The sequence below is a fragment of the Vipera ursinii genome (assembly GCF_947247035.1).
Source record: "Vipera ursinii genome assembly, chromosome: 1".
In the NCBI taxonomy this organism is placed as follows: Eukaryota; Metazoa; Chordata; class Lepidosauria; order Squamata; family Viperidae; genus Vipera; species Vipera ursinii.
In genome coordinates this window covers 193769363-193841451 of record NC_139512.1, presented here as the reverse complement: position 1 = coordinate 193841451, position 72089 = coordinate 193769363, and the positions used below count along the sequence as shown (strand labels likewise).

General features: G+C 39.1%; 1 protein-coding gene across 1 annotated transcript; it reads left to right on the top strand.

Moving 5' to 3' along the window:
- Positions 1–15118: 15118 nt before the first annotated feature.
- On the top strand, positions 15119–53131 carry TFAP2B (transcription factor AP-2 beta). Its single transcript, XM_083348683.1, has 6 exons — positions 15119–15334; positions 19339–19457; positions 25165–25306; positions 44124–44383; positions 46163–46225; positions 49059–53131. The coding sequence occupies exons 1-5, from the start codon at positions 15147–15149 to the stop codon at positions 46201–46203; spliced, it is 750 nt and encodes a 249-aa protein (XP_083204809.1). The 5' UTR covers positions 15119–15146; the 3' UTR covers positions 46204–46225; positions 49059–53131.
- The last annotated feature ends 18958 nt before the right edge of the window (positions 53132–72089 follow it).

Genomic DNA, 72089 nt, shown 5'->3' with positions numbered 1-72089 from the left:
ACTCATTTTGTTGGATAGTGTCCATTGTTCAAGTTTGTCAAGATCTTTTTGGACCCTGAGTTTGTCTTCTGGGGTGTTGGCTACTCCTGTCAGTTTGGTGTCATCTGCAAATTTGATGAGTTCCCCTTCAATCCCCTCATGTAAGTCATTGATGAAGATATTGAAGAGTACTAGGCCTAAGATGGAACCTTGTGGTACCCCACTGCTTCCTTTTCTCCATGTGGATGTAATGCCATTGAGGACTACTTGTTGAGTATGGTTTGCCAGTCAGCTACAGATCCATCTGGTGGTGAGATAAATTATTAATACAAATAGATCATCCCTTAGATCCTTGTTTTTATGATAATTGAGGCCTGTAAAAGTAAGAGCCATATCTGCCATTTTTTATTGCTTCTTTGGCCTCAAAGTATGTGGCCCTCTTTTTTCAACCATATCACTTTTTCTACATTTAACAGGTCCCCCTTTCTTTCCTCCTCTTCAGTTATGCACTTCTTCCCTTCTCGGCTCCCATTTAAAAATAAACAGCTAATCAGATTAAAATTCAAGTAAAAGTTTAAGATGGCAACATCTGTAATTAGAGAAATAATAGTTCATGCCTTACATTTTACCAGCCATCACACACCAAATTCTCAGAAGCACAGCTCCATTTCAAGAGGGACAGCTCTCACTCGTGGCTGCCTTGGCAGAAAGTGTTCTATTAATCATGGGTAACAAACCTCAGTAGTGGTGTTTGAACCATTTTCACTTAGCACACATATCTATTTTGCCTCACACAACAGCCCTGCGAGGTAGACAGCTGAAAAAAAAAACATGACTGGCTCAAAATCAGTTAGGGGAGACCTCCATGGCTGAGGTCTCCCTAATCATAATCTAATATCTTCTACCATCGCCAGCAATAGTAATTATTTGGCATGGGTCGCACTATTTGCTAAGTCACAACGAACAACGTGGCAATTTGGTTCCCAAACATTGACTTCGTTGGGTTTTAGTTTCGCTAGTGCGGTTTGTAAACCTATGGCTTATCACATTGCGTGAACCCAGCCACCACGTGTGGCAGGACACACGAGATTCGGATCGAAATACTAATTCTCTGCCTTCTGCTTCAAAATCAGGGTTTTTTTTGCGTGGCACCCAAACTTCTCTCTAGAAGTCGATTCCTGCTTCGCCCTCGTCAAACTTTACTGCAGACACTTTAGCTCTCCTGGGCTTCCTCCCTAATAAATCCGTGCTAAGTGGCGCTGATTTTTCCGTGTTTTAAGACACGGCCTTGCGGAGTCCTCTTAGGGCAGGGGTCTTCAAACTTGGCCCTTTTATGACTTGTGGACTTCAACTCCCAGAATTCCTCAGCCAGCAAAGCTGGCTGAGGAATTCTGGGAGTTGAAGTCCACAAGTCATAAAAGGGCCAAGTTTGAAGACCCCTGTCTTAGGGCTTCTCTCTCTCTCTCTCTCTCTCAAAAAAAAGGTGGATGGGTTGGCTCTTATTTTCTGCACCGCTGCCTGGTAGAGATGTAACAAGACGCGGCTGCGCAGCCGTCTCTTCACTTCCCACCCCCCCCCCCACCACCCCGCCTCTTTCCCGGCCCCCTCCCGGTCTGGTGATGTTTGCGATCCGGGCTTCCTTGACATTTCTGAAGTCATGTAGTTAAGGGGAAATGAGTGGTTCCCAGTAGAGAGAGAGCAAACGAACGAACGGAGGGGAGAGGTAGCCAGCGTGATAAACGGCGCTTTCATTTGGAGATCTCCAGAGCTCGTTTAAGGCTCATTTTCTGTATTAGCCCCCTTTGAGCGATTAAGGCACCAGGCGGCGACCGGGGCTCCTCGGCTCGGGCGGCTCCGCTAGAAAAGCTCCCCCCTACCCCCCCTTACCTCCCCTACACCCCCTCTCCCCCTCCCCGCAGAGCACCGGGGCCGATCCCCGGCCAACCGGCTGGAGGAGAGACGAGCGAATGGCGCTGTCTAGGGAAGAGCAAGGCACCCGCCCTTCTCTTAATCTAAAGTGGCGAAGCGGGGTCGGGGGTGGGGGTGGGGGTTTAATACGATTTGGAGGGGCCTGGTCAATGAGCAATCGATAAAGCAATAATGAGAGGGGACGCGCTACATGAACGGGCTAGAGACCCAACGAGACATGAAAGATGCATTCGCAAGTCTCGCTGCTCTTAAGGTGGGCGGCTCGGCTCGGCTCGGCTCGGTTCGGCTCGGGGCTAATGGCCGTCCCCAGAGAGAGGAGCACCCAAACCCCTGAGCTGAAGCGGACCGCGGGCGGTTCTAGAGCGGCTTCCCCCCGAGGGAAGAAGGGTTTAAGTAGTTTATGCAAATCCCGTCTTGGTGACCTATTAAAAAAATAAATAAATCGTAGCTGGTGGTTTAGATAGTGTGTGAACTCGGGCAACCTTGGCTTAGTCCAGGGGTAGGCAAACTCGGCTCTTTTATGACTCATGGACTTCAACTCCCAGAATTCCTGACTGAGCCAGCTATGCTGGCTCAGGAATTCTGGGACTTGAAGTCCATGAGTCATAAAAGAGCCGAAGTTGCCTACCCCAGGCTTAGTCGGTATGCTAAGGAAGCCCCGGCTCGGTGTGATGCAAGGCCCCGATCGCAGATATGTTAAGTTTGCACGGCTTGTGGGACAAAAGTTTGCAGAGAAAGAAAACAAAAAACAAAAGCCTGGCCGAGAAAGAAAGAGAGGAGGATTATTAGTAGCTTTGCACCCATTCAGTAGCTTTGCACCCATTCAAAGGCGACTCCTGACAGTTTTTATCCAACTGGACTTCACGTAGTTACCAATGGAACTTACTTCTGAGTAAGCACGTTTTCCAGCCCTGCACCCTCATGAGTCGTTAATAAGTAACTAATTCTCTTAAACTAATTGCGCGTGGTTCAGAAAGAACTAATCTGAGTTAAGCGGGAGAATTGGTTCTCCACTCAAGCTTTTTCCCCCCCTTGCAATTATCTCTGCCAGGTCATGTGTTTCTTCTATCTTGGGATAATTTATCCACCCCCTCCCCTCCCCTCCCCTCTCCCCTTCCCAGCTCACCTTCTACACTGATTATATGGAACTGTAGAGCGGGATGCCCTTCACGGAATGAGTAAGGTGGGGCAGCCTTGGACTGGGGACAGGATACTTAGGCTGCAACTTGGAAGGCGCAATCTCTATCATCTGGAGAGGTTCGCTTTGGTGATGCCCCTGCGAACGAGGAAGGGGGTCTCTCGTTCAAGGGTGGAGGGTATCCCTGAATATTTGCCCCGGCCCAGGTGGGCATCTTCAGACCGTGCAGGGCTTTGAAGTTAGTACCACATCGCCGTTCCGCTCCTAAGCAATAACAATAGGATGGATGGTTTGATGTGCCTCATTCCGGATGCGGCAAGGGTGCAATTATTCCCGGCCAAGTGGAATTATCTCTGGAACTGGCTTGAAGAGAAAATCATGTAATGTGGATGACTGACTGGGGGAGGCAGCGAAGCTTTTGTAGGAATCCCAGCTAGTCATCCCGCGGCCGCGGGCATATCAACCCGCCTGGGGAAACTGAGCGTCTTAAGAGGATAAGGGGTGGACAGCCTTGCCATTCTTCACTCTCCAGGGATTTTAAAGAAAGCTCCTGAAACTAGAGTTGGAATATGGGGCTCGGTGATGACCTCGACACAAGCGAACGAGAAGCAAAATCCTAGGATGGCGTTAACAGCCCGAGGGCGTAATTCCCTCCTGCTGCCAATACGAAGGTTGGCACCTCCCGGGTCAATAAGGAATAATTAACTCTAGAGCTACCTTATCTCCTGAAATAATGTTGCCAAAATCTGAATGATCACTAGTGGGCAGCCTAGAGTTCGCGTTTTCTTTAGTTTTAGGTAGAGCTCCGGTAGTTTGTAGCACTGATATATTCGGCCTTACTAAGCACCGTGATCCGAACGGTTTAAACCTAAAATTGTTGATACGGCAGTTTAGTTAAGCCTATCTTTTCGTGCTACAGGTGAATCCGGAAACTCGAGCATTTTATCTTCTATCGACTCCACGTGAAAAGGAGCAGATACAATTCTAAGGTGCCAGTCTGAGATACTTATGTCCTCAAAAAATAAGTTGCAGCCCCTTCAATAGGATTTATTCTGAAAGAAGGTTGTATGGGATTTCAGCTGTGGTTTTTCACGCACATTCTAAATCTTGTATCTAGATATGGTTTAGGATTGCCCACTCAGCACCCTTTCCCTGGTTTGGTGGCTTGTCGAAAGTGGCTGAGCAAAGAAGGCTCCTTTTGCGACAAAGGACGAACTCGGGTAAATCTGGACTTTGCAAGCCGAAGACACCAATCATGCACATTTCTGCCTATCTTCCTTCCTTCCCTCCTCCACCAGGCTTACTAACCTAATTTAATTCTTTATAATGTAGAATTATAGATAAGCCTAGATGTTCCTTGCAGTGTTTGCGGCTGGAGAGGAGGGTGGAAGGAAGAGACTTTTAAAAAAATGGTAGAAAAGGTGTGCTGAGAACTTAAAGCATCTTCTACATTTCCGCAACACACAACACTGTGTTGAGAGGACATACTACATCCTGTCAAGGGCGGCTGGGTAATGAAGACGCTCTGAGCTACTGGGGGATAGTGGCCTGAAAGGGGTAAGACTAATGAAATATCCGAAACCTTGGTTCTTAACTTTTAATCGTTTTATTTTAATTTTAATTATTTTAATTATTATATTGTAAATAAACCGTCCAGAGTCACGGCATAGAAATTTAATAAATAAATAAATAAATGGAAGGCGATGACATCGACGGGGACTTAGTCTTGCCTACGTGTGGCTAAGAGTAGATGGTTTCATGTGAGGGAAGGGGTGCTGTTCAACTAGGGTCTCAAAATATATTTCTCCTCGGGAGGAGGAAGATCTAATGAATCTACAGTACGTGCCCCCGCGCCGGCCCTATATAATCTCTGTCGGATTCCATCTGGCGTGGGGAAAACATGCCCTACGCGTAGGAAACCGTTGCATTATTGCACAGTGTAGAGCACTTATTTGGATAGATCAAACATTTAATGTACGAGTCAAAGCGCAAGCAAAGGCCCCCCTCGCGATACGCGGAGCCAGAGCGCGATCCTCTGAGGCGTAACTGCTTCCTAGGTTTCTGCTCTGCCGTTGGGGGCAGCCCCACCAAGAGAGAGAGATCCGTTTGCCTTTTCGCCTCCGCCGCCTTCGCAACCTAGCGGTGATATATGCGCGGAAAATGGTAAACGTGTCGAGGAGCGAAAAGTTTCACGGTGGGTTGCTCCATGCTCCATTTCCTGGCGGTATCCCGCTGCTGTCGTCGTAAAGCCAGCCTCGCTCGACGGCCAGCTCCCGTTTTCGGGAACAACGTTGTTCGTAATTACTAACAAACCAAGCCGGCGACTGTTGCTAACTTGCTTTCTCACTTTTATGAAGATGGGCAAGAGAAGTGGGGCGGGGTGGGGTGGGGTGGCGGAGCCAGAGTTGGGAGGGTCCCTAACGGATGAAGAATTAAAAGTAGCCCTCCTGTTCACAAGTTTGCCATTTAAAAGGGGCGGGGGGGGGGAACGGAGAGGAGGAGAAGAAGCAAAGCGAGCATTTCCAATGTGAACGGAAAAAAAGTCTGAATCCTAGCACGAAAGCGGAGCCAGTGAGGATTGATGAGCGGTGCAATTGAAGTAATGGGGTCGACCCGTCCAACTCCTCCAGCATGAATTATTTGAAGTATTGAACGGGGAGAGTTGCGGTTGCATCCTGCACAAAGGCCCAATTATCGGGGTGTAAATATTTGTAATGGTTTCTTCCACGCAAAAGAAAAAAGCATTGCTGAACAAGTTTAGCCCTGAGTTTATTCCGGGATGAATAGGGTTACAAGTCATAGGCTTTGTTTAAAAAGGATGGACCTATGGATGTGCAGCTACAGAAGCATTAAGGCCTTGCAAAACGAGGCAAGAGCAGTCTGGATTGTGCCTCTTCAGATTATGACTAGGACTAGTATTTTTGAACACACACACACACACACACACACGCACGCGCACACACACCCCTACATACCTACCTACCTACCTACAGGAGGGGTTTTGAGACTCTTGGCAAACACATTGGGGAGAGAAGGATGATCAACTTTTTTTGTCTGCTGTGCCTTTTCAAGGGTTGTTGGAGAAAGCCCTGAGAAATTCTAGTTTTGAAGTTGAACAGTTCTGAATGCTGTTGCCTTTTTGGTATAATGCAAAGAACACATCTTAATGAATCATATTTATTTGAGTGGGATTTTTTTTATATCTCATGTGGATATTTTTGTGTGACCTTACAATTTTAGGACGGGAGTATACCCTACTTAGCCTTGAGAACAATTGTCATTATTTCCCATGTTCTGGAGTGTAATTCTGGAATTTTAAATTGGATCTGTAGCTTCAGCTAAATCTAGACATCTGGAATATTTACTACATATTAAAATAAATAACAAAATAAATGTCCCTTGATCTTAAAAAGAATGGCAAGAGAGACTTGCAAATTAAAATGAAGCATCAATTACCAAATGAGCCTTGTTTTATAGCTTTACCCTATTATACACACCCCCTTGCTCTGATGTATACACCTAATGCTTGTATCTTGAGTAACTGAAATCACCAAATTGCATTACCTCTGGCAACAGCTTAATATTAAAATAATTATACCATCTATAGAATCTGATCCCCCTTGTTTCTTCCATGGGAAACTTGCATTTTTTAAAAAAGAAGCATTAAGTAATGTACAAAATATGGAATACAGATTAGAGCTTCTATCCCTGGTGCTGTGAAATAGCAATAGAAATGAGGCAGAGACTTAGAGTAACTCTTGGTATATTTGCACAAGTCATCAGGCTGTTTACAAAAGAATGGATGGTTTTGGGGTTTTCCTTTCTCCCAAGGTGCATAAAGCAGGAAGCAGGCAGGCACAGTCTCATCTGTCTCTGTGGAAACTATTGAGTAAAGATATACATTTGACAAAAATCAAATGCAGCCTGTAAATATTCAAAGCCAATAAGCGGTATCTACAGTACTGAAATTCCCCTTGTCCTCTCAGCCTAAACCCATTAACCTAGATGTAGATTTTATTCTTTTTGAGGAAATGACCATGTTAGTTAGGATCATAATCTCTGATTCAGATGACTCCTGATTCAGCCAGGAGCTTGCAGTTCTTCAGTAGATTGGTTTGGAGGGACTAAGGACATTTCTCCTACCTTACACTACTCACATTTTTAAAAAATGTGAACCAGTTATTTGCTTGGAATTCCAACATCTGGAGCTCACAACAGATTTGTTGGAGTTGTAACTTCCAACATTTCATGATGATTTGAGATCAGATACAGAGCATCACATTGGAGAAGACTGATGTAAAAAACAAATAGAAATTAACTGTTTTGTCTGCTGCCCTGCAAATGACAGGCATGTGGCTAGAGACATTTGTCTACGGCTGGGGTCTTCAAACGTGGCCCTTTTATGACTTGTGGACTTCAACTCCCAGAATTCCTCAGCCAGGCTGGTCTAGGGGAAAGAGAACATGGACTGGATACCTCTTTGTCTTGCTATATTTTAATTCTGGCCTGTACATCTTATTGATTTAACTAGACTGATTCCTTTGACATGGCTGCAGATAAGCTTTGATAGGAAGACCCACATCGCACAACTATGAGTCAGACTGAACAGAATCAGGCTGCAGAAGTGTATTTTGTTGTAAATAGTGATTCTATAGCAGGTGTTAGTAGCTATGATTTTCTCCTGAGTCCCTTGTAAATCTTGTTGAAGCCAATGGGGCTCTTTCATTAGAAACAGGTGGCTTCTTTGAGCTGTCCTCTCCCACAGTTGTTGGTAGGAAGGGCAATTAGCAAATCCAGAAGGAGTGGTTTCATAATGACTTCAATGATTCAGTGCCTATCATGATTTCATAATGATTTCAGTGCATATTGCAACAGTGATGAAATGATCCTGTGATGGGGAAATGCTGTGCTATTCAGTTATCCTAACTAGTATGGAGAATGAAGGTAAAGATGGCCTTATACTGAATTCAACTTTAGCTACCTACAACTATGCAGTTTTCTTGCCATCAGCACAGAAGTAGTTTGCCATTTTGTTCTTCAGATTTTTTTTAAAATGTTCCACCTAGCCTGGTAGTCTTCTGAATTTTTCATAAAATACGACCTTTTCACAGTTTCCAAGAACTTGGGCCAGGGCTGCTATAATTCAGAATAGACTGACTAGGGATTAAAACCACAGCAAAAGCATAGTTCAGCAGCCTCTTTGACAGATCAGGCACAGGCTACAGATAGTGCTGTTCGGAAAGGGTACTAGGTTCTGTGCTGTTCAGATGGTCAATTTAAGCTATGAAAAAAAAATCCAAGTTATGTCAAGTGCATGTTGCCATTTCTGCCAGCCCAGGTACGTTACAGGTTTTCTGTTGCCTCTGCCAAAAAAGTTTAATAAAACCATGCTTTTTATTATTTAAAAAAAAATCTCCAAAGACTCATGGAAGAGTGCTATGCCTAATACCTTGAGCAGTTAATTAACCATTTAATCTCCCTGAACTGATCTCATTTCCTGTCCCTTTTTCTGTAACACACCACAGTTACTTCTGTCCTTTATGTATGGGTGCCATTTTACCCATTATATTCCTATTATATTCAGCAATTTGTTGCCCAGTTCCAGAAGACTTTTTTTAGCCATTCCTTGGCTCCATCTGGATGCAGCTGGGCACAAGATCAGAATTGGCATCCTTGGTCACTTATTGTCACTAGCCCCTTTGCTTTCCAACATTAATTGAGGACCAAGCTTTCATGCTGTGGACTGTGCCTTCAGTGATCTTCTTCTTTCTGTCTTGTTTCATCATAGGTGACTCTCCTTCGTTACCCATGAGTTATCTGGCAGTTGGGCTATTTCCGAACATAGGTTTGGTGCTGCACCCGTGTCCTGAAATAGCCTGACTGGCAGGTAACGGATGCCAAGAAAGGACTGAACTTAGCAGAGAGCTAAGGAGGGAGCTCCTATTCATTTCACACGTCTTTCTATGCCTGTTACCTGGTCTGTTGATGAATATGGTGTTGAGGATGGTGGATAAAAATAGTCCAGTTGTCGGGAGCAGAAACTGGAGGAGGGATTTCAAGAGGCATTTTGAGAGCTCCCTCGTCCCTCATTCCATGACTCCTCTGTCCCACATGTTAGTGAAACTGAACAAAAGCTTACCTGTCTAGATTTTGGAACGTTTGCTGCCTTCATCCTAGATCCTGATTTGAAAGTGAATGCTTGATGGAGATCAGAGAAGTTGGCCTCGGCGTAGTTTAGAATGGAGAATGAATTGGCTGAAGCTTCAAAGTTTTACCCTAGAAGATTCAAAGTTCATCTGCTTAAGTATGAGATCACAATCAACAGCAATGAGAAAACCAACATCAGAAACATAGCCAATTTTTCTAGGAAGAAGACCCATTTGGTCATTTGCTTACACTGAACTCAGATTTATGACATTTCTCTCTGAGGTGGAATTTCTGCAGTTGTCACAGGCTACTGTATATTGAGGGCTTCTGTCATGGTAATAACACACAGATTTTGTATAAAATGTAGTGGAGAGTTTACTCTCTTTATTTTCTGCTTAGAGATTCTAGTATTACTATTCCACACTATTTGCACCTGAAAGTTTTTAAGCTACTTTGTCTTCTGGCATGAATACCCAGAAGGTGATGTTTCTTGTATGCAGATATTTGACTACTTATCTTCAGTACTTTCATTATTTTGTTTATTAAACACATTCTTGAAGAATCAATAGTCCCAGTTAAATAAGTGGGGCCCCTTCTCAGCTTACAAGAAGGCCCATGCTGTACCACTCTTTACTATGAAGATGTTGGAGTAGATTTTGAAATGCTGTTGTAAGGGCTTCTTTCTTTGCTATGCATAGATTGGGACTCTAACAAAGATAACAAATGTACCAGGAACCTGAATACTTTGTTATGAATGACTGGCAGAAAAATAAATAAGGAGAGCGGAGATATTCAGGGAGGCTTTATATAAATAAATAAAAGTGATTTGTCAGTTGTTCCGCATATTTGCTGTTAAACTACACACACACCTCCCAATTATGATAGGTTTTTTTTAAAGATCCAATGTAAATAAAATTCATGTCAGAAATAAATTGCTTATATTTGTTTTGGGGGGAGTTCTTTTTTGAAGAGGAAGGAGAGGGCTTTATATCTAAAGCATCTTTGAGCAAATAAATTTGTTTAATGTAATTGTCTTAGCATCCATTGTTCCTTCAAGAAACATGTTGAAAAAAACAGAGGATGAATAGTATATTTTACAATTTCACATATGCCACAAAAAGTTTGATTCATTTTGTATAATTAAATTCATTCTCTTTGTTCCCCTTCCCAGTTAAATATATACATAAAAAAGAATGTTTTCAAAAGAGAGAGATATTGGTTTTTTTGGCTTGTTAAATTAAAAAAAAGAAAAAAAAGTATTTTAAGTCATATTAAGTCAGTATTCAATGAAAAATGATCTAGCTGGGTCATTCTCAAATTAAAATTACAAACTCTGTTTTTCTTTTCTTGTTAGTAGAATAATAAACAGCTTACAATAAAATGTGTTTTTTATCGGTACACATTAACCTTTACAGCCTATATGATCAGCAGAGATCCCTATTTAGACAGGATTGTAGTTATTATTAATATTTATTCACACCCTCACTTTTCTCTGGTAGCTCAAGGCACAATAAGTTTTCCCTTAATTTTGTCCCTACAGAAACAACCTCTTCTGAGGAGGGCTAGATTGAAAAAGAATGATTAGCATTAAGTTTCCCAGGGTGCAATATGGTTATTTGTGAACTCAAAATGCCTCTCCTGGTATAAGTGCAACACTTCAGCTACTATACTGTTCTGGCTGTATCAAACTTTCTTAGTATCAATTTTTTTTTGCATTTGTTCTCAACATTATATTCTAAAGCAAAATACAGGTACTCCAAAACTTATGATCATTCATTTAATGAATGTTGAAGATTACAATGGAGCTGAAAAAGTGACTTACGTTCGGTCCTTGCACTTAAGACAGTCTCAGTGTGTCCCTGCAGTCACGTAATCAAAATTTGGATCATAATGTATTTATGATGGTTGTCGTGTCCTGTGGCACCATTGCTATTTCCAACCTCCCCAGGGGATTTCCAACAAGCAAAGTCAATGGGAGAAGTTGAATTTGCTTAATGACCATATGATTCACTTAACAACTGTAGCAAAGAGCTTGTAAAATTGGGCACGGCTCACTTGATGTGTGCATTGTTTAGCGACAGAAGTTGCAGTCCGAACTGTATTTGTAAGTTGAGGGCTACTTATAGTGAACTAAAAAAAATATGTTTTTTCTAATTATTTGTAATGTAAAAACATTATCCAGATGCAATAGAAATAGGTAAATGTTTTACAAAGATATATATTTAAATGTATAGTTAAAAATACAATATAACCAAGGTTAGCTCTGGCACACACACAAAAAAATCATTTCTCACCTGAAAGCTAGCAGTTATGATATGAGTTGAAAGATGGGGTAAGTTTTGTTCTAACCATTTGCTGAGGAAAGTAGCAATGAGTTTGGCCTACACAGTATTATTCATGATACTGAAAAAGTGCAAACATTTTTTATCAGAATTACCTTTTCTCTGCAATATTCTAATATACAGAATATATTCTAATATGACTAACAGAAGGGAATGTTAGGGTGGTGTGAGCCGAGCGGTCGAGGCGGGCTTGGTGAAGGAGGATGTGGGCAGCTAACAGGCTCTGGACGGTGCTGGCCTTGACAGCCACGCTATGCGAGAGGGAGACTGTGAAGGCAGCTTCTTCATTATTCCTGGCATGGCCTTGATGATGGGAGACACCTGTGTGAGACCTCATGAAAACTGAAGCAGTTCTGATATGGTGTCTTCCAGTGCTTTTTTTGTAAATTTTTTTTTAAAAGGTGCCGGAACTCACACACGTCATACAACCCGCCTTGCCTACCCTACAAGGTTCCATCCAAAAAAGGTGCCGGAACTCCGTTCTGGGCGTTCAATGAGGGAAAAAAAAAAGCCCTGGTGTCTTCCTATCTAGCCCAGAAGTCTCTAACCTTTCCGGGCTCAAGGACCGGAGGGAAGGAGAGCAGCTTCAAAACTGCGTGTGTGTCATTTCTGGGGACTTTCCATCGGGCTCTACAAGAGAAGAATGTTGAGTTCACATCAAAGAGTATTGGAAAAAGAACCTTTGAAATTCTGCAAAGGGGCAAAAGGCAAAGAAAGCCGTTTTTGTTATTACATTGGAGCAACCAGTGATGCAGCCACCAAAATAACTAATGAGGTATCAAAACCTCTAAGTCATCATATCCCTGTTGAGAAGATTTGTGAGAAGCTGAAAAAGAAAGATAGTCAGATCTGTGAACTGAAATATGACGAAACAGATTGACCTGAGTACTGTAGACCTGAAGAAAGTGAAAGTCAAAGAGTTGGAAAAAAAATTCTAGATGACTGGGGTGAAACATGCAAGGGCTGTGCAGAAAAATCAGATTTCATTCGTAAAATCAATGAACTGATGCCTAAATATGCACCAAAAGCAGCCCGTTCGAGGACAGATCTCTGACCACCATAGTGACCTCTATCAATTAGCAAGATACGCAAACTACATTAAACTTTTTCTTCCCTGGAAATCTGTTGTTGTTTTTTTTAAACTTATTTAACTGGGTTTCAAGTGTCAAACTGAAAGGATTCTTGCAATGCTGGTTCAGATGCCTGGTCACATCTTAAGTTTTTATTTCTATTGTTTCAGATTTATTATAAGACTTAGACATACATGTGGGATTTGTAAATAAAAATCAGTTGAACTAAAAGAATTGGCATTAGTTTAGTGTCACAACTGAATATAGCACTTTCCCAGCACTACCTAAATAATGGTTTGAAGATGACGTATGAGACAATATAGCATGCATTTGCTGTTATTACTGTCTTTCTACATTCCGTTCTTTAAAATGCTGAACACTTTTATTACATATCCGAATTAAACGTTTTAAGTGCTAGTCTTGCACATCTTTCACAGGAGTTATTTTCTCTGAATAAGAAAGGCATTCATTCTGTCTTTGCTTCCACTTTCAATACAGATGACAATCCTTTCTTAAGGTAAAAGGTAAAGGTTCCCCCGCACATGCGTGCTAGTCGTTTCCGACTCTAGGGGCCGGTACTCATCTCCGTTTCAAAGCCGAAGAGCCAGCGCTTGTCCGAGGACGTCTCTGTGGTCATGTGGCCGGCATGACTAGATGCCAAAAGCGCACGGAGCGCTGTTACCTTCCCACCATAGTGGTCCCTATTTTTCTACTTGCATTTTTACGTGCTTTCGAACTGCTAGGTGGGCAGAAGCTGGGATGAGTAACAGGCGCTCACTCTGTTAAGCGGCACTCGGGATTCGACCCGCCAAACTGCCGACCTTCTGATCGACAAGCTCAGCGTCCTAACCCACTGAGCCACCGCGTCCCTTTCTTATTCAACTACAAATATGCAGTGGCAGAAGGGGAAGATATACTGATGTACGCTTTTTTAAAAAACGGGATGAGTTCTACTTTCATGTGCTGCACATAACATAAACTGTTAAAGCAAAAAAGAAAAAAAAGAAGGGAATGTTAGGGCCACCTATGTACATTACTTTCACTGTTAAGCTAAAAAGGTTGCTCTAAGAGAAGCATATAAGAGGTTAGGATCCACTAAGATATACAACATAGCATATCTTCTTAATGTTATGGTATGTAACTTAGTCTTTTGGTCATGGGGCTGTATGTGCATGTCTGCTACTTTCACCTATGCAAGCAAGGAATTCAAAATGCAAAAAGAAATCTCTAAATCTGTTAATCTGGGGCCCATCAGAGCTGTGATTTCGCTTATGTTCTCCATGGCAAAATCGTAAGAGCTTTCTTTTTTTTTTTGTCAAGTGCTACTGAATTAATTTTATCAGAGAGACCAGACAGGAAACATCATTAGATATGCTAATTCTCCTTTACATTAACAGAATCTTGTAAGTCTGAAAGTAAAATTCTCCCCCATCACTTTTATAGCCTAATAATTTAGGGATGGCCCCTCCTGAGACTCTTGCTTGGTCCACTATGCAGGCTATCTTCTGTCTTGTTTGACTGTTCCCTAGGCAGTATCTCTTTATTGGTCTCCCAAGGTCATTCCCACATACAATTACATTAGCAGAACACAATCACATTTACTTTACCTACATACCGTTCTTCCCAAGCCAGCCATAAAGAGGGCAAAGTCTTCAATAGGAGTAAGTAAGTGCTTTGCTCCCTCCCACATAAAGAGAAACTTACTCTGGGGTGGCTTACTTTTTCAAATGTATGTTTTCTGAGGTTATCCAGTCTGCTAGGAGAGTTGAAAAGCTGAATCTGCATTTCATTCAGATTCAGGTTTTTTTTAAAAAAAATCAGGTAGTCCTTGACTTACGACCACTTTCTTAACAACTGTTCAAAGTTATGAAAGCACTGAAAAAAATGACTTACAACAGGTCCTTGCACTTATGATCATTACAATGTCTCCATTGTAAAATTTTGGCATTTGGCAACCAGCATTCATTTACAATAATCACTTGGCCACCATTTTTCACCTTTCCAGGGTTGCTTCCAACAAGCAAAGTTAATGGGGGAAGCCCGATTCTGTTAAAGACTGAGTGAGTTGCTCAATGACTACAGTAAAAAGTTCATAAAATAGTGCGACTTGCTTAGTGAGGGAAGTTCTAGTCCCAATTGTGATCGTAAGTCAAGAACTACCTGTATACTTTAAACACATGAGGAAAACGCTTACATTCACTATGCATTTGACTTCTCATGATGATTTCATTCTACAATTCTAAACTGGTAATTTGCATTTTAATGTATTTGTAATTGTAACTATTTCCTTAAATGATGTACTGAATTCATTTTGATGCTGTCTGCCACCTGAAGATGTTTTCGTGAGAGGTGACACAGAATGAAACCTGAAATGAATGACAGCCACTCCTTTAAAAACAATCTGAATTCTTTTTATTAGTCAGGAGGTTTAATAAATGAATGCAATTATGAGCTATGCGGGCTGCCTTGACAAGCTGATCTTGCCCACACTGCTTTCCTCTCTTCCTAGTTCCAGTTCCTCCAAAATCTGTTACTTCTCTGATGATGAACAAAGATGGCTTCCTTGGTGGTGTGTCTGTAAACACAGGTGAAGTGTTTTGTTCGGTACCTGGCAGGCTCTCCTTGCTCAGTTCCACGTCCAAGTACAAAGTCACTGTTGGCGAAGTTCAACGGCGCCTTTCACCTCCCGAGTGCTTAAACGCTTCCCTCCTTGGAGGAGTCCTTAGAAGGTAAGTCATGGGGCAGGCCAATCTGTACTTTCTGATGGGATTAAAACAGCATTAAGATTACTATAAGTAGCTGCTGAAGTTAAGAGATGTAAACGAATGCATATGAGATATACGTAACAGTCTGGATATCATTGCCACTGACACGATATTATGCCAATCATGTTATATGTTTCATTAATTCTGTAAGACTGGCCACTTTCTTTAAACAGTCAAACTGGTTATTTCTGTATGTTAGAGTTCAGATCAATATCCTGGAGTTTATCTTTTAAAGTATCAAGAGTATTCAGACATGGAGCTGCCTAGATGTTAAGCAGATAGATAACAAATGACAAAAAAGCTTTTTCGCTAATGTCCAACCTTTACTGCTCACCCAGAATGGCTGAGTACGTGGGAATGGAGTCTCTTAGGTCAACTGCATGTTGGATGGCCCATTTATCTAGAGTTGTGCTATCATCTGCTTTAGAAAGAGGTAGATGTGCTTCATTACACTGTTCCTCACTTTAGGGGTGTTCCTGTTTTTATTTCTGAATGTAGTTATAAGTTATACTGCAAACTGTCTGGAAGTTTTAACTGAATGTTACAACTGAATAAGTTTTAAGTAATTAATGGTTATGAATTTTATCATTTACCATTCAGTTTGGTATATTGCACTAGTGGAGAATGAAGGAGCAGATGAGGTTTCAAATGCATTAGATTGTCTTAAGCAATCATTTAAAATTCTGTTCCTCTTCCCAGTATGAATTTATAATATTCATTTATTTTACATAGGTGCTATAAGGATTTATAAGATATGATTGTAAACTATGAAGAAGGAATAAGTTCCTGATTTTTTTGCACTCTCTTAATTTTAATGATAGCATTATTGGGCAAATATTATTATCAGGACGTATAGAATGCAAGTCTTTCATGAAAGGCTCTTGAGTAAACATAGACATAGGGTAAGAGTATTTGTCTTAAAAATAAAAAAGAATGGATAAAATAGGGACGAACTGTTCCACAATGGAAAAAAGTAAACAATGAATTAGGACTAGTACTTCCCAGTTAGTTCAAAAACAATTTATAGATATGTGACCAAACCAGAAGATCCCAAAAGGTATTAAAACAAAAAGGATTAATAAAAACACTGATTGGGTATTCTTAAACTGGAAAAATGGCTATAGAATGTTATTCATTTTAAAGTAATGATAAAGTGATGCACATGAGAGTGAGGAAAACTATTGTTGTATAGAAGTTCAGAATAAGAATACAATCTTGTTTGTGTGGTGAACAATTTAAAGAAAAGATCAATTTAATGTGAAGAAGCTGAATTTCAATGCTAGGTATTCAATGAGAAGGGTTCTGAAATAAAATTTCCAGTATCAGTTCATTGACAAGCTATAATACAACTAATTTAGAAAATTGCAGTTCTTATTCAGTCTGAAAAAATGATATTATAGAGTTGGAGAATATACAAAAAAGCAACCACAATAAATGAAGTACCTAATAGCATTATTGTGAAATATCAACTTAGGTCAAAGTTGACTAAAGCAGATTTATCAGAAGTATAAAATTACACAAGACAGAGAAGAAGTTGATAGAAGTTCTTTTATTTTCTCAGAATGCCAGAACTTGGGATCATCAATACAGTGGAATGGTAGAATATGCAGCAGAAATAAAATGGAGTCGCTTTTCGCAATGCCTAGTTGAAGCATCATAGGGTTAACTAGCACATGTGGCTTGAAAAAATTAGAAAAAGATTTATTTCTTAATTTTTTATCCCAGATTATTTTATTTATTAAACAAATATTGCTTCCCAACTAAAACATAGGTGACCCTGGGCGGCTTAAAATATTTTTAAAAATATCTTTAAAAATCGATCATATAATAAAACTGCTGCTCCCTTGGCAGCAAAATAGAATTAGATTAGTCAGTTGGATTTCCTTCAGATAATAAATGCAACTCTCTTTCCTCCATTTTCTCCACAACAACCCTAATAAGTAGGTTGGGCTAAGAAACTGATTGGTCCCACATCACTTAGTGAATTTCTGTGGCTGAGAGTGAACTTGAAACTGGATCTTCCTGGTCCTAATCCAGCACCTCAACCACAACACTGAGGCTACTAGTCATAATAGTAGCTATCTCCAGGATCAGCAGCATTGAGACCAATAATAAGAGAAGCCTTTGCTCTTATATACTGGCTGGGAATTCTCAGTGTGGCGTCTGAAGGCACGAGGTGAGAAGGTTGTCTTAAAATAAACATATCCAATTTTAGAAAAAAAAGTAGGGACTTCCAGAAACAACCAGACTCTAATCACAAATTTCCAAATTTATGTAATCTAGGGCAGGGGTGTCAAACTGCTGGCCCCGCAGGCCGGATGCATCATAGCAAAATCGCACCCACCCCACTGCTGGCAATGGCAAAAAAGTCACGATATGTCACGACAGGTCACATCACGTTGCGAGTTTGACACCCATGATCTAGGGGCTATGCTATTATGTCATCAACTATTTTGACCATTTGTAAATCGACATGCTGTGAGCAAGAGTGTATCTCCCTAGTTTTGCAAGGCTACGGTCATTTCCCCACTAGTGACTTCTAGTATTTTTCTGGCATCATTCAGGCAATATAAAGTCTGTCATAACTGCTACATTGGGCCAATGATGGTTGGAATGGGGTTCATCTGTGGTTCACAAACGTTCTTAAGACCCCTTTACATTCTTAAAAATGATTGAAGATCCCAAAGAGCTTTGGTTTATGTGGGTTATATTTATTGATATTGACTGTATTAGAAATTAAAACTGAGAAATGTTAAAATATTTAACTTTGAAGACCCGTGAGGGGGCCTCAGACCACCCTTTGAGAACCAATGCTCTAAAAGATGCTGGTGGAGATCCTGTCTGTAGTTCACAGGCAATGGTTAGCCAAGTCAGTGCTCACTTTTATCCTTCCAAATTGATCAACCACTGACCACCTCACTAGATTTCACTGGATCCCTGCCTTTCCTCTTCACAAAAACAAAATACATTGCTGATTCATTCTCCCCCCCTTCTCCAGTGGTCCCCTACATATAATTGGACTATTTCATTCATTTGCCATAAAATACAGGCAAACGGAGGGGAGGGGAAGGGGGTGATGCTTATTTGAAAAACAATACACATATGTTACCCTAAATCCCTTGAAAGGCACTTCCTGCTGCCCAAACCTCTTTCCTGATGGAGGCCTAGCAGCCATGTTGCTTTTGAATTCCTTCCTCTGACTGTGCCAGGCAGCTGCTACAATAGGATTGCATCTTTTCAAGCCTAAGTCAGTGCAAAACCCTCATTTTTCAAGTAGCCTTTGTTGCCTCGAAGCTGCATTCTTATTGCTGCTGTCTTGCAATTATTATTACACAAAACCCTTCTTACACAAAAGTAATTCAAACTTACTGAATTTTGTTATTGCGCACTATTAATACATACTTTCCACAAACGTGCCCTAACATTGCTGGGGGTGACGGCATAACTCACATTCCACACCCCAGGCCATTCTTCGGCTCCAATCCAGTCTTTTTTTTTTTTACTTCTGAGTCTCTTTTGAGTTCTAAGTGCTTTTGAATAAGCAGAATTACAATAGAAACCTCACAAATCACCACCCTTATTGGAAGGCTAAATGCTGCTGGTGACGCAGCTTTGCAAGAACAGCCAGTTTATTCCTGGTAGTAGCAGAAGAACCAAAACTGACATAACCCTCCTCCTCCTCGTTCACTTGCAGCCTGCAAACCCAAAGGTCGCTGGCGGCCCAAGGAAAAAAACAGGGTTTCAGGTTGCCACGGGCAGGGCGAGCCTCTCTTTCCAAGGCGGCGCTTCTTTCCTTCCCGCCCTTTAAGCACCGCGAAACCTCCTCTGTGCTAGTTGCTTGTGCCCGAAGCCAGGATTTTGGATCGTCCTATCCCTCAGCCCCCCCACCTCCCCCTTTCTTCTTTCTCCCGGGGACCTTCGTCGAGTTTTAAATCCCCGCGTTTTCCTTTTTTTTTTCGTCACTGCAGAGCCAAATCGAAAAACGGGGGGCGATCGTTGCGAGAGCGGCTAGAAAAAATCGGTTTGAATTTACCAGCCGGCAGGCGCAAAGCGGCAAATGTCACTTTACTCACCTCCCTGGTGGAAGGTAAGCAGACTTTCTGTCCGTTTCGATTTCTTCTCACACACACACACACCCCGACATCCGACCCCCCCCCCCACCTCCTCTGGCGACACTTCTGGGCGAGGAAAAAGGTTTGACATTTTGTAAAGTTGCATCGAATCGCTGTTGCTGTGACATGAAAAATCTGCCATGCAGAAAATCAAGGCTCATTACATAGCCCAACTGGGGCTGTGTTTAAGATTCAGCAAGACTGGCGTTTCCTTTTAAGTAACAGTGTTAAATGAATTCTGCAGTTGCCAGCTCAATTTTATTTACGTTTAAATGTTACTTCTAAAATTAACCACTGTTGTCCAGTATACTTGTTAGGACATACTAAGGAGTGGTTATGATATCTGGCCTCATGGAAGAGGAAGATACTTTTAATTAAAACAATCCCTCCTAACTAATTTCTCCACCATACTCAAATGTATATACAGCATAGAAAGGAAAGTGCCACAGTATTCATAGATGTGGTGGACCTTGTTCTCAAATAAGTATACATAGAACTGAAGAGTTCTGGAAAATATTTATTTATTTTTAAACTTATTTGCTGTTTATCTCACCAATGGGGCTACTTTAGGCAGCTTACAACAGTACAACCAGAAATGGAAAGAGAAGGGTAAACATAACAGTATCAAGATAATGAAACTATAAAATAAACAATGAAATAAATAATGAAAATACAGTAAAGTGAGATTAAAAGATGGGCTGGGGGAAGCAAGGAATTGGGAAGGTGGGATTTACTATCAATCTAGTAGCCACCTCCAGTGTGATACTCCTCCATTGGGTCCCCAATAAAACAAACTGTCATATAATACTTAGAAAAAAATAAACTTTTATGCCATATGTTTTCTTGGACAACATAACATTTCATCAGACTAACAGTTATATACTGAACATAATTAAAGAGGAATAATAACAGGAGATGTAGAGCAATAAAATAGAGGAGAGACAATTATTATTTATCGATAGCAACTGTTTGCAAAACAACTGAAGAGCTTATATATACATATACATATATAGAGAGAGTTTATTACTTCATTTGAGGATGTGGACTTAGTTTACAAAAACCTATGCATAATTAATTAAATAATCATTAAAGGCAACAACATTTTGTAGTGTTTTTGCTGCAGTAGACCAACATAGACACCTTCCTGGAAACTACAAAAAACATATCAGGTTGTAGAGAGCAAAAAATCAGGAGTCCATCAGCTCAAATGAATGTATAGGTTTACTGTAAGCTAAAGCTCTCTACAAGAATCTGAACTACTAATGGTCAAAGCAAATAGGTGTTAGATAAGAGTCAATGGAATTCAAGCTGGGCTGGACTTAGATGACTTGTGGGCATGAAGGGACTCGAGACTGATGATGTGTTTGACCCCTTCCTCAGACTCAGCCTGGTCATCTCCTACAAAGACATGGGCATATGAATACTGTATATATATCACTAGGGAACTACATTTGTCACTTAGCACAAATTCAGATTGGGGAGGGGGAGGGGGAGGGGAAAGAGGAGGACGAGGAAGAATTGAACTGAACCAGCAGAAACTGAGAACTTTTACATATCCAAGGCATAGATAGCATGGTTACTCCAGTAATAAATGTCTTAGCACCACCATAGAGACAAGACCACTTTTAGTAATCTGTTTGGATCCTAGGATCTGACTGTTGCATAATGATTTCACATAATTTCACAATTTCAGTTGTGATTTCCTAGCAATCATTTAATGAGCAATTGTGCTATTTTGGAGCAAATAAGCCTGTTAAAAATAAGATAAAAGAAGTAAAAAGGGGAAAAAAGCCCTTTTTGATAGAGATAAATAGCAATTATGTTGGGAAGAGTTAACGGTTAAAAGAAACCAGGCTGCCAAAGAGCCTGATGGCTGGACACTATCAAAGCTGACATCAGCTAGAGAATAGAAAAACTCAAGAAACAGCACAAGATCAGAAGATGTAGAGAGATCTGGCTCATAGAATCACCAAGAGTCGGACACAACTGAATGGATAACATTGTCGTCGTCATCATCATCATCATCATCACTGAATAGCAGATACTTCGAGCTATTAGTGCTCTGCTGAGGGCTTACAAGCTAAGCTTGTAAGCCGCCCTGAGTCTTCGGAGAAGGGCGGGATATAAATGGAATTTTTTTTTAAAAAAGCATAGTTTCAATACATTCCTAACAAATTTTTGTCATTCAAGTCAAACAAATTTCTAAAAAGCAGGCATTGATTTTTATGGAGTGTAATCTGCAGCGTAGTCTCTTTAAAGTTAATGGGAAATGATAATTGCTAGTAAATACTGTGATGATTTATTTTTATTTTTTTATATACCACCTTTATTATTTTTATAAATAACAAGGCGGCAAACATACCACACTCCATCCTTCTTCTATTTTTCTCACCACAACAACCCTGTGAAGGTGAGTTGGTCTGAGGGAGAGAATAACAGAGTTGGAAGGGACCTTGGAGGTTTTCTAGTCTAACCCCCTGCTCAGGCAGAAAACCCTATACCATTTCAGGCAAATGGCTGGCCAATCTTTTCTTAAAGACTTCCAGTGTTGGAGCACCCACAACTTCTGGAGTCAAGTTGTTCCACTGATTAATTGTTCTCACTGTTAGGAAATTTCTCCTTAGATCTAGGTTGCTTCTCTCCTTGATTAGTTTCCATCCATTGCTTCTTGTCCTGCCTTTAGGTGCTTTGGAGAATAGCTTGACTCCCTCTTCTTTGTGGCAACTGCTTAGATATTAGAACACTGCTATCATGTCACCCCTCATCCTTCTCTTCATTAAACTAGAGAAACCTAATTCCAGCAATCTTTCTTTATATATTTTAGCCTCCAGTCCTCTGATCATTTTTGTTGCTCTTCTCTGCACCCTTTCTAGAGTCTCAACTGTAGAAAGAGACTAGAATGACTGGCCCAGAGTCACCAAGCTGGGTTTCATACCTAAGGCAGGAATAGAACTCACATTCTCCTGGCTTGTGGCCTGATGTCTTAACCACTAGACCAAATTAGCTCTATTATGATTGCTAAAATATATTTTTAACTGTAATTTCTCATCTGAGTCAACCAGTTTTTTCACTAAAAAACTAAATGTCAATCCATCTGTGCAAAAATTAGCACTTTGCATCAGTATTATTGTACCTGTTTCTAATAGTCCCTGAATATTTACAACCTATATATGAATTACAGAAAGAGAGAAATTTAGCCAAGTGTTTGGAATATGAAAGATGATAGAGATCTTTATCTTTTTCTTTCCCTATGTCAAGGAAAGGTAGTGGAATTCATATCTCTTTTGTAAATTGTACTACAACAATTAAATATTTATTTTTTTATTGAAAAGTTTTACAATACATTTTTTTAAAAAACAAAACCCCTCCCCACCCCCTCCCCTCTCCCCAACCCTCCCCAACCCCTCCCTCCCTTCCCCCTCCCCCCTCCCCGACTTCCCAGAGCTCAATACAGGATATAAAAATACAAGCAATCATAGTCTACCTTATGCAAACAACAATAAAATATTAAATCTATCTCACTTTAACTCTTATAAAATAACTACAAGCAATATAAATATCACATCAGTACTTATTCAAATGCTAGATGAAATTTTTTAGTCCCATATTTATTCTGAATATAATCAATCCATCTTCTCCACTCCACAATATATCTCTGTTGTGTTTGATCTTTCAAATACGCTGAAATCTTTGCCATTTCCGCCAGATTGGAGACTTTTAAAGTCCATTCTTCTATAGTCGGCAGTTCTTCCTTCTTCCAATATTGCGCTACTAAAAGTCGCTGCCGTAATTAAGTTCAACATCAGCTTAGTGTCCACAACAGTAGTATCAGTAATAATGCCCAATAAAAACAGTTGCGGACAAAACTTTATCCTTTTCTTGAATATCTTTTGCATGTTCCACCAAATTTTAATCCAAAAAGCTTTAACCTTTTTACAGGTCCACCATATATTAAATATTCATGAGAAATTTGCTTCTCTCCAATTTCCTTATCTGTTCAGAATTGAATGTATCAATCAATGAATCAATCAATTGAACAGTTACTAAAATATATTTGCTTTTATAGATTAAAATTCAGAGGAGTATATTCTGCTTATCTTCCTCCTTTGAGTTTAAATTGCAATATACTGTCATAGCTTGACATAGAGCAAAAAAATATGAAAATAAGTAGTAATGTAAGTTTTTTAATTTTATACTTAACTCATATTTTGTATGTGAAAGTAATTTCTACTAGCAAGAGTGGGATTTTGGAATAAGTATGTCTAGGATCATGGCTTTTAAATTATTGAAGAGTTGGCATAAGCTGTCTATTTGCAGTCTTTAGAGGCAATAATTTCCGTTCTATTTGTTTATAATTTATCCAGTCTATTGAAATATAATCATTTTTCTAAAAAGATGCCAAGTATGCTTCAGATTATACCCTAAATATTTGTGAGAAGAAGATGGCAAGAGAAGGAGGAAACAGACAAGAGGCAAAAATAACAAGAGGCCAATGTCAGCAAATTCAGACATGTATTGTATATTTAGGCTTCATATTGTAACCTAGCTGTAAGAGTACATTGATCTCTGTTTGCTTTGGAATTAATCATGGATAAGATGGTTATCCAGTGAACATTTACTACACAGGAAAGCTATTCCAGGCATGTGTGTGTATCTGTGTCTGTCTCTCTGTGTGTGTTTGTTTGCGTACACAACAGCAATAAGCCTGTGCTGGCATAAGTGAGAGGCACCATGTGTTTTCTCCCATTCTGCTTCTGTTCTCTTTCTATTTCCCCCACTTCCTATTAACCTATGTGAGATTAATAAAGGAGGATCAGTAGAGGTTCTGCTTTGTAGCTTCTCATGCGTCAGACATTGTTCTCTTGGAGGACTACAGTATTTGTTAACCAGAATCAGGCCATGATTATACATTATGGTAAAGGTGCTCTAATTAGCTATAATTTGGCCCACAGTACTGTATTACTTACAGTGACCCAGGTCTGTAGTAACTCACTGAGGTAGATAAGATGGATTAATATATCACCAACTTTATTTCTAATGGATGAATAGCATTCATGAATATTTTGTTATGTGCATTTATGCTGTTCTATCACTGCATTTCACGGCACCTTGTTTCTAATTATTGAGCTGCTGGGAACTGGTGGGGAGCAGTGGTTAGAATAAGTCCTTTAATCTGTTATATATTATGTGGCCTGACTTGAATAATTCAGAATATGAATTACTTGAACTGTGCCAAAAAAGACAAATGTACAAATACGTACAGTATATGTTCAGTGTCACTGTTCATTTGTTTTTCACAAACTTTGTATTTTGAGGCCACATCCTAACGAATTGTTGCTGTATGAATAAGAATTTTATGTACTAATGTTTACCCAGTTCATTATGTTTATTTGTTATGTCTCTTTCATATAAAAATATTTTCTAATGTCAATGTGCCTTGAACATCTCCAGAACTTGCACATTAACTGGGCCTCCTTCATAAGTTTTTTTTAAGCTGAGGACTCTACTAGACTTCGGAAGAGACCCACATTTCCAAATCTGGATTAGGACAAAATAAAGTTGTGAGATATTTTTTTCAAGGTAATGTTTAATTGAGATAGTAAACACTACTGTTGGCTTTCAGGTGGATTGCAAATCGCACTGAGCTGGTTATGATGACCAAAGCTGCTTCTTTTTTCCTAGGAGAAGCTGTACATTTAGCTCGGGATTTTGGATACATCTGTGAAACTGAATTCCCAGCCAAAGCAGTTTCTGAATACCTGAACAGACAGCACACAGACCCTACTGATCTCCACTCCCGAAAGAATATGCTGCTTGCCACTAAGTGAGTAGAAATACAGTCCTTGAACATGCTTTGCTTTCAAGATCCTGGCCCTACTTTTTCTCTCTCGTATTAGCAATCTAGCTGGTTTCATTTCAAGGTTCAGTCTAAACCAGACATGTCAAACACAAGGCCCGGGGGCCGGATGCGGCCCGCGAAGTGGTTTCATGCGGCCCGCGAAGCCATCCTGGAAACAGGGAGGGAACGGCCCCCACTGCCTTGGCCCTGGCCCAGAGATCCTCCTCCTGCCAGAGACCCTCAGATCTGTCCCACTCCTGCCCAGGCCCCCATAGGCACCCTTGATGCGAACTATGTAGAGCTGGCCACGCCCACCCAGTAGGTCATACGCACTCTGGCCACGCCCACCCGGCCCCCTGAGGGCAACCGCAATGCTGATGCGGCCCTCAATGAAATTGAGTTTGACACCCCTGGTCTAAACATTTTCTTTTTCATATATCTCAAGTAACTAGTCAGACACTGGCCCCAAATCTGTTTCAAACTGAAAGAAGAAGAACAGGAAAAAGAAGAATAAAAGTGAAAAGACAGGTAGAAAGTTCTGTCAAAGAGAAAGTCAGAGGTAAAAAGAATAAACAGAAGTATAAGAAGATAAGTTTCCCCCAATTACTTTTCCAATTCTATTCTGTGGCTAGGTCCTGAAAATCCCTCCTCAAAAGAGTAAAACTGAATAAACACAGTTGATGGGTTTACAGTCTGGTAAATTGATTTTTAAAGAAAAAAATGTGTTGATAGTTCTAGCTATCATTACAACATATCAGGGAGATAAATGGAGATTTAGCATAAAATGACTGGTCAGAAGTACATTGTGGCTGCCTGATATTAGCAATTTCCTACATCCCAGGGATAACATTTATTATTGTATCTGATTGTCCTTCATTTGGTTTGGTGAATCTAGTTCCTATCAAAATAAATGTGTAAAACCTCAGCCCACTTTGTCTGGGTGAGGACCTGTTTTAGTTTTTGGAATGTCTTTTAGATGTTGCTTCCCCATCTTGAAACTCTCCAGAGTTGTAGCAATGTAATAAACATCTTCAAAGATAAAATATTTAGGACAAATTTGCCTTCAGTTCAAGGGCTGAGAAACACTGTGGCTGTTGAAATGCTGCCAAAACTAAACTTTGCACACTACCTTTTGGTCAGACAAAGAATAAAAATAAGAAATGGATAAAGAAACAGAGTGTATGTTCCGTTTTCATGAAAGTTGTTTTAAATTGTTCTTTTAATGCTCACCATTTATATATCCTTCTTACGTAAGGGGGGACAATTCCTTTCACTAATCTGTGTGTGCCACTTTGATCCACTCTTAAAAATAAAAACCTAAGCCACTAATAACAAAAATTATGTACAAAAACAAATATCCTATGCTTCTAATTTATATTTAATAATATAACACTAGCTGCAGCAGTTATGCTAGCCAATAAGCCTTGCCTGCTGAGCTTTTGCAGCTATCTACCTGCTTATTAAATGTTAGAAATCTACAGGTGTAGACCTTGATGCCAGCCAAATAATCTATGATTCCTCCCACCATTATCAAAATGAAGCTGGAGGACCTTTGCTGAGAATATTGCTTGTAAGTCAGTCAAATGGGAAGTTTCCAAACATACAGGTCTGAAAGACCAGTTCTCATTTCCTTGAACATGGTACTAAAATGCATGGGTATTTTTATCAAATGATCAAGATTATTTTAGCTGCACAACTAATGGTTAGAGTAATTTTCAACAGTTACTAATAAGTTGGTAATTGCAACAGAATGTGGCACTTTTTCCATAAAGTGCAGTAGAAGTGTTCAAGAGGTGTTACTATTAGTCTTGACACCTGTGGAAACTACTATATTCACACTTCTTAGATGTGAAAAGCAGTACCTAAACCCAGAGAAAAACAAACAGACTAAGGTGGGGCTTTTCTGCATGAGGATGCAAACCTATAGAAGCTGATTCTCACAGTGTAGGATATTTGTTCTTTAGGAACCTTGGAGTCTTAGTGGACGATCACTTGACTATGAGCCAGCAGTGTGCAGCAGCAGCCAAAAAGCTAATACAATCCTGGGTTGTATAAACAGAGGCATAGAATCAAGATCACACAAAGGATTAGTACTGCTTTATAAAACCCTAGTAAGACCACACCAGGAATACTGCAACCAATTTTGGTCACCATACTACAAAAAAATAATAGGTTGAGACCTTGGAAAAAGTTCAGAGAAAAGCCACTAAAATGATCAAAGGCCTGGAGACTAAAACTTATGAAAAATGGCTGCAGGACTTGGGTTTGGCTAATCTAAAGAAAAGAAGAAATAGGGGTGACATGATAGTAGTATTCCAGTATTTGAGGGGCTGCCACAAAGAAGGGGGGGTCAAACTATTCTCCAAAACACCAGAGGACAGGACAAGAAACAGTGGTTGGAAACTGATCAAAGAGAAGCAACCTGGAATTAAGGAGAAACTTCCTAACAGTGAGGACAATTAACCAGTGGAACAGATTGCCTTCAGAAATCATGGGCGCTCCATCACTGGAGATTTTTAATAAGAGACTGGACAGTCACTTGTCTGAAATGGTAGAGGTTCTTCTGCTTGAGCAGGGGGCTGGACTAGAAGACCTCCAAGGTCCCTTCCATATTCTATTCTATTCTATTCTATTCTATTCTATTCTATTCTATTCTATTCTATTCTATTCTATTCTATTCTATTCTATTCTATTCTATTCTATTCTATTCCATTCCATTCCATTCTTAAACACAGGTGTTTAATATTTGAATCCATATGTTCACAATATGTTTATGAAGTCAAATCATAGAGAGAGGGTCTTACTGAAGACTTGAAATACACTGTCCTTGAGATATGACAACACTGTAGTCTGGACAAAAATTCATATATTTATATAATGGCAAAAGTTGCTCAAAAACGTGATAATAACTGTCTTGGCAGGGAATGTTATGGCTACAGAGCAAAAGGGATATTAGACAAGTTGGCTCCAAAAAATCACGTATCTTCCTGAATGCCTCTTCCCTGATTACAAATTGGATAGTCATCAACATAAGTGAAATATTTGATTTGAGTACTTTCTGGTCTCACACTCTTCAACCAAGGAAGGGAGGGAGGGAGGGAGGGAGAGAGAGAGAGAGAGAGAGAGAGAGAGAGAGAGAGAGGGAGAGGGAGAGGGAGAGAAGAAAAAAACTATGGCTACAAGCATTCTATCCATCAACTGAATAGCTGAGATGGAATCAACTTGTTAACAAATAATGTGGTCAGTGTATGGGAGTTGACAAATAATGTGATGAATGAATTTGAATCACAATGTACCATTGGTAGGGCTTAGCACATTTCCACAAATCAGACTTCAGATTCAGAGGACTTTGAGATATTGTAGAAACCAATAACGTCTGTCTCTTCACAATTCATGCATTTTTGAAATCAGAAGAATTCCTTCTCACTAGTGAATTCTTTTTTTCAACAAGGAATTTTCATGTTTGCCTTTTTGCTTTTCCTTATCCTTACAGTATTTGCACCCTTTGAAGCTACTGTATTAATGGTCTAATAAAGCACTAAAATAGCTTTAAGACATGGCATTACTATTGCTGACATAGAGAAGCTGATTTACACATATATAATAAAGCTACAGTATAGAGAAGCCAGTATTTCTGTGATATAACAATGATGTTAAAAGGAATGCATCTCAGAAAAAGTCTTCTCAGAGCATTATCAATATGTATGTGACCAAAGAGATATTAATGTTTACTTCGATGAAGCATTTGCCTACTTGTTAATATTAAAAACAGTTCACAAATGGAACCATTTACCAGGAGAGTTGGCAGGTTCTTCTTTACTGATTGTATTCAAGTGGATGAAGACAAGAATCTCTCTGGGAAGTTTTAATTTGGATACCTGCACTTAGCACTGAATTGGACTCGATATCCTAAATGATTCATGTCGTTCTGTTTCTAGTTGCACAACTGTTTGCCAGTTCAGTAAAAGTAGAAGTAGTTCAAACCCTCTGTTTTACCTCCAGTGCCTTCTGGATACCCCTCTAGCCCTTTAATCTTTCTTCTATCAATTGCTCTATTCACGTTAATGGCAGTAGCTACTTACTTCATAACTTCTTAAATCCTAAAATCTTATGAAGCTTAATCAAGCATAGGTGCAACCTGTTCAAAGAGATCCCAGTATTCCCTCAAGAGACCCGATGTCTGGGGAATTAGAAGATGTGATCATCAAGCATCAGGATTCTTAAAGCAGCTGAAATCACAACCCTTTTAACCTTATCATTCCTTACATTCTTGATGTTCTACCTACTATTTCATCATCCCATCTTTCTGTGAAACCAACATATGTTTTGAATTGAGAATATCTTTATTTGCATTTCTGCTGTACAGGGTATCAATCTATTGAGCTTGTTCTTATGAAACAATAAACTTAATTTTGGACTATAGTACACTGGAATGGAATGAGTTGTTGAATGGGATTTAAACATGCATTTTAAAATGGCAAAACAATGCATTTTTCTCACATGAGAACAGATCACCTCCAGCCTGCCAGACTTTTTATAAGGTTTTTGAGAAACAACTTCACTTTGACAACATCAATAATGTTCACATGACGACATTCTCCCATTTAATTAACCACCTTGCATTAAATATATACAAAAATGTGACAGTGTTCATTAAGATTTTCGGGTAGCAAAATCTGACAGTACTATTGTTAAGTTGAAATTTTTGGTATTAAGTGGAAATCCATCAGGAAAATTATACATTAAGTTGAAATTAATCAGCAGAAGTAGATTTTGTTATAGATGCTTTCTATATCATACTTACATTGTTATTCTTGAAAATGGTCCCAAAGCACCAGTGATCATATGGATTACAAAAATAGAAAGCCAGATGCAAAGTTATTGAGAAATCAGAAATGTTTAAGAATATTTTTACAGAGACTTGTAAGAAAATTGTTCATACTAACCAGTCACTGATAGTCCTAAGACATCTAAAGCTAAAGGGTTGGGGGAAAGGACTATAAGATGGGGTTCATTCCTAGGAAAGTCTGTTGCCTGGTCCATATTCGACAAAGTGGGTCACACTCAACAGATCATTCCCTACATATCCTAAATATCCTTGCCAAGATTGTATTTTGGCAATGTAGTACATCTGTTTACATAGTTTTTCCCATGCTAGATAATGGAGGAGGTAGTTGAGCTTTTTGAACACAATAATGCTTAGATGGCATTGTGACTGTCCTCTGCACAAACAGGTCTAGAAACATCTGGAGTTGAGGATCAAACAATAAAGTGGGTGAAAGGGTTCCACCAGCTATAATATATAGCTGCGTGAAGTTTAGTGATAGTCAATAAATGCATTTTCCTCCTAAGTTCTATAATGTACTATAGTTATAAAGAAAAAATGAATATAAACAATATATTCAATTCTCTTTCTCTAAAGCTTGATAGAAAAGATTATGCATGCAACAAACCCTATTTTGATTTGCAGTATTTGCATACCTATATTCTTATGCATGTGATGCAAAATACATAATTTGGCATCACATGAAATACTCTTTGAATTGAGAGATTGCCAAATAATGTAATCAACCCTCCAATGTTAAAAGGAGTTTTCAGTGCTTATTCTCCTTATTTCTTGAAGTTGACAAATATCTTATTAAATCTCATATACTTTTCTGTCCCCTTCATGGATTACTGCCTTGTCGTGGCGAAGGGGCTTGTGTAATTCAATGAAGCTATGAGCTATGCCGTGCAGGGCCACCCAAGACGGACAGGTCATAGCAGAGAGTTCTGAGAAAACGTGATCCACTGGAGAAGGAAATGGCAACCCACTCCAGTATCTTTGCCATGAAAACCCTATGGACAGTACCAAAAGGCAAAACGATATGACGCTGGAAGATGAGCCCCTCAGGTCGGAAGGCGTCCAGTATGCTACTGGGGAAGAGCAGAGGGCTAGTACTAGTAGCGCCAGAAAGAATGAAGCGACTGGGCCAAAGCCGAAAGGACGCTCAGCTGTGGATGTGTCTGGTGGTGAAAGGAAAGTCCAATGCTGTAAAGATTTTTTCTCCATAGGAACCTGGAATGTAAGATCCATGAATCAAGGAAAACTGGACGTGGTCAAACAAGAGATGACAAGACTGAACATTGACATCTTAGGTATCAGCGAACTAAAATGGACAGGAATGGGTGAATTTAATTCAGATGACCATCAGGTATACTATTGTGGGCAAGAATCCTTCAGAAGAAATGGAGTAGCCTTCATAGTCAATAAAAGAGTAGGAAAAGCAATACTGGGATACAATCCTCAAAATGACAGAATGATCTCAGTTCGAATCCAAGGCAAACCATTCAATATCACAGTAGTCCAGGTCTATGCCCCAACCACCAGTGCTGAAGAGGATGAAATTGACCAGTTCTATGAAGCACTACAGCACCTTATAGAACTAACACCAAAAAATGATGTTCTTATCATCATGGGGGATTGGAATGCTAAAGTAGGAAGCCAAAAGATAACTGGAATAACAGGCAAGTTTGGCCTTGGAGTGCAAAATGAAGCAGGGCACAGGCTGATAGAATTCTGTCAAGAGAATACGATGGTCATAGCAAACACTCTTTTTCAACAACCCAAGAGACGGCTCTACACATGGACATCACCAGATGGTCAACACAGAAATCAGATTGACTATATGCTCTGCAGCCAAAGATGGAGAAGCTCTATACAGTCAGTAAAAACAAGACCAGGAGCTGACTGTGGCTCAGACCATGAGCTTCTCCTTGTAAAGTTTAGGCTTAAACTGAAGAAAGTAGGGAAAAGCACTAGGCCACTCAGGTATGAATTAAATCATATCCCTGTTGAATATACAGTAGAGGTGACAAATAGATTTAAGGAATTAGATCTGATAGACAGAGTGCCTGAAGAACTATGGACAGAGGTTCGCGACATTGTACAAGAGGTAGCAACCAAAACCATCCCAAAGAAAAAGAAATGCAAGAAAGCAAAATGGCTGTCTGAGGAAGCTTTGCAAATAGCTGAGGAAAGGAGGGAAGCGAAAGGCAAGGGAGAAAAAGAAAGATACGCCCAATTGAATGCAGAATTCCAGAGAATAGCTAGAAGAGATAAGAATGCCTTCTTAAATGAACAGTGCAAAGAAATAGAAGAAAACAATAGAATAGGGAGGACCAGAGATCTTTTCAAGAAAATTGGAGAAATGAAGGGAACGTTTAATGCAAAAATGGGCATGATAAAGGACCAAAATGGCAGGGACCTAACAGAGGCAGAAGAGATTAAGAAGAGGTGGCAAAATTACACAGAAGAACTATACAAGAATGAGCTTAACGTCCCTGATAATCACAATGAGGTGGTCACTGACCTCGAGCCAGACATCCTAGAATGTGAAGTGAAGTGGGCCTTAGAAAAGCTGAGCAACAACAAAGCTAGTGGAAGTGACAGTATTCCAGCTGAGCTATTCAAAATCTTAAAAGACAATGCAGTAAAAGTGCTACACTCAATTTGCCAGCAAATTTGGAAAACTCAACAATGGCCACAGGATTGGAAAAGATCAGTTTACATTCCAATTCCAAAGAAAGGCAGTGCCAAAGAATGTTCAAACTATCGCACCATTGCACTCATTTCTCATGCTAGTAAAGTCATGCTTAAAATCCTACAAGCTAGACTTCAGCAGTATGTGGATCGAGAACTACCAGAAGTACAGGCAGGATTTCGAAGAGGCAGAGGAACTAGAGATCAAATTGCCAACATACGCTGGATCATGGAGAAAGCTAGGGAGTTCCAGAAAAACATCTACTTCTGCTTCATTGACTATGCTAAAGCCTTTGATTGTGTGGATCATAACAAACTGTGGCAAGTTCTTAAAGAGATGGGAGTACCAGACCATCTTATTTGTCTCTTGAGAAACCTATATGCGGGTCAAGAAGCAACAGTGAGAACTGGACACGGAACCACTGATTGGTTCAAAATTGGGAAAGGAGTCCGGCAAGGATGTATACTGTCGCCCTGCCTATTTAACTTATATGCAGAGCACATCATGAGAAAGGCAGGGCTAGATGAATCAAAAGTTGGAATTAAGATTGCCGGAAGAAATATCAACAACCTGAGATACGCAGATGATACCACTCTAATGGCAGAAAGTGAAGAAGAACTAAAGAGCCTCTTGTTGCGGGTGAAGAAGGAGAGTGCAAAACTTGGGTTGAAACTTAACATTAAGAAAACCAAGATCATGGCATCTGGCCCTCTCAATTCCTGGCAAATAGACGGGGAAGAAATGGAAGTAGTGACAGATTTTATTTTTCTGGGCTCCAAGATCACTGCAGATGGGGACTGTAGCCAAGAAATCAAAAGACGCTTGCTCCTGGGGAGGAAAGCCATGGCAAATCTAGACAGCACACTAAAAAGCAGAGACATCACCCTGTCAACAAAAGTGCGTATAGTCAAGGCTATGGTCTTCCCAGTTGCAATGTATGGCAGTGAAAGTTGGACCATAAGAAAGGCTGAGCGCCAAAGAATTGAGGCCTTTGAACTGTGGTGCTGGAGAAGACTCCTGCGAGTCCCTTGGACTGCAAGGCGATCAAACCGGTCAGTCCTAGAGGAGATCAATCCTGACTGCTCTTTAGAAGGCCAGATCCTGAAGCTAAAACTCAAGTACTTTGGCCACCTAATGAGAAGGAAGGACTCCCTGGAGAAGAGCCTAATGCTGGGGAAGATCGAGGGCAATAGAAGAAGGGGACGACAGAGAATGAGGTGGCTGGATGGAGTCACTGAAGCAGTAGGCGTGAGCTTAAATGGACTCCAGAAGATGGTAGAGGACAGGAAGGCCTGGAGGAATGTTGTCCATAGGGTCGTGATGGGTCGGACACGACTTCGCAGCTAACAACAAAACTTTTCTGTGCAAAAATATTCTTCATACTGAAAACATAGTTTTGGATACTTTACAAATTGTCCAGTTGCATGTTAGATTTAAATGCTGCATCTTGTTGTTGGAATAGTAGAATGTAAGCTATTAAAATTTTATTATAGCTTTACAGTTAATACACTTTTGTAGCATTCACATGCCCAATAAGTGAAATGTTAAGCGTATTTTATTTGTTTACTTGATCTTCAAAGAGGTTTACATATACTGCTTGGTATGCTTACAGATCACATTTGATTAGTTTCAGAAGTAGGATTATATTAAGTACTTTCAGTCCATGTTTTTAACATGCTATGGTGCATTCATGATGCTGTTGAAATACCGTAGTTCCTTTGTTATGAAATCAGACAATTTTGAGAATTCACTTGTTTAAAGAGGGAATATTTATCCACTCTGAATCTTTGTACAATAACTAAAATTAGTAACAAATTAAATTGCTGATTTATGAGGAGCAGTGTGAATCTTGAACAAAATAATTTGCTATGCTAATTCTAGCAGTTAACTGGTAATAAAGATTACTGTGCAGATATATTTAGCATTTGAAAAGGGTCTTCTAGTGTTAGCCCTGGGTCTTATAGCGAATCTGTTAACCCAGATATTTAGTAATGCTATATCACCCGATTTGGTCTCGTGTTGCAGTTTTTAAGCCATTATGGTTTTAAGTGTACTATTTTTACTGAACTGACATTTATAAACAGTGAGTTTTTAATGCTGTCTCTTAGAGATTTGCTTTTAATTCTAAAAAAGTGAAGTTCAGATATTACAAATGAAATACATAATAAAATATTAGGTAAAGGTAAAGGTTCCCCCGCACATGTGTGCTAGTCGTTTCCGGCTCTAGGGGCCGGTGCTCATCTCCGTTTCAAAGCCGAAGAGCCAGCACTTGTCCGAGGACGTCTCCGTGGTCATGTGGCCGGCATGACTAGACGCCAAAGGCGCACGGAACGCTGTTACCTTCCCACCGTGTTGGTTCCTATTTTTCTACTTGCATTTTTACATGCTTTCGAACTGCTAGGTTGGCAGACGCTGGGACGAGTAACAGGCGCTTACTCTGCTACGCGGCACTCGGGATTCGACCCGCCAAACTGCCGACCTTCTGATCCACAAGCTCAGCATCCTAACCCACTGAGCTACCGCGTCCCTTAATAAAATATTACATGTGTCAAAATTCTAACAGCTTATAAAGATTAATATTTTTATTTTTCAGCATTACTCTCTAGGGTCAACGGCACTAGCAAAGGAGTTCTAGGATCAGTGTTTTGTAGCTCAGATTCTAGATAGAAGGAAAAAATAAAATTAGTGTAGAAGAGGAGTGAAAAAAAACCAAAACCAAACAAAAAGTGTCTTATGGAAGTAGAAGAGAACCAATTTATTACAGTGGTTAAGGTACCAAGCAAGAAACCAGGAGAATTATTGCCAATCATGTTTTAGGCACAAAGCCAGCTGGGTGACTCTGGGCTAGTTACCCCTCTCAGCCATAGGGAAGAAGGCAATGAAACCTTGACAAGAAAGGGACAAATCCAGGCAGTTGCCAGGAGTCAACAAGTAAATAAAGAAATAGAAGCTAAGTGAGTCACAAAATGCACTGTACAAAAGAAAGAGGTTTAGCGAATGAAAGTTGGAGCTTGAGTAAGAAGAAATGCTCTGGAGAAATTAGAAGATCAGTGGAAATTGTCTTAAGAGGAAAAAGTACAGCTGGAAGAACGCAGGGCTAGAGTTTAGATCTGCTTACCAGTTGCCTCATTTAACGGCCATTTGACATTTACAATGGTACAGAAAACCAGTTTATGTGATTTTTCTGCTTAGTGACTGCTAAGTCCCAATTGTAGTTGCTAAGTGAGGACTATCTGTAGTCCTTGGCTTATGACTTGTTGCTTACCAATCATTCAAGCGACCATTACAGTAGACCCACCTACCCCTCCAAAAGGAATTTATGACCCAAATTTGAGCTTACAACAACTTCCCCCAGTGTTCACGTGATTCCATTTTGGGTGCTTGGCAACTGGCCTGCATTTATGAGTTTGCAGTATTCCACAGTCATATGACTGTGAATTATGTTTTTTTTATCAGAAACTGGAGTTTACTTTTTTCCTGCAAAAAATCCCATTGTGGTCAATGGGTTCACTTAATGACCATGAATTTACTTAACAACCATGGGGATTGGCTTAATGACTGCTACAAAAAATATCATAAAATTGGCTCACTCGGGTAATGGCCTACTTAACAAACAATGCAAATTGTGACCATAATTCCGGGCTCAGGTATGGTCATAAGCTGAGGACTACCTGTACTAGCGAAAACTTTGGTTTCAGTCTTATAGTAGATTAGCATAATATATATTCCAACCCATTCAAAATCATTAAGTACACAATTTTCTCGTCACAATGTTCTAAGCATTATTTTTTGTGGACCCATTTAAAGATATTAGGTAGATTACTTGGGGTGCCCTTCAGAAAATTATTTCATGTCTGCTTTCCTGAAGACAGCTGCTAGAATTTAATAGGGGTCTGCATGTGGTGGCCATGCCTTAGTACCAGGAACTCTTCTACAATACTGGTAAAATAAAAGTCAGAAGAAGTTGTCCTTCCCTCCTTCCTTTCCACACGTATACTTGAAAGCAAAACACATTATGTTCTTACATGTAGATAAACTTAATAAAAGGCTTGTAATATTGGCTGTAGAAATAATTAACATGAAAGGTTTGGATTATTCTATGTGTTATACAAAACTTTTTGGAGGGTCTTTTGAGGCATGTATTTAGGAAGTAAAGTAGCAACAATAACTGTTCTTGGTCTGGTGGCTGAACTTCTCTATATCCTATCTGGGAACTGTAGATGTTATAGCTCACGTTGTTCAAAGTTATGACGAAGGGTGAGAAGGCTTATTAGGACTGGCCCTTGTAGCCTTGTGGCCACTGCAGCATTCCCACAATGATACAAATGTGATTTGGGCGTTGGACAACCAGTTTGCAATTATGACATTGCAACATGCTGTGATCACATGATCTACATTTGCAACCTTCACCTCCACCTTCCACCAAGCAAAGTCAATTAGGAACCAGGCAGGAGCTTGCAAATGGTGATTACCTGATGTCATACTTAATGACCAAACAGAAGTTGCCTAACAATGGCAACTGGAATTGCCATTGTAAGTCGGTATGGTCACGTGAGATGGCTCTTTATGATGGGTTCCTTAGCAATACAGCTCCCAGTCCCAATTACCATTGTTAACTACTGAGGACTACCTACCCAGTTGTCTGTGAATTGTAGTTAGGTTTAAATGATATGCTAAGCCAAAACCAAACAAACCAGATATTGGATCAGTGTGATATGTGAAAAGTGTGATACATGACTGTGGATTATTGTGTGTTATTCAACTCCTAATTACAGCTTGTTCAATAAAAATGATTTGGCAAGATGTGAACAAAGTTCACATTTTAATTTGGGGTTTCTATAATCATCTACATCATTTCTACAATAATTCCTTAGCTACGGTACTCCAATATTTTGAATTTTTCTGAATGGTTATATTATTCCAGTTGTTGTATAACGAACAGGTGCTTTGGTTTGTTTTTCTTTCCTGATGTAGCGAAGAATTATAAAATCAATTACAATTTTGACAATTTTGATAAGATGATAATTTATCCCACAGTGTTACCCTTGTTCTTGAATTATGAGTGATGTTACTTAATTAAATGTTTTATTCATATGAATAACTCTCTATTCCATATACTGTATGTTAGATAGACTTCATTCTTTGTGAACATTATTGCAATTTCCCCCTTTTCTGCTTGAGTGTGTTAATTCACTTGGTTTGAGCTGTGAGTAACCTGCCTCATGTATGGGTCAGATTAACACAACCAAAGAGAAATTGTGAGGCTGTAACTAAGTAGATCTGGCTTATTCTATAGTCACTACAAAATGAGACTGTCAGAAGTTCTGACTTTAACCTTTTCGTCACTTGGCCAAAAGGTTGAGTAGTCCTATTGAACGGTTGCAGAGAGCATCCTGTTTCTATTACTGCTGAAGTGACCTCTGTACCCAAAGGTTTGTGATCACTGCTCTCTCATCCAGATATGGATGTTGCAAGAAAATATATAATCCTTCACTATTCTGTACTATTCCTCCACTGAAGCATTACCATGAGGTAATGAGGCAGCATAATGAGGAAGCAAAAAGCCTGTTTAAATTTGGTATTGGGCATGTAAATGTTCTACAGTGGTTGTTACTTGGACATTGGAAAAATCACACAAGCCAGTCTTAACACATTTAATGCCAGCTTCTGGAGGACATATTTCTTGAAACTGTAAGAGTTTTGAGTCATGAGTCCCAAGCAGATGGGACAAAATATGTCACAAACTCAACCTTATTACATGGATAAAATATTTCTAAATACATGTGGCTTTAGCTACTGTGCCTTTCTTCCATAAAAGTTGAGGTATCTTCAGATGTATTGCTGTCATCCCAAATTAATTGTGTAGACCTAGGAGAACATGCTAGCTTCTCTGCCCCATTTTTCCTTTGGAAGGTTGACCTTGGGCCTAATTCCCTTTCACATAAAAATCTGCATTTCAGTAGACTTCCTGGCTTGTAGCTATCCCTTCAAGATGGCAAAAATAAATTACAAGGCATGTTTCTCAATATTTACAGTTAATCATCCATAGATCTGATGCTTTTACTATAGCAGCTGGGAGCTGGCAGGGGGGAATATTAAATCTGTGGCTATATTTAGACTTTTTTTCCCCTAGCCCATTGAAACTTTTACAATAGCTTTTCTGTTTATTTGATTTATGCCTCCCTTTGGCTTCCCTGCCATATTGTTTGGTGCTTTATATCAGACTTAGGCCTTTTCGTAGTGTGTACTGCTTCCCCCACTTGTTCTGTCTTGCAGGCAAGTCCCAAAGAGATTTATTTTTTGCCTTAGAATGTGGTTGCTTTGTTGACAGCATAATTTAAGGAAATATATGGATGACTGAAAAATTATTTGCCCAAATTTGGCCAGATGTTTTTTAGACGTGATTGGAATTACATTGCCCTTGTCTGCAGGGTCAAGCAATATTAATGTCTCTTGCCTTTGGTCTTTGAAGATTCAAATGTGTTATCATTTTGTATGTCACATCAACCTTTCCATTTTTAATTTTTTATCATTTTAATACTTCTAACAGTTGTGACCCACAAATAAGATTCTTTAAATTTTTACTGTCACTTGCTGTCACTTTCAATCTGTCACAACTGAGCCGTCATATTGTAATACAGCTTTATAACTTCATTTCATGCTGAGGTTACTATTTATATACAGTGCCTTCCTGTAAATCACTTTGACCTGTGTAGAAAATGGATGTTGCAATCAATTGCCTTGCTCCATATTTCTAAATGTTTGTATAATGGATGGATTACACTGGCATGCACCCATCTCACTGGCACATCTGTCATCTCAGCTTCCGGATTGTATCAATTTGTCAATTTTAATCAACTTTCTATAGTTGGCATAAATTGTTGAGTTTAGAAATGTGACACATTTAGCCTACTTATTATTTACTTTGGCACTGTGTTTGCCTAATTGAAGTCTTGAACAACATGGAAGGAACTAGAGTGTCACCAGTGGGATATTAATGAGCAGGCATGACTAACATTCTGTCTGAATTTTTCTATGCATCAGAACTAAGAAGAAGGTCAAAATAGTTTATGTTCCATAGAGAAAGGGCGACCACTAAGAAGACCCTTTTTCCTGGACCCACTAGTTGTACGATGGGACCCCTAAGATACTCTGCCCTCTTGTCCTGGTGGACCAGGTGGATATAATAGGGGAGAGGCAGTCCTTCAGCCTCTGGTGCCAAGCCTAAAGGTAAAGGTAAAGGTTCCCCCGCACATGCGTGCTAGTCGTTTCCGACTAGGGGCCGGTGCTCATATCCGTTTCAAAGCCGAAGAGCCAGCGCTTGTCTGAGGACGTCTCCGTGGTCCTCCGTGGTCCTCCGTCCTCCGTGGTCATGACTAGACGCCAAAGGTGCACGGAACGCTGTTACCTTCCCACCGTAGTGGCCCCTATTTTTCTACTTGCATTTTTTACGTACTTTCGAACTGCTAGGTTGGCAGAAGCTGGGACGAGTAACAGGTGCCAAGCCTAGTAGGGTTTTAAAAATGGTAACCAGCACCTTGAATTGTACTTTTTTTAAACTGAATGTTTGTGATGGAAACAATTTCATTTCTGAGTTATGTATGAATTCAACCTGCATAACTTTCAATGTCAGATTGTATGTGTGTGTATTTAATACATATTTGAGAATGTAAAAAGCTTTTTCAATTTAACATTTCTATTCTCATAATGATTCCAAATCCAGAAAGCATACTGAAAGTACGACTGCTGGTATCGCTGGCATTATTGTTTTTCAACTCTCCTTATAAATTTATAAATTGTTGAGCAAGGCAATACGGGATTCTAATTCATACATCTATTAACCTTAATGAATGGAAATGTCTGCCCCTCATCTTAATGAGACTAGTCCCTAGGAGTGGGGACAGTAAATCAAAGTTGTATCCATAGAGTAGTCTTAAAACTTTGCTCTTGTTGTCACAAACAAAAACAATTGTACCAGCTTAGACTGAAATTGAGGCGTTGCGTGATAAGTTGTTTACTTTTCAAAAATTAATGCTTATAGATTTAATACCTTGTGAGACATACGGTTGTATTATAGTCTTCCCTAGTCTTCTGACTATATGAAATTACTTGTATTTGATTACATGAATGTCACCCATACTCTGTGCTACTGTAAATCAGATGTAAGATTGTCTCATATGATGTATGGGTCTCAAATGTGGACTACATTGGACTTTAAAAAACTTGCTTTAACCACATTTTTGTACCGTACCTACGTTTGGTAGTTGGTTGAAGTAGTTTGGCCATGGCTATTCGTGGCAAAAATCTGTAATCAACTTCTCTTCCTGGTCTTCAGATAGACAGACAAAAAAAGGGACAGATAAAAATAGGGCTGCTTTAGCAACAGTATCTCAGCTCTTCCTCTTTTCACCCATCCCAGATACATGGGAGGGTAAACTTGAAACAGTGAGAGAGTTCAGGAAAGATCTGAGTGAATCAACACACTGTTCTTTATGTAATCAAAGTCCCAATAGAGCAGTCACAATTTAGGTAGCAACATATGGCTTGCTTAACATCTTCCATGATTCTGAAGGCTTTAAATCCCTGTGTAAATCTTTGGCTAGGGCTCGTCCTAGCAGTCTTCTCAGCCCCAGTTCCTCTGCCACGGCTCTTTTTTTCTCTGCAGAAGGGAATCTGCAGAATCTGGCCATTTGGTTAGAATGACAGAACAGGGCTTATGAGTAACTAAACCTCTTAGGTACATGCATGTGATGTCATGCCAAGATGCTCATTTCATCACTTGCACAGTAAACAATCAGTTGCACGGTAAACAATAATAGTACAATAGCAGAGCTAAATACACTCCCATCACATTTAAAATGTCTCTTATTTCTCTTGCTGACTAATGAATCATTTTTAGGTACTGGCAAATAAAACTATTGGCATGATAGCCCTGCTCAAATTGATGGTTCAGACATAGGATGTCATAGAAAGAAAAATACCTGTTTGTTGCAGTTTAAGAATTTTGGGCCAGCAAGTTTTGTGGACCAAGCCACTACAGTTTCTAGTGATTTATGGTGAAGAGCCAGTTATGTGTACCTTATTTATAATGAGATTTAAACAAACTATGGAATGTGCAAACCAATCTGCCTTGACTGATGGGCCAGAAAGTTGACATTGAGTTTTGAAACTAAGAATGGCCATACTGGTTAAATCTTGGAAAATACCAGAGAATAATAGGGCCTGAAAGTTTTGTTTTGTGTTTTTAAGCGGCCCAAAAGAAAGCAATACCAAACTACTTCTGTACTGTTTCCAGAAATACTTATCTGTATCAAGTTGAGTTCAGCTCAACTTGAAGGAGATTTTACTTTTTTCTTTAAACTCTGTGCAGGTATGCTGATAAAAGAATTGTAGACAAATGTCCAGCATGCCTCTCTAACCATTCTGTTATGCATTGGTTCATTTGAGCAAGTCACCATCTATAGATTACTTGGAATGTCAAACTTCAGAAGGACTTTTCTCCTTATTACATTATTAAAGCTATCAGATCTGAGCTGTAAAAATCCAGATGATTACTAGAAAGCAGCAGAGATACAGAATTCTCTAACTCTTCACCATTGTCTGATGACTGTCCTGATTTTTACAGTCTAGATCATTAATTAGCTTTCACTCTTCTGAATGCAAACGATATTTGGAGTGAGATACTTGGTTACACTATTACTGAGTTTAACTGCAGTAGCATTATCATTTTGATTAAATTTATAACCTGCCTTTATTTTGTACAACCTAAAGACAGTACTGTATAGTTAAACATGCTTCTCTTCTGTTTTCCTTATGGCAACAACTTTGTTGGGTAGGTTAAGCTGATTTTCCTCCTTAAATGATAGAGGTATGTGGTTGCAGAATACAATGATGCTTAAATTGCTGTATTCAAACTTCTGCATATCGTGGATACATTGGGGAATCTTGAACAAATTGGCTTCTGCTATATAAATGTGAAAATATGCCACAGTTTTGACTAGTTACTTTAAAAAATGGCCTTACTTTCAAAATAAATGTATGATGGCAACTCTTGTAGAGTAATGCTGTAATCACTGCATCCAATATATCAGATATTCATACAAACCCACCTCCTTTATTTCTTATATTTTCTTATTGGGTATGAATGGCTTATTTTCTCCATAAAATTTATCACCTTACAGCTATTATTATGTAGTTCTATTCAGTGTATTTTAGGAATACTTGCAGAGCAGAGCTGGGCTAGGCTTTTCTTGCAAAACTGTATTTTTACTTGTGGCATACACTCATGTAGATGGATTAGCCTGATGGAGGAAGAAGGGGATGTTGCGCTTGGCGATTAATGGGCAGTTGTATGCATATTTCTTCAAATATTTCATTCAGTACTTCCCCCCCTAAGTAAACTTGCAGCAATCATAGTTGATTTTATTTGAATCTTTTTCTTCTTCCTCTTGATCTAAAATTTTTGGTTGTTTATAATTCTAGCATCCTTTTATTTTATTTTATTTTTATTGTATTATTTTATTTTATTGTATTATTTTATTTTATTTTATTATTATTTTATTTATTTTATTTTATTATTTTATTATTTTATTTTATTTTATTATTTTATTTTATTATTTTATTTTATTTTATTTTATTTTATTATTTTATTTTATTTTATTTTATTTTATTTTATTTTATTATTATTTTATTTTAATTTTATTTTAATTTTATTTTATTATTTTAATCTCACCAGGGACTTGCTCCCTCTGTAGACTGAATTTGAAATCCTGTTTAAGCAGAAGCTCCAACAGTGCACTGGAATATTCTTTCAGGATTATCAGCACTGAAAAAATACGCATTGTTTGAATAATTCAGTCGTATTTAAATGCAAAAAAAAAGGTACATTCAGTGTGATTGTAAAAATAAGAAACAAATTCCTTAAAGCATCACAAATGGAATATACTTATCTAATAGCTCTGAGAACCTGCTTCAGGTTCCTGCTCTGCAGTGGCAGAGCTTGGTTTCTTTGTCATAATCTTTCAACCTGAGTGTGGTAACCTTAAAGTGCCTTAGGTCAAATTTCATACCCTTAGCTCTGGAGGAAGAGCAAAATGCAAGTAGAGGACAGTAACAAAATTCCAAGGAAATCTCTTCACCATATTGAAAGAATGCTTTAATTGTTAGCTTTTGGTAGGTTGTTTCCCCCCCCCCCCCAAATATATGCTGATAGTCATCCATCCAGAGTTCTCTGATCCTGACTGATCCTGCCTCTTGTCCTCTGCTTTCTTCATCTCCAGGCAAGTGTGTAAAGAATTTACCGATCTTTTGGCCCAAGACCGGACACCCATTGGCAATAGCCGACCAACACCCATCTTGGAGCCAGGGATCCAGAGCTGCTTGACTCACTTCAGTCTCATCACTCATGGCTTTGGGTCCCCAGCCATCTGTGCTGCTCTGACTGCTCTCCAGAATTATCTGACGGAAGCTCTCAAAGGCATGGACAAGATGTTCTTGAACAACAACTCTGCTAACAGGCACACTTCTGGGGAAGGACCAGGTAGTAAAACTGGAGACAAGGAAGAAAAGCACAGAAAATGAGAGAGAGAGAGAGAGAGAGAGAAAATCCCAGAAAGCAAGCTAATGAAAATAGGGGGTAAAACAGAAATTAAAGGAGAGATTGAGAGCGATCCTTTGGGAGGAAAAAAAAACATTTAATTTTAGCTTTAAAATATTGGATTGGTTTTTGGAAGAATTATGCTAGGTAGATCACATCTGCAAGTAACTAAAAAAAAAGAAAGAAAATAAGGTCAGAGGCGCACATTGGAACAGGAAGAGTGGCTCTGTGGCAAAGGAACTTTTGAAGATAACATCCAGGATTTTCCACTTCTGTCATCCCACAATCCTGTTTTTAAAATAATTTTTGGTGGGGATGAAATTATAACAGATAAAAGCAATCAATAATTTACTGGAAGAATCATTTTGATAATGTTGCTATGTTGGCTGAGGTACACAGTCTGTTTCTGTATTATTACTATTTTTAAAAATCTTATCTAAAGTAGAAAGAAAAACCTAAGGGATGGATATATTTTATATTGGACTGTCCCGTTCAGAGCAAGTTTCCTGATTTTGTGCAAAATGTTGCTGTTCTCTCTCTCTGTGGTCTAAATAGCTGAGCCTCAAATTTATCAGTAGCATTTGGCCCAAAGATTTCCTAATAGTGGGAAGAAAGGGGGAAAGAACCAAATCTGGGTCTGTCCAAACCATGAGTCATTAAGAAGAATTGTTAGTAACTACATGCAGAGCTGATGGGTTCAGGCTCTGAAAATGTTAAAATGTAACTAACTACAGTATATGGATGAGTAAGTGGAAGAGCCAATGGATTGCTCTCAGGTGCCTCTGCTTGTTCTGGATATTCTACCTAAAGTGTTAATCAAAAGCTGCCCACTTAACATATTTAATCCTAAAACTTGGGGGGGGGCTGCAAATAATCATTTTTTTTCTATTAATAAGGATGTGTAGAATTTATGTATATATGCTCCATTAAGGTACTGAATTGGATCCAGACTTGGTGATATTTGGAGGAGACCCACTGTAATCTAAATTAGCCATAACTAACTCTAGACCTAAAACTCAGCATGGCTAAGTCTGAAACCAAATAGCTGACAATGAGAGTCAACCCTTTGTTTCATAATACAGTATGAAGCAAACATTTTCATGAAGATGTACCTGTGGAAAAAAGTTGCACAGGCATGCACCAACTGTGAACAGGAAAGGGAAAAATATTTTGTGGATAGATATAAAGATCAACATGCCTTTTCTTTTCAACTGCAACTTTTTTCGTAACTACTGTTGTATGGAGGGCAAATGTTACTACTGAAATGGCCCTGTGCCTGAAACTGGTAATCTTTATTCCTAGTTTGTTTGATAGAATATTTCTAAAATACACATGGAGCTCTCACCTGGAACACTACATTTCTATGAAATAACTTGTCCTGTTGAAGGGGAGGGTTCACAGTGTCCCATAAGAGGCACAAATGAAAGTGTGTGCTGCAAAAGTGAAAATCCACATATGGAAGACATTCATGTATGCATTGGAGTGCAGTTCGGCCTCCTAGACTGGGAACAGTAATGGTAGAGATAATGTCACAGATAATGGTATCATTCTGTACATTTTTATACTAAAATTTGAGCAATGACTGCCTCTCTTTAAAATGTCTCAGATCACAGACACACTCTTTGTGCTTTTAAAGAAATGTTAATAAGAAGAATGTCTTGATAAGTATGTTAAACCTTCTCAGGAGTATGCACCTTTTTAATTTTCTTCTGTTTCCCAAAGCTTTGCCCGCTTGGCTTATGAGCTTCTTCAAAGAGGACTAGAGCTCCGTACACATTTCATCAGGTACTGAGATGAAAATCCACAATTCTGAAATTTTTCTTTTTCAAATCAAAGTCAGTTGTTTTGGAATTCTGCAGGTGTACTTCTTTAAAGAAGCTCAAAGGGGATAGATTAAGTAAGGCTTCACTAACTGAGCGAGTGATGCTGATTTAGAAGCAAATACTATGTCCTCCAATATTAAAAAAAAACAAACAATTGGGAGATGGGCCGATAGTGTTTGATGCACAGAGTAAAAACAGATTTTTTTAAAATACATTTCCTCTTTTAGAAAAGGTATAATAAGAATCATGGCTCATTATTAAATTGGTCTCTAAATTTAAAGAATTCAGTTTCTCCTCGTTATCAAAGGAGTATTGCAAATTTTGACTTGGAAGATAAATAGTTGTCTTGACCCTGGGGTGGAAGAGGAGGAATTTGCCATTTTGCAATAATTTAGAGTAATTAAGTAAGAATTACATTTTTAAAACATTTAACTCCTTTTTGGAGTAGGTAGGAAAAGAAATCATTCTTAAGGGGAAAATGAATGTCACCCTGCATGTTATCACTTTGCAAAGGTTTTGTTGAAATGACAGTGGCTATGGTATTTCATGCATTTTGAAAGATGGTTTCCCTTTGTCACAACAGCTTGTGTCTATGCTTCATTTTGGCCTCACATACTGAATTCATTCTAGAAGATGAGAATAGGATAAAGATGTATTATGCCTGCCACCCTGATCCCAAACACATTACATGGCTGTAAGTTCCATTAATTTTGGTGGAATTTCATTCCACTTAAGGGAACGTTGAAGGCTTGGGTCTATGGCTAATCATCCATGCTGAAGTCAACTTTTTATTCGAAATGCAGTTTTCAAATGCTATTTGGGTACTTGCAGTTTTCAGTAAAAGTTACATTATTTTACACTATAAACTGGGATCACATAAGACAGCAGTGGTTAATGTTTCATTTGAAGCAACTGTACATATCATATGCCAGACAGTTGCACCTTTTGCAGCGTATATACAGCAATGTATCAACGTGCAGATGCTTGAAATATTCTTAATTTATAATTATCAGTCCTGTTTCCATATAGGAAGCTATATACCATAGGTGGTAAATTATGTATTGTGCATTTGGAAGCTGACCGTGATTCCTAGTTCCCAACCAAGCCAATTAAGATGTACTTAAAGCTATTTTTTCCACATCGAGCAATTCTGGTATCAGGAATTCACCATTTTGTTTGTTTTCAATGAGACATGTTCCCAAGCTCTTAAATAGGAGTCTATTGTCTATGGGCATCTTAAGGCACCATTTCCAAGTATATTTATCTAGGCAGGAAAGTTCATCAATCTGTGGCGCTTCCACATATAATATCTAAATACTAAAATTGCAGTTTTATTGACTTTAATAGGAATTTATTTAATGCCAACTATTAGTTGAGTTGTGGGAGAAGCTTTAAATTCTGATCTTTTCATATCTGTCCAATTTCAGTGATATTTTAGGAGGAGGAGTGATTAAGCACAGCATTTTTGCAATAACATTGTGATCATGGCTATTGCAGAACTTGAAAAATCTTAACTGAATTTCCATATGACATCAATTCATTTTAATTAGGAATATAGCAAAAAAAAAAACCACAATAGTATGAAGTCAACAGCATACTTTCTTATTGTTTGGTCAAGTGATATTATCTTAGTGTAGCCATTTTATTCTACTTGAGGGGGAAAATAAGTTTTGGTTCATTTTTGCTGTCTTGAGTACTAGTGTTTTCTTTTAAAAAGCTGCCCAATTTATCAAGGCAATTAACAGGCTAAACAGTTAATATATTAAATAATGTAGTGTAGTAGGAACTGTCCCTAAGGGAAAAGAAATGTCTTTCATCATGCAACACAGTAAAAGTCAAAACTACCCTTCCGTCTACCCAGTTTGCTACATTTGTTTTTCAGAGAATTGAGTATGTGTTGGACTTGATCCTATTAAAGCCAATGGAATTTAAATGTGCTTAATATTGACTGAATTACACAGCATACTTTTCAGATATCTTTCTTTATATGACATACTGGAAACTTGTATCTTGTTTGTATGTCTTGTCCATTCTAGCATCCAGAAAGAATAGAAGAAAGGAAAAGGCAAAATGGATCTTTATGTTCATATTATTTTAGAGGACCCTATATGGTACTTGAAAGCAGTTGTAGTATTGATTGCTTTTCTCTTTTCTCTGAATTTAGGCTTTCTTGCCAAATTTTATAAATACAAGCAAGTTCCCTATTGCAAAATAAAAATGATTTACTATTCCACCCGTTAATGTGAACATGAAAGATCCATACTGAATTAACATTAAAAAGGCCTACTGAGGAAATATTCCATTACTTAAAATTCAACTGCTTGTGCCTAAGATACGGATAATCATTAAACAAGACATTGAGGCAGAAGAATTGAAAAGTTGAACAGGTGATAGACATGTAACTGATATTGATGACTGAATTGCAGATATGCCTGCTTTTTACTTTTAAATGTTGCTAAAGTTTGTTGCATAACAGTCCAGAGAAACCTGATTTGCTGTTTTAGAATAAAATTTGAAAGATTTTTTTTTTGAATGGTATGGGAAGATCAATTATTATTTAGCTTTAAAGAGCAGGTGTTTGGAGGCATTATTCGATAAGGGTGTCCCAATCTCAGCTTGCTGACCCTCAAGCAAATTTTGTGTATGCATATGAGTATCATAAAGACAGAAGGAACTAGAAAGAAGTGCCAGTGGTTTTACTGGCTAGGGTCTTCTGCCCCAATAACTTGTTAACTATTCCAGGAGAATATTCTTTCACAAGGTGTTTTGTTTTGTTTTTTTGGTATCACCAACAGATTCTGTGACCCTGCAGCAGAATGCACAAATGGATTGAGCAGTATTGTCTACACACTGATTGGCATCTTCATATTTTCAGAGATACATTTTGTGCAATCCATCCTTTGCTATGCCAAGCCCTACTCTTCCCCCACCTCTTATTTTTGGTAATTTTATTCCACATCCCATCAGTGTTCCTAGAGGCTAATAATCTGACCCATCTACTTTTAAGGTTTTTTTTTTCTTAAAGAGTTTGTCAATTACTTGAGTATATAAAAGATTCGCTGCCCATGCTACTGTTACATCACAGCTGCAGGACCCGACTTTTTCTTGAAGCAGTGTATTAAAATAATAGTTATCAATACAGTCTTAAAAGTAATTGATACTATTTAAATCTCATTCATGAATAAATCACATGATATTAATTTATGAGTGAGATAAATTTATGATAATAATTTGAGTCGATACTTTGGTCAAATAAAAATAAAACAACATGTCTCACTTTTCTAATCTCTGTAAACCATATGATATTTAAGCACTACCTATACAGTCCCAGTACTGGTCTGTAGAGCTGCATCATAAAGTCAATGTACAAATGTTTGTCTTACATAGTACTTTTTTTGGTACTATGGTCCCTGATTAAAGGGCAATGTTGCATTACTGTAGGAAACAGTTTGGTATCCCTGTGGACTGCAGTTGTAGAAAAAATATCTTTAATCAAATCTCTTTAAAATGTCTGAGGAAAACTGAATGTTTTGATTACATGGGGATAACATAGCATTGTCATTTTAATTCATTTAATTTCCCCAGTATTATTGCAGGATTGGGGGAGCAGGAACGAAGTTCTTGTCACAGCTAATATCTACATAGAAAGAAACAAATCTGCAATATCATTAAAAGTAACTCATAATATAATCCTTAGCAGAAGAAGCTATTTGAAAATTCCTGTGTATCAAATTGCTGTAAAAGAATCTAATAGGAAAGCCAGCATTCCTAAGATTCAGAGAAAATCCTGCTGAAAAGCAATATAATTTGAGATTATATACACTTGTGGCAGCTAAAAGCTATCTACTACTGTTGATTCTCATGTCATTCATTTCTGTGCTTTGGTGAGAATATGAAGTTTTCCCATTTTCTGCATTTTGACGCTTCATCTGCTGCCCTTACTGGAATTCTTGTAAGGAGCCATTAAAGGCACAAGATTTCTGACAGAAAAAGAAGAAGATACAAACAGAATAAGAAATCAGTGTCCAGACTTTTCCATTTTTAGGATCTCTTGATCAGATAGTGGAGAAGGGTAAATTAAACCTTATTTTAAAGGGTAAATTAAACACCATCCCACCAAGATTTGGTGGAACAAATCTTCCCAGGCATAGAAATGATGTGAGGCTTTGCTAAGGACTCTCCCAAAGTCACTTGAAATAAAGTAATTGTCTCCCTCTTTAACAATCCAGTTGTTAAATCAACCTTGTTCCATTATTATGGAATTAAGATTGGCTGCTACTTGGTTGTGTCACTTAGAGGCTAAATTTGGAGCACACCAACAAACACTTTGCCAAACACTTCCTGCACATCTTGTTCTATGCTTGGAAATTGTTCTCCTTTGTTTAAATATTCTGATGTATATGGATATATATGAATGGAGTAGCTTTGTTATAACCCCTCCCCCCTCCAAAAACAACAACACAACAACATCTAAAGGAGAAACCACCGGTTGTTGTCTCAAGCCAAACAGGTGTGCTACCACGTATACCCCTTACATAGCTCTCCAGTTTTGACCAGTACAGTTAGCATCATCCTTCAATGGCACTGCTGGCAAGAGCCGATAGAGGGGTCAATACCACCTGCAAAGCCACAAGGTATTCTCACCCAAGAGTCTTGTTTCTGATAATTAGGTACCAGCCTGTTTTTCAGCTACATGATGTAAGAAGAATTAATGCTTTGAATGGCAGAGGTACTTGGCAACTGTTGTTTCTTCTGGCTGTCAGCAGCTTCACATAGAACAGGCACAACTTTTCCTATTACTACCTTCTGGGAAAAGTATAGGCTTGATGGTGTGGCCAGTTGCTCCGTCTCTGAGCCACACAGTGATACAATCACCTTACCAGAAACATTCTGTTTGATTTCTAGAGTAATTTAGAGAGGAAGGTTCTATTAGTCGTGAGTATTTGAACTCTGCATCTTAAGGAAAAATTGTTTGAAAGGGAATTTCTGGAATTTGTTTCAAATAAAACTTTCTTTCACTGTGGTTTCAGTATATTGGTGGACAGGTGTGTGACAATTTCTCACATCAGGCTTCCTTTAAATGAAACCAGCAATTGTGAAAGAAAGGACTCTTTGACTGTTTCCTTTTGGGGTGGTTTCTCTTTGAAATGGCCTGCCTTTGCTTTCTTTCCAAGCTCCATATTGAAACCACTTTGGTATACCTGAGGAAAAACTACATGTTATTGTGAGGCATATCTCATAGACATGGAAGGAAAATGGGAAAGCACAACTTCCCTACGGCCAGGCCCTGCAATCAATCTGAGTGAAGGAAAGCTCTGAATTCATAGCTTTCTCTTTTCACCTTTGGCTCAGTCAATTCCTTCAGTTAGCTGAGTGAGTTCTCAGCAGTCTTCTAGAGGGGAGGGGGCAATACATCACCGTTGAGATAGTAATGGAAGTGCAATGGTAGCATGACTGGTAGGGAAGGATGTTGGGACTGTAGCAATTCAAGACATTTCAGAGGGAGTGTGTGTGTGTGATGGGGGGGAGAAAGGAATGAATCATCATCCAACCCCAAAGCCCTGAAAGATCACCGAGGATCTAAAAGAATACTTTGGGAAACCAGTGTCTTCTGTTGACATTTTAAAGGGATCCTCCCATTCCATCCTTGCCCCTTCTTTTCTGCCCAATTATCTGCTTAAATTGTCATTAAAAGAAAAACTGCTGAAGTGGTAGGGATAATGATCCACTAGTGGAACAAACTTGCTGCTTAATTGGGCTTTAAGTCAATTACAAGCACCTTGCTCTAGAGTTGCTTATTAGATCAAGGTATGATCCCTGCTCTTCCACTGGATTTACCTTAGGGGCATTTCCATGTATTATTAAAACCTTTGTGTTTCTTTTGCTGAGTGGGAATTGGAAGTAATGGAGTGAGGGATTCTTACAAATATATTGTTAAATGCATAACTGGCTGAAAAAAATCTGGATGACGACTAGATGGCAGCAGAAATAGAGAGATTTCTTAGTTGTTTCTTTCACAAAGTGGAGTTTTGGCACCCAGAAGAGTGTCTCTAAGGAAGTCTCCCATTTCTTACGATGATGATGATATGTCTTCAGCACTGAATGCCCTTTTCTTGGTGGGATGGCTCTGACTAAAATTATCCACCCTTCTAAAAAGTAACTTATCTGCAGTTAACAAATTAATGCTTTAATTGCACTGATGTATGTTCTCGGCCATATGTTTATTAAAATATATGTGTGAGTGTATGTTTTTCAGTATTGGTATTTGTTTTCTCCAATTTTCTATCTTATGTTTTTAAAAGAATATTTAAAGTGAGCAATCACGTGTCCTGAGAAAGGAAACATGGGTGGCTAAGAGCCTGGACCATGTAACCTCTTGCCACCCACCCGTTCTCTGAAACCCACTCTAGGAAAGTTAACCCTTGGGAGCATAGAAGGGAATCTGTGCTCCCACAGTGAATATTTCAAGAACTGAGGACTTACAAGGCAAATTCCTATACAGAAAATAAGACTGGGAAATCAATTACATTCTCTTTTTATGTCATCACAAAACATTTAAAACGGCAACTCTGACTTCTATTCTTGAATAGTCCTTCCCTAACAGTGGAAAAATATAAATTGTTTCAGGGTCTCTTTCAGAAAAATAATGGGGTGGGTTAAAAAATGGGAAAGGTATTCAATGATGAGTTTGTATATATTTATTTATGCTTAATTTAATGGGATTGTGTAAATACGGCAAGCAAGTAGTTTGGGAATTATTTATCTGTGACTATACCTCTGTGAATGGGTGGGGAATTTAAATCTTGGGAGGGTTGAGAGCAAAAAGAGAAAAAGACAAAAAAAATATACAAGCGCTTGATACTAGATAGTACCCAATCTGATTTTTTTTTCCATTCTTTATCGACAAACTGTTATGGTAATGGGTAGAACTTGGTTTCTTGTCCAGTGATGACCTGATTTACATAAATAAGAAGAATAAAAAAGATTGTTGTGTTTTGTTGTATTTTCCTCTTCAGATTTTTCCCTCTCTCTTTTTTAACCAAAAAAAAACACACCCCAAAACAAAACATTGGTGCTGCTTCAGTGCTGAAGATGGATTTACTCCTGCAGCAGAGAAACAAAAAAAAAAAACTTTCCCATTCTGGGCTTCTGGGAAATTCAGGACCTGGTTCTACGGTGAAAACAAAAACAAGCAAAAATAATAATAATAGTAATAAACGTTGCTTCTCAGAAGTGTTTGGCCATTTGACTTTGTCTGAACTTGCTGACCGTCTCCCAACCCAAGCAGCCTTCCCTTTCCTTTCCCCTGAGCAGTTTCTGCTTCCGCACCGCTGCCCAAACATGCGTGGGCCGGGACGAGGTGAGGTGGGGCCTACAATTGTCCGGGCTCCGAATCCCGCAGTCCCTTCGCCTTTCAGCAAAACCGGCGTTAGCAGGCAGACGCAGCCGGCTCCTTTTGTTAAAAACAACCGCTCTGAAAAGTTGTCGGCCTCTCGCTGCCGAAAGCACAGATTTGTCCCTCAGGCCTTTATTTCGGGTAAGGGAAGGCCTGCTCCACTCCCACCCACGCTCCGCCCCAGGTTTTGGGTGCGGCCCGGTCCACCTCCCAAAGTGCCTTCAATGGTTGAGCTTATGAACAGAAGGAGGCAAAACGCGGAGAGTGGGAATATTCACGGGACTGGGTTAAAGAGCAAGGCATTTTGACTGCACTGGATTTTTGCCCGATCTCTGGGAACAAACTTGACGCCTGGCACCTAAAATCTAGTTTGGGGGGGGGGGGCCGGCCTTGAACAAGTCTGTTGTCTTGCCTGAGCTCCAGCAAGGGAACAAAACCTCCGGCCGAAGGGCTTGGGGGAGGGGGGGGGCAGGGTGGAAGGGGAAGGTAAGAACCCGAATCTAACCCGGTTTACCTTCTGTGTAGAGCCCAGCCTTGAATCGAAGCGGTTGTGACGCAGGTGTAATCCCAACGGAATTCGATCAGTTTCACTCCCCAAATTAGAAACATTTGGATTTTTATTTTTTAATAGACGGGGTGGGGGTGTAAAGGAGCTAGAACCTTGTTAGAGAAACCCTTTATCTCCGAATTTAAAGGCGTTGGAATTCTCTGGACTTGATTCCAGCGCCAAGAGGCTTCAAGACTTCGTTTTTGTGTTGTTTTTTTTTTCGTTGGAGTTCAAAAGATTGGAGCAGCAATGTCACTGAGTTGATACTGTAAGAGACTTTCTCCCTAACGGAAATGGCCTCCATAAAGTGGAATAAAATCCTTATCCATTTTGAGACATCTTTCGAAGGAGGCATATGAATCTGACGAGTAAATATTACTAAATGGGCATGATCCGCCCATGAGAAGGAGGTGCCAATGTATTATTTTCCACCGAAATTAATTCTGCGGGCGTATGGGTGTGAATAAGGTCCGCACTCCGTTTGAAAAGAAAGAAACCCAGTTCAGCCCTAGGATTGTGGTTTGGCGGTTCAGTCAGTTTGGGCAGAGGGTTAAGCCCAAGAGACCAAGCCCAGTAAACTGCCGTTTCGGGATGACTGCCAAAGACAGCTTTTTACATTTCAAGGTGAGGGTAAGTTAAGGGCAAAGACTGAAGGAAGCTTTCCGTTTTCATTTCAACGAAGATGCTCATCTTAATCCTCCTCGTGCTTACGCGGTTATCTTTTCATTACTCAGTGTCCCAAATATCGGGGTTGGGGTGTGTGTGAGAGGAAGGAATTCCTCAGGTTTTATTTGAAAGTGCATCAGAGGGCTGACCTCATTTACTTTGATGTTCTTGGAAAGGGCTAACAATGCATTTTGTACCTGAAGTTTATTAAAAAAGACCTTTGCGAAACTATCAGGTGGAATCTGTCTTAAAAGAAAAGAGGATGAAATTATGACCAAGCGAAGGGCAAATGTTTGGAATAACATAAATTTGCATTGCTTATCCAAACCATTTCAGTTCTACACAAAATAATTTGCAAATATTTAAATGCGTAGGGGAGCAGGGAAGAAACCAGAACACTCCACTACTTTTCAATGATCTGTAATTCCTCCTCCAAATGAATTTTATGCAAAAATTCCTGTATCTTCCATGATGCATCTATGCAATCCTTGCAAAATCTGCCTCCCTGAGATATTCAATTATAGATTCTTCCTATCACTCTTGCCAAGCATGGCCTATTATTAAGGATGATGGAAGATGTAGTCCAGCAATCTGTAGGGTACTGTGGCCAAATCTAGTCATTCATCCTTCCTTTGAACGATTCTGAGCCCAGTGTTCCAAAACAACCTGTTTCAAACTGGGGTCTCCAGCTGTCCTGGACTACAACTCCCACAATCCCCACTCAACAATCCCTTCACAGAATTGAAGCCCAACATGGTTGGAGGGCATCAAGATTTTATTTATTTTTTTTATTTTAATTCCATTTATATCCCGCCCTTCTCCGAAGACTCAGGGCGGCTTACAAGCTTAGCAGTATAAGGGTATGTTGAAATGCTTTTCTTGGGGTCTGAATTTTAGTAGACTTGATGCTTTCTTGATGCTTTCTTAAATGGGCGAGTTAATGAAAACGAATCTTGTAGAACTTCATAGAAGGAAGACTGCTTTTGTGACCGAAAAAAAGTTCTTTTAAGCTGGCAGCACAATAGCACATCCTACTAGGCGGGGAGAAAATGTCTCCCGTGCAGGTTTTGCCATTGTAGCAAATAGAACAGGAGACACAGAATCAAAAGTACAGAGGCACCCCTTAGAATGTGATCCTGCAGTAGGGATTTATAGTGTTATTTGACAATCTTGTGGCAATATAAAACTGCCATCATTCCTGAAAGGGTGTAGGGTTGTTTGAGTAGAAAAGGCTTCAGATCAATAAAGAGGAAATGGCCATAGCACCAAAGCAAGCCCTAGAGATGGCAATGTGGATTGTCGAAACCCTAAAACAGGAGGCAGCAAGTAGCTGAATGAGACTCATCTCCATCTCTAAGCTGGACCCAATTCCTATTTGAATGGGAGATCACAAGATACCCTAGGGCAGGGGTAGGCAACCTCGGCTCTTTTATGACTCATGGACTTCAACTCCCAGAATTCCTGAGCTAGCTTGACTGGCTCAGGAATTCTGGGAGATGAAGTCCATGAGTCATAAAAGAGCTGAGGTTGCCTACCCCTGCCCTAGGTCTATAGATTATACTGTGAAGTTGACATAAGAAACTCAGAAGAAGGCAATGAGAAACCACATCTGTATTGCTGCCAATGACTATGTTGCCAGGAGCTGAGTTCCAACCAACAGGAATTTTACTTTTACTGAAAATGTTGACCTAGATGAAGCAAAGGCAGTTTAGATGTTTGAGTAAGTAAAACACAGTCTTGACTTTTTATGACAGAATTGGGTCAAGAGTTCACAATCTTAAAAAAGACTCTGCTCTTAAGTTTTTCTAGTAAACCATTACGGTTTTGTATTTACAGTAAATGCTCTCCTATGTGGTAGCTGTAAGAGAACTTTTATCTAGCCAAATTTAATCCTGATTTAAGTGGAATCCAGGTCTGGTTTCCATGGAGAACCTGGCCAGGGTTACCTTTAGTTAAATTGGAGAATGATTATATAATAAGAATTAGAATAAAACTTTGATTTACATATGGTGCTCTCGGTGTTACAATTTTAAACAAATTTATCCAGAAATGAGTTTATTTCTGAATAGGTATACACTGAACTCTTAATTTTCTCTGTTTGAAGTGGCAATTTGGTCATTAACGTTTTGCCTTAATGTATATAGCTATAAGCAGCATTTTGTTCCTTGAAAACCTCAGGGAGAACTCTCCTCTAGGCTGAACTTGAACTTAGCTTTGTAAGGCTTCCTTGTAAATAGTACCACTGAGTGGTGTGATGAACACCCAGTTTGAAATAATTAGGAGTTCTGCTTTTATTCTTTGAGAAAAGACTTATTTCCTAAGATGTACATTCCATTGAAATCAATGACATTTACTGCTTTGTCGATCTGTTTGCAATGGAGACAAAAGAGTGAAAGCTTGGATTCACAAGTTGTTTATTTTATCACTGACTTGAGTGGAGCAAATCAATCCTCTACTCCTCCTCCCCCAATCACAGGCAAATGTGTGCTGTAACATATAATTTATATTTGAATAGTCCCACTCAGTTCTGTCTGACATGTCTTACAATATGTGCCTCTGGTACATAGCCTTATATTTATTACAATTATAAAAGACTTATCTGAAGAACTGTATCAATCAATTAAGCACTCATAATTTCCATTGTTTTAAATAAGGGGAAAGATGATGTGGCTTAATTATTCCACTTCAGTCAAATGTTAATGTCTTTTATTTTCATTATTCTCATTAGAAAAATCTGATCAAATGAGTTTTATTACTGATTTTAAATAGTTCAGTTAAAATACACCTACATACACACACACACATACAGAGAGAGAGAAAAATGTAGAGATTTCCCACCACCATATAAAATTACCTTCCCAAACTAGCACCATTCAGATAGTTTGGATTACAACCCCCATAATTCACAGCCATAGTGGTTTCACCTAGAGAGAACTACAGAAGTGTTGGTTCAGGCAGCCATCATGAAGATTACAAACGGTGATGAAATCCAGTTCAGTTCCAATTTCTTTTGCACGGATAGAAGGGAAGGTACACCTTTGATTTTCATCCTGCAGAAACTGGTTTCCAGGATTATCATACTCCTTCAGCTGCTTCCCCCAGTGTTTTCCTCTCCTGGATATTTATTGGGTTTGAGTATCTTCTTAGAAATGGATTGTCCAATTTAAACCTGCAAGACTTGGCGCAGTGCCAGTAAGAAGTGGCTGCAAATTTAGATAGCAACTTTTATAGAACTCAATGGCTTTTACTTCCATGACAACATAGAAGGCCATAGAGAGAGGCAGCAGGGAAAAGGAAAACTGAATGAAAGTCCAGACAAGAGGACACCTGAACTTCCCTGCATCTCATTTTACAACTATAGGCTAAAAGAGTCAGTAATTCATTTTAAGAATGACTGTCTCCAATATGCAATCTTCTGCATCTCTGAGCAAAATGCTCTTTCTCCTGAATAGAGATATGGGCTTATTCCTCAAAGTTTTGTTTTGATCCCTGCATTTTTGCTAGAAATTTCCAGTGGAATGAGCCCTTGGAAAAAGAGTAACTGGATCCTATGCCCAGGTACAAATCAATGGGGAATACTTAAAAGATGTCTGGTGCTGTTAAGTATGACTACAGCAGACTGGCCTTCAACTCCCATAAATCTTAACCATCATGCCCAAAGCAAGGGCAAGCAATCTTAGATCCAGGACCCCACATAGCTTAAACCAAAATCATGTTTCTTAGAGATGTATAAATATCCTTACTTTGCCCTATTTTATACATTCACTTAGGAAGGCCTGGAGGAACGTTGTCCATGGGGTCCCGATGATGGGTCGGACACAACTTTGCAACTAACAACAACATACACTCACCTACGTATCCTTTCCTTGCGCCTTAAATGTAGTTATCCCACCCCACCCTTTCAACTTGTCCATTGCTAAGAATCCTGGAGAATTTTGTTAGTTTAATAAATAATGGTTTCTCTAGCCTATCTTAGCAGGTACAAGAATCTGTCACTTGAAGTCTATTTGATGTGTAAGTATGTTTAAAACTGGGTGATGTCATAAGTCTGACTAATCTTCAAGAGTTCTTATTGAAGAATCCTGCTGGCATTAGATGGATAGCATTCCTTTACCAAAGATAAAGCTTAGGGGTTGGAAAGACTAATATTTTAAATGTATGAATTCCTTGTCTCTTAACAGTTAGGAATCACTGTCAGGATTGTTTTATTTTCTTTTGTCTCCAGCAATAAACCTTTTGCTTAGAAAGGCAGGGTACCAAGCCTGTTCCTAATTGTTACAAATGGGCTGGTCTTTGAAAACGACCACACTTGCTTAACATGGTCCTTCCATAGATATCTTTATGTGTCTCAAGAAAGCAAGTTGAAATACCTTCTCACCCACTTTCTACATAAACCTTAAACCCAAGCATTTTCTCTTATCAGGTTTGTGGATAAGCTTTCTAGAAAACTTTTGCTGTGGGGAACTGAGAAGCAATCCAATGTTAGTAATAAACCAAATGTAGATACATCAAATTACTTGCAAGATAATTTAAGTGAATCTTTGGATTTTTACATGCTTCATTTTTGATTTCAGAGAAGCAGCTGAAATCCCAACTGGCACAGCCTGTAGCTCAGCCCACATTCTTTCCAGTTTGAATTATGTTTTTTAGTGTTTTTATTAGTTTTTAACCTTTCATCTTTTATTGTTAGTGTCATGCTCTTTGAGCAAAAAGGGTGGAACACACACACACACACACACAGACAAAATAAAAAAATTAGTAGATTTCAGGCCACTGGAAAGCTGTTGTTTGCGTTTTTGTGTCTAGATGTAAATCTGACTGTAAAAGTAACAATAGCCAATATTCTACTATCTTACAAATGAAATTACCCTAATGCCTACTACCTCTGGCAAATTTGCTAAGAAAAAGAAGCTATGTACTGGCTGAAGTCCAACTCAGCCCCAAATAATAATTGTTGTTGTTGCTGCTGGGAAAAGAACAAGAAAGCAATAGGTAGGCTGCTCTGAGCTGATCAAAATGTGGGGTACAATCAAACTAGTAAAGCAAATAAATAGTAAAAGAAAAGCTAAGAGAACAGCCTTCAAGCACAGGATGTTTGCTTTGCCCTTTAGATGACACTGGGACCATGGCACCATGAATTTACTTCTCTGCAGAGAAAAGTGAAATGGCAATAACTGCAATGAAACTGAATTTTGGGTCCCATGTTTAGGAATGGGCAATAGTCAGGGATCCTTATTATTCATTTTAAACAATGCAGCCAAAGGTATCCTGGCTCTGGGATCAACCTGCCTTTGAATTGGGTGACCTGCTCAGAATCTCAGGAATGCTAATAATGGGAGGACATGCAATAGATTTGTGAAATACACAGCAAACTGTGATACTAATAAACACCCATGTTGTTGGGAACATCCAATATTCATCTCGGAAAGACGTCTCTGCCGAGAACAGAATATTCTTACTGCAATTATTTTCACTGCAGAAAAGTATTTTAGGTTTTGTGTAACAATAATCAAACCTTAAGCGAGAGGCAACTCCAGAAGAGGAGACCTCGCTGTGGCTGAAGCTGTCACACCCTGCAGAGATGCCAACACAATAATACTGTGCCCCCAAAGGAGTAGGAGGAAAGGAAGGCCCCATCCTATCTCCTGAGCAACTTTTGCGTAGTAGGGGGGCATAGATCTTGGCACGGGCAGAGTGCCCGGGGCGGGCAGAGTGCCCGGGGCCTGCGAGTTCCTAATAAACCCTGGAAAATTTTGCCTCCCGGCCCCAGGAGTCAAAACGAAAAGAAAAAAAAAACAAGCTACCAAATCGAACTTAATTCGCTTTATTTGGATTAGTTTATAACGCGTTTTTAGAGCACAAACGAACGAAGGAGGAAGCGAGAATATAGCCCGAGGCTTAGAAAAGCTCTGAGCCGGCAGGCCCTAGGCCAGCGTTTTCCAACCTTAGGAACTTGAAGATGCGTGGACTTCAACTCCCAGAATTCCCCAGCCAGCATAGCTGGCTGGGGAATTCTGGGAGTTGAAGTCCACGCATCTTCAAGTTCCTAAGGTTGGGAAACGCTGCCCTAGGCGAGAGCTCTGCTGCAATTCAGGAGCCGTTGCGCCTCCTAAACTCTCCAACTGGAACTTGTGGAGCGAGGGAAACCAGGGCGGCCTCGCCCCTCGCCCGGGCTGGCACGAATTCCCAAGAAAGGGCGCAGCTCCTTCCCCCCCACCCCCCACTTCTACCCTGGGCAACGGCAGTAGCCGGAGCAAATGCAGAACTTGGAAAGCCGAAGCTCGTCGGCTTATCCGTCTACCCCAGGGGTCGGCAACCTCGGCTCTTTTATGACTCGTGGACTTCAACTCCCAGAATTCCTGAGCCAGCATAGCTGGCTCAGGAATTCTGGGAGTTGAAGTCCACGAGTCATAAAAGAGCCGAGGTTGCCGACCCCTGGTCTACCCGCTTTTCCTGCTCCGCCAGGCCGCGACCCCCGCCTCCAGCTCTCCTGAGCGCGCCATGGACCGTGCCCGCCTGCCAGCGCCTTTCCTCCGTGCTGATGATTTGTAAAGACAACCTGCGGGTGCTGGTTCCTCTAGAAAGATCCCTCCCGCTGCTGTTACTCAAGGCCTGTCTATGTGGTATTTTCAGGAAAAGTTGACAAGGGGACGCTGGGAGGTTTCTCTGTTTCCGCCCTGCCTTTCTGGCTCCCGCATCCCCCAGCACTAAAGAGGCGCGCCCACGCGGCAGCTGTACGCCAGCTCTGACTCTGGCTTACTGCGGATGCCCGGAGATTTTTCAACGTTGTTTGCCGGGAATTGTAGTCGAAATACTCCCTAAGGTTGGGAAAGACTGCTGTAGTTTGCGACTTGTTTATAGTTATACACCTTCATTCCCTTTCAACGAGACCAGGGACTCTGAAGAGAAAGCATTTAAATCACAGCGTTTCCTGTAGTAAAAAATATTTATTTATTTTTTTAAAAAATGCAGGAAAAGACACTTCTAGCAGAATAGTCAGAATCAACCTCCAGGGTGTTTTTGCAGGGAGCTGGAGCCGAATTCAAACTCGCAGCTGCTCCCGCTTCTCCTCCCACTCGTCCCCCCCCCATCATGGCTTGCTTTTTAACAGCCTCCGTGTCCGCCGGCTCCCCGCGCTTGGAAGCGAGGTGCTACTCAGGTGTTGCGCTTCCTCTCTTTCTATTACAGGTGCGGCCTCGTTTGTTGTTTACCTGCTGCCGCCGCCGCCTGAAGCCTTTTAGATTCACTTGGGGCGAGAAGAGCCTTTGAAACCAACATAAGCCTTCCCGAGAGCTCTTCCGGCAAATGCTGCCTCTCTCCCCACCTCTCCCCCTACTCCTCACCCGCGCGCTTTTATCCAGATCTTTTTTCCTCCTCGCAACGTCGTGGAGTTTCCCAGTGGTTAAGGCTCTTCGTTCTTGCAGCAGGCCGGAAAGTAATAACAACTAGACGGGCCCGCCGGCTTCCTCTAAGTCTTCCCCCGCCCCGGCTGCTTTCTTTCGGCTACTTAGCTCCCCCACCACCACCCCGCCGCACCGTTTCCATGCTTTCTCCCTCCCCGCCTATTCTGTCAGGCAATAGGCTGTAAAATAGTTATCCAGCCCAGCAGACAGGCAAGCGCCGTTTGAAAGTAATTTTTGCCCCCGGCATTCCGCCCGGGGCCAAGCAAGCGTGCTCTCTAACTGATCAACCTGGATATTTCATTATTCATTAATTTACTGTTTAACCAAATCCCACTCATTATCAGAGGCAACGCTTGGCAGAGCCCAGCGAACAGTAGCAGTTGGTGTCAGGCGTGGAGAATTGGCCCATTTGATCCTGAGCTGTTTTATTATTCAGCACCACCGACTGAGAAAAAGGCCCATGAATAATAAAGAGCCAAAGCGTGTTTGAACTGAGAAGCATGACGCAGGCCGGCAAAACAGCACTTCGGAAATGAAAGGGGAGCTGGCCTGGCTGGTACTGGGGATCTCCCCGGCTGTGGACGCCAGGAAAAGGCGCCGTGATCTCACAAGAGCAACCACTCTTCCGTTTCTTATTATTCTGCAACAGCTACTGTTCTGTTTCCTTTCCTTTTCTGTCTATATTTTAATGACTCGACCATTACATGGAGGCAGAAAAACCCAATACTGTACTATAATAGTTATGTGACTACAAATAGATTCCAAATAGAATAATAATAACAATAATAATAATAATATTCAGTGCTTTTTTTGTAAAAGAAAAAGGTGCCAGAACTCACGCATGTCATACAACCTGCCTTGCCTACCCTACAAGGTTCCATCCAAAAAAGGTGCCGGAACTCCGTTCTGAGCGTTCTATGAGAAAAAAAGCAATAATAATAATAATAATAATAATAATAATAATAATAATAATAATAATAATAATACAAACAGGATTGATATATTATTGATGCTACTCTTACCTTTCTATCTTTCTATCTTCCTACTCCAAATCTACTCTACTTTACAATTTAGTGTATTGTCATCCCGTTATTATTTGCATAATACCTTGCTTCTATTCACTGAACACCTATGGTATGATGCAGTATTAGTGATTCTTTATTAAACTATTAAGGTAAAATTTATTTTGAATGGGTTTGCTGGCTTCCTGTTGACTGTTGTAGTCAAACTTATAGGGAGGCACACGTAGCACTGAGTGAGGTAGCACTACAAAAATAGAGCCTCCGCAAATGATTGTGTCTGGACCACTTCTGTGCAAGCCAACTCCATTGACCTACATCCCCCAGATCACCAATGGAATTAGTCTAGGACCAAGGAGATGCAGGCTCAAGGTCCCACACTGCCATAAAATTCATTGGGTCACCATAGGCCAGCCACAAACTCTCAGCCAAATAGAACACAAATCATTTTTGGGATAAAATGTTTTGGATGGAGGTAGAGATAAGTCATATATATACTGCTGTGTGCTCCTTAGAAGAAAGGTGGGATACAAAAGGACCTCACAGAGCCTCCTTAACTTTTAAGTGCAACTCAGGGAAGCTTAATAAGGAAGCATTTATATTGTGTATTTGTTGTTTTTTTAATATTTTAACAACTGTATTTAAGCATAATTAGATTTGTGTGTGTGTTTAATTTAAGTACACTTTTATGAGAAGTTCATATGTTTCATCAAATTCTCAGTGAGATCCAAAGTATAAAAAAGTAAAGAAACCCTGTTTCATATATTTGCTTTGCAAATTGATCCTAGCTCATTTTCTCTATCATCAAACCACCTGAAGATACCATGTTTAATTCAGACTCATTCATTCTCAACACTATTTTTTGTTTAACCTTATACATTTTTAAGTAGTCCATTCCTGCTGTTTCTGTTTCTCCTGACCTATACAACTTCCTGTTCTATATAACAAAAATGGGACAGTCATTATACATACATAACCATTGTCATTTTTTTTAACAAAAATGAATTATTTGCAACAGTCCTCTAAACCCATTCCCTTTCTATGAGCACTTATGTATCTTATAAATGCTTTATCCATTTCCCATCTTTAGTCAACTTTCTACCATAGTAAATTTGCAGTTACTGGGTGATGGCTTTTTTGACATTCATTAATTTAAATAAACAGGTTGAGGAAAAGAAAAAGGAAAGGAAAAATATAAGGGCATTTCATATACATATGCAGTTTTACACAAATGTTTCAATAAAGATGACTATATTTCATGACTAATGTCCATATATAATTTCTGTGTTCATAAATTCCAAGTAACATCAGATCTTTTGTCTATTCAGTAACTAGGTTCATAAAATTATCTTCTTGATGTTGAAAAATAAGTCTCTTGGCAATAATACGGGACATAGAGAATCTATAGTTCTATAGTCCAACCATCAATTTCTAGGTAGCAAGTGTGTAGTTCATAGGAATTTACTTATATGAAAATATTAAAAATTGTCCCAAAGCTAAATTGGGATATGTACTTTTTTTCCAGAATGTAAAAATTTTAGGATATTGCAAAGTTTGCATGAAGCATTATTTTTACTGTATCTTCAACATTCCTTTTCCATACATTCACAATGGGATCCAGTTGCCTTGAAAAAAAGACCCCTTTTTGTGGTTTTGTTATATGCTCTGTTGCCATTTTCTATTTGTATTTTCTATTTGTTCGTTATGATATTATAATTTTTTCTTTTTTTCTTTTTTATTTCTTATTCTGTGTGCTGCCCAGAATCACATTGTTTGAACTGGGCAGTTTTATAAATCTTTTTTAAAAAGTCTGAAATATCACATTTTGTTCAATAAACTCTGCTCTCCAAAGCTATTGAACTTTTTGATACAAATGTTACAGCCATATCTCATTGTTTAGATAACATAACAACAACAACAACAACAACATTGGAAGAGACCTTGGAGGGGGTCTCCAATTTCTTATTCCATCCTGTGTTTAAAAGTTGCATATCTAATTTATTTATCAATAAGAAATAATTATAAAGATTTATTTTTTTTTATTGAAAAGTTTTAACATACATTTTATCTTTAACAATCCCCCCTCCCCCTCCCGTATCCAACCCTCCCTACCCCTCCCCCCCTCCCCCCCGACTTCCCAGAGCTAAGTACAAGGTATAAAAACAAAACAAAAAAACAATCATAAACATCCATATGCTAACAACCATAAACTCTAAAATCTATCACTCTCTAGCTCATATAGGATAACTACAAACACTATTACTATTAAATATAAAAAAAAGGAAAAAAGAAAAAGAAAGGAAGACTTATTCAAATGCTACATGAAACTTTTTAGTCCCATATTTGTTCTGGATATACTCAATCCATTTTCTCCACTCCATAATATAACGTTCTTGCGAGTGATCTTTCAAGTAAGCCGAGATCTTTGCCATCTCTGCCAGGTCAGAAACCTTTAAAGTCCATTCTTCTACAGTCGGCAGTTCCTCCTTCTTCCAATATTGACCTATTAAGAGTCTTGCTGCCGTAATTAAATTCAACATCAGCTTAGTGTCCACAACCGTAGCATCTGTAATTATACCTAACAAAAAAAGTTGCGGACAAAACTTTATCCTTTGCTTGAAAATCTTCTGCATGTTCCACCAAATTTTTATCCAAAAGGCCTTAACCTTTTTACAAGTCCACCATATGTGAAAATATGTTGCATCTTCATCGCCACACCTCCAGCACTTAGGCTGATAATTCGGATACATACTTGCCAGCTTTTTAGGATCTAAATGCCATCTATAAAACATTTTATAAAAGTTCTCTCTTAAATTTTGAGCTTGTGTAAATTTTACGTTCCTCACCCAGATCTTTTCCCACGTGTCCATTGTAATAACTTCTTGGATGTTTTGGGCCCATTTTATCATACAATCTTTAACAAGTTCTGTTTCTGAGTCAATTTCTATCAATGCAAGATATATCCGTTTGATATGTGCTGGACCATTAATTATAAAGATTTATTGTGGTACTTAAGATTTGATAACTACTTTTAATAATTTAGGTATCTCTGAAGCTGAAAATGTCACTGCCCCAAACTAAAATGCCAATAAATGCTGTAATTGTAAATATTGTAAATAACAAATGATATTTATCTTTAAAACAAGAAATGATGAAAACCTATGGAATAATTGACCTAAAATCCAAGCATTGATTGAAATCTTCCATATAACAGAGTATTAAAAAAAAGTTTAAGATATAAATTGCACCATTTAACCATCTAGTTAATTGGAGGTGCTACTGAATGAAACCATATCAAAATTGGTATTAATCAGTTGTTGTGATTCAGCGTCAGCCTGTGGTTTCCGCAGCTGAGTCGGACGATTCTGAAGAGGAGGAGGGGGAGGGGTTTGGAGAGCCTTTGGTGTCAGAGGAAGGTTCTGATGCACCGCAGAACTCTCAGCCTGGTCCCTCCCGTCTTGTTCCTCCTCAAACCCAGCTGTGTGAGCATGAAGGATTGGAAGAAGACGATCCACAGCTGGCTCTGTTCAGGGATGCTAGGAGCAGGAGGCAATCTAGCAGAACTAAGCAGAGGAAAGCAATGAGGCAACTTGGGAGAAGGCAATGAGAAGCCACGCCTTGGGACTGCTGTTAAAAGGGGAATTTGTGGCAGGTGCTGCTTGCTGAAGGCAACCGTTTGAAGAGCTTCTGCGAGAGTCCTGGTCTGTTATTGTTTAACTCTTGTTTAACCTTTTTGGTTTAAGTCTTGTTTGAACTTTTCATTTAACTTTTGTAAATAAATTTGGTTGGGTTAGTTCCAGCTTGTTGATTATAAAAGGGGTTGTCCCTGACAAACAGGACCGGTCGTAGGCTGGAACAGAACATCAGTATAGAAACCTAATGGTATGATTCAAGATTCAGAAAACAAACTTTCTAACTTTAATTGACAAGTGCATCTTTTTCAAGAGTATATTCAAGATTAAAGAACCCTGAATAGTCTTTAAACGCAGAAATATTTTTCAGCAATACAATAATTTTTTGTATTAGTGACTGGTAATAGTGTAATAGACGTATTCTGGCATCTGACACACAAACACATTTACTCTCCCTACAGACTGAAGGCAAACATAGATTTTAAGAGCAATAGTCAGTGTAGTCAGTGGCCTCTTGGTGGCCTAATCCGTGCATTCATTCTTGTCCCTTCATACAGTGCAGTATTTAAGTGCCAAACACTTGAATAGAGCAGATATTTTATCTGCAGACTTTGAAAAAACTTTGTTCCTATTGATTGAACTTTAGGGTCTTATTAAAGGCACAGAAAGATGCCAGGCTGTTTTCATTTTCATTTTATGTATTTTTTTTCTTTTTTTCTTTAGTCTGTTAGCAATCTAAGTTGAAGTTCTTTGGATCTTCTGCATTCCAGTCTTGGACAACTGCTTTAAGGCCAGAAGACAATATGCAGCCACAAAGAATATGTCTGTATGTGTGTATATATATATATATATATATATATATATACACAAACACACATACACATGAAAAAGTTGAGTTTGAAATTTCAGATCAAGACCACCCTTACTAATGGAATTAAACTACAATCCTAAAGTTAATTTGGGAGCAAATCCTATTCAACCCAGCAGGTTTAACATCTTGACTAAATATACTCCCAGGATTGGGCTGTCAGTCTAGAAAGTTGTGGTTAAGGTCAACAGAAAGGTCTCAGTGTGGATTTGTTTAAGGTCTGCACAAAGTACTTTTGGAAAAATACATTACTGCATGAAGCTATAATCCTTGTTGTGGCCAATGTGATGAGAGGTTTATATTTCCTAACCATGAAGAACTTTCTTTAAAGTGAAAAAGATATCCCAAGATTTTGCCAGTCAGTTGGTTCCAAATGTTTATTTAAAAACCTTTAAAAACCCTGGGGAGCCTTTTCATTCATTCCTAGTGGTAGAAAAACCAGCTTTCCTCTGATTTTAATTTTCTGATTATCAAAACCAGGGCTGGGTTTGTTCTAGTAACCTGGTGCAATTTCTGTGACCAGATTATTTATTTAAATATTCTAGCTCCTTGCTAGTGCTTCAGGCAGTTTACAAAATATGTGAATGCATTAACAGCAAAAACAAAAAAGCAGAACTTCCATATAATAAAATTAGACCCTAACAATTAAAAATAAGAATAAGTAGACAAAGAATTAGTTATTCTAGTTAGGAAGCCAAGCATTTCAGCTGTTGTGCACCTGCATCCCTTCAAAAGAACAATGGACATATTTCTAGAATTCAGCAGCGACCAATACTGGTGGACCTCTCAATTTCTAGGAAATTCCAGAATCACATGGAGAGGAGGGGAAAAAAAACCTTACATACAGAAAACAAGCCAGTGATAGAGTTTCTAGATCACAGCTCTTTCCTGTTAATACTCACCACTTCTGGAGGCAGGTTGTTCCACTGGTTAACTGTTCTAACTGTCAGAAAGTTTCTCCTTAGTTCTAGGTTGCTTCTCTCCTTGATTAGTTTCCATCCATTGCTTCTTGTCCTGCCTTTGGGCGCTTTGGAGAATAGCTTGACTCCCTCTTCTTTATGGGAGCCCCTGAGAGATAGGAACACTGCTATCATGTCACCCCTAGTCCTTCTCTTTATTAAACTAGACATACCCAATTCCAGCAACCGTTCCTTATATGTTTTAGCCTCCACTCCCCTAATCATCTTTGTTGCTCTTCTCTTTACTCTTTCTAGAGTCTCAACATCTTTTTTACATCGTGGTGACCAAAACTGGATGCAGTATTCCAGATGTGGCCTTACCAAGGCATTATAAAGTGGTATTAACACTTCATGTGATCTTGATTCTATCCCTCTGTTAATGCAGACTAGCGCTATGTGGTTTTTTTAGCAGCTGCAGCACACTGCTGGCTCATATTGAAGTGATTCTCCACTAGGACTCCGAGATCCCTCTGACAGTTACTACTATTGAGCAAAAATAACGTGAAAATTCTAATTAAGAATTCCAGAAGAATATTTTGTATGGTCCATGTTTTAGGATGGAAAATAATTTAAGAAGTGGTGGTGGAGGAGATGGCTGAAGCCAACTTTATTTTTAGGAAATATTATGCCAGAGGTGAATCCTAATTCTGGTTGTACACAAATAACTGTCATGCTGGCATAAGATCCTTTTTTAAAGTGTCAACCTGATGACATCTGTTTATTTGAAACATAAATGAAAGAGGAAGGATGTTGTTCAAATAATAAACCCTTTAATATCCCTGTTACCAGAAGCACATTGTTAGTTGTTAAAATAATCCAAGCTGTTACAGCATCTGATCCCGCTGTTGTTATTATCTGTAAGAAAACTTAAATTATTTCATTGGAAGTGAGATCAGACCATAAATTTATTTAGTGCCATGCCCCATCAAAGAATGATTTGTTTCTTTGCATCCTGCAGCACTCTAATGCAGTACATTCCTGTTACTGTTCTCATAATACTATGCCTCATAAACATATATTCTTTTGAGGGGGGGGGTTCCCCAGTGATAACGAAGGCTGCCCTCTTCACCAGAACATTTAAAAGGGAATGATGGTCTGTTTCTGATTTTTTTCTAGTTCTGGCCATTGCCCAGTCAGCTGCTGTTAGAAATGGGTTGTTCTTATATAGACACCGTACTTTATCAGGACAGGATTTTTCATCCCGCTATTTCCAGGTCAGTAACTAGTCAGGATGACTTTTGAATGAAGGGCGATAAATCTCCAGTAGTAATTCTAGTAAATAAATAACTCATGCAGAGACACAATGGGTAGTTTTGTCACACATCTTCACTGACATTGCTGAAGTTGATTACTACTTTTAAGTTCTCTGCTGGAGGTGATTGATTCATTAAACCATTCTTGATTATGAAATGCAACAGAAATATTTACTATAAGCAGAGACTAATCCAAGGACATAACAGAATAGGAGTGAAAGAAGGTAAAAATAGAATCATGCAGGTATGTAACAACTAGGGTTTTGTGTGAGTACATTCAATTACCGTACCTAATATTAGGGAACTCTGCTTTGTGCTCTCAGGATTCAATCTTTTCAACTTTGATGATGATAATGATTTTAATAAATATGCCGAAAGTGACCATCCATCATTTTGGAGGAAGTGCTGTCAGCAACTAATGGATCTTGCAAAGCCTTTTGTGGTTTGTTAATGAGTACTGGAGGATTAGTAGGGGTTAACATTGCTTGAATAATATGTTGCTACAGCATTAACTCCTGTAAAAGATTTCAATTATTGCTTCATTTTTATTTCATGGTTTTAATTGTGAAATAAATGATACTACTATTAAAATGAAGAAAATGACCCCAGTCCTGTTGGCAATTTGATCGGACATTAGAATAATTTATATACTTCACTAACCTCTTACCAGGGTAGAAAGCAATGCAACAACTCACATAAACAGAAAAAATATATAATTAAAGACACTCATTAAAATTATACTTTAATTTGGGCATCATTTTTAATGAATGTTTTTACAAGACGCACTAATTGCATAAGCTGCTATATAAATCCATCCTAAAAAAAAAAGAGAAAGGTGGCATATTGGAAATATGGAATATATTTCCATGTTGGAATACAACATGTCACGTTCTCCAAACATGTGTAAAACAGAGTGAAAAAAAGGAAAAGGACTATTATGGGAACCATTTCCAGTACGGAAAAGTAGAAAAAGATGAGCAAGAAAGCAAGCCTAGATTTCTCCAGCAGAACCAAAAGCAGTGCTTTTTTTGTAAAAGAAAAAGGTGCCGGAATCCACACATGCCATACAACCCGCCTTGCCTAACCTACAAGGTTCCATCCAAAAAAGGTGCCAGAACTCCGTTCTGAGCGTTCAATGAGAAAAAAAGTCCTGACCAAAAGTAACAGCTATCGGTGTTTTCAGAGACTGGTTTTTATTCAGAAACCTCCAGTTATGTTTTAGCTTATTCTATACCCTCATATGTCAATGACTTCAGCTGAAACAAGGAAAACAAGGCTATAATAATAAAATAATCTTTTTTTTCCTAAAAAGGCCTGAATTTGAAATTAAATTAATTAACATTCCTTTGGAGACCTTCTGTTTCAGGTGGTAGCTGTCTCTTTCTTTTAGTTCTTTTCTCATTTTTTTATTTTAATTCCATTTATATCCCGCCCTTCTCCGAAGACTCAGGGCGGCTTACAAGCTTAGCAGTAGCCTTCATTTAATTCTGACTTATTAGATTAGGCCAGGGATAGGCAACCTAAAATATTTGAAAGAGCCACTTGGACCCATTTCCCACCGAAAAGAAAACACGGTGCCGTAAAACCCTTTTGACATCTAAAATGAAGATAGCCCTTCATATATTGTTTTTTACCTTTATGCTATGTATAAAAAAAAACTATAGGGTGCTGCATTTATGCAATCAATGAACTGCTACAAAGAAAACAAATTTTTATTTCTGCATGCAACAAAAGCATTTTGAACTCCAAAAAAAAAAAAGCGCTGGGTCGAAGGTTACCTTCAAATAAAATACTCAAATGTCCATATGAATCCTCATGTTTATGAAATAAAAAGCCAGTGCAAACTATAAAAACTACAAAGAGAAAAATATAAAAGAAAAAAATTGCAGGGGTGGGGGTAGAAAAGGACAGGAGAAAGAGGAAAAAAAACCCTTTCTCCTTCATCCCAACAGGTAAAAACAATTTTAGTAGCTCATCTACCATCTTTAAATGCAGCATAATTATCCCCATACATCACCTCTTAATTAAAAAAAAACATCAAAATATTTCATTAAACGTTCTTTACTAAAAGTCCAGGAAGGAC

Coding starts and splice junctions, on each gene's coding strand:
- TFAP2B (XM_083348683.1), top strand. CDS start 15,147: ATGATGAACAAAGATGGCTTCCTTGGTGGTGTGTCTGTAAACACAGGT. Junction 19,458..25,164: donor ACTCACCTCCCTGGTGGAAG/GTAAGCAGACTT, acceptor CTTTTTTCCTAG/GAGAAGCTGTACATTTAGCT. Junction 44,384..46,162: donor CACTTCTGGGGAAGGACCAG/GTAGTAAAACTG, acceptor TGTTTCCCAAAG/CTTTGCCCGCTTGGCTTATG.